Source organism: Podarcis muralis, chromosome 5, assembly GCF_964188315.1.
Source record: "Podarcis muralis chromosome 5, rPodMur119.hap1.1, whole genome shotgun sequence".
NCBI classification, from domain to species: Eukaryota; Metazoa; Chordata; class Lepidosauria; order Squamata; family Lacertidae; genus Podarcis; species Podarcis muralis.
In genome coordinates, this window is record NC_135659.1 from 23,903,675 (window position 1) to 23,975,763 (window position 72,089).

The following is a 72,089-nucleotide window of genomic DNA, read 5'->3' on the forward strand; positions in this document are numbered from 1 at the left end:
TTTAACGATAACGATGAAACGGAATGATTTGGCCATTTTGTTTCAATGGAGAAAAAAATAAGAGAGACTCATTTAAGTTGTATTCCTTTCTAAAATATGAAAGATGTCATCTTATTAGTTCTGCTAACCAGGGCAATCAATTTATATTAGAGGCATAGGATATGGCTCAAAGGAATACGCTGACATCTTTACTTTCACAGCGCTTCTTTTCCTCACAGAAATATATGCTGCTCATTTCCCTCATAATATACCTGCTCAGTATGAACGGGTAATTGTGTCATGGAAAAAGGACTCTTATATTGGAAATGGATATCAAAATCTTAGGGGCAGCCGCTGGAGCTGTGGTAAAGTCAGCCCATAACGCCTTTTCCAGATGTTTTCACTGACCCATTCAGTTCTGTGGAAGAAAGTTAGTGGTTTGCAGCATAGAATAGAGTAACCACATCTCCCTATTCCGCACACTGCAACAAGAGGGCATGAGCAGTATACAGGGCCACCCTTCAGCTGCCTCCTAATCTGCCCGCTATAACAACGTACATTTTTGGCATGCACTGTATCTAATTCCTATCTTAAACATCATCTTTCCTTGGAGTGTGGACTTAAAGCTATAAAGCTTTCACAGACAGGTACAGACATTCTGCAGTACAGTTACGCAGCTTGTAGATCCAACCCATTTTAAAAATTGCTAGCTTAAAAACATAGGGTGGTATTTGTGGCATTAGCCTGTTCTTTTGGCAATATCTGTACAGGGGAGAGAAAGGGTTAATAGGTAGACCAATAGAAAAGCCCAGAGGTGGAGCCTACCTGGTTTTAAAAGGCTTAGCCAGAGATTTAGACAGTTGGGGGAAAGCAGTTGGGAAAAAGCAGTTCGAAGACAGATGGAAATAGAGAGACAGTGCAGTTGGTTCTTGTGTGAGGGGAGGGAGGAGAGTTAGAGACAGAATAAAATAAGACTAAGAGGGTAAAGGGTAACAGCGTTTCAAATGCATTTAAAGTTTATTTGCGTTTGCAATAAACTACAATTTTCGTTGTTAACTTGAGAACCTGACTGAGACTAAGTGTTTTACCGGGGAGAACCTGGTTGGTGGCAGCGGATTAGTGGTGCACAGGTCAATAGTCCGTGAAACGACCGGGGGCTCCGTACGAACGCCACAGGATTCAACTAAGTTTTACTCTGAGTAGATGCATTGAAATTAATGGGTCTTGGTCGTGTTTATTAATTTCAGTGAGCCAATTCTGAATAAAACTTAGTTGAGTAGCACCCAGAAATTCTAAGGCATAGTAGATCGCAAGTCTAACTTTTGGCATTCTGCTGAGACATACATTTTAAAATTATGTGGCAAGTCATTACAGGGTTAGAAAGACATGCTGCAGAAGAACCAATCAAATACTGTAAAACTACAGTACTATCTATTACATATTATAGTACCATGCAGTATCCATTCTCCCAGGGAGTCATAATGTAGCAACCTTCTTTCTTTTTTTAAGCCAGGTATGCCAGAATCATCTGCATAAAACTTCCATTTCTATAAATCTTCAGTAAATGTGCAAAAATTTCTAATCCTTCACTGAATATAATGCAGCTAGTTATCCTTAAGGCACAATGAAAAAATGCCATGATGTGAATAAAAATTATTAGAGTTTTATATCAGGTAGAACACATTATTACAGTATCCAGAATGCAACAGTTCTGATTTTTTTTTTTAATCGTCTCAAAACTGTCTGTCATTTAACCATCTTGCTGAGTGACACACTAGATATTTATGATGGTAGCTGTGTCTAGCAACATATTTTCTTACGAGCAGGTATTAGATGATTAATATTACACCCCTTGCGTTGCTATAGTGAACTCACGGTACAAAGTCACAAGGACACAACGGCTGCTCATAGTCTCTTGTGAGCATGTCCGAAATCTCTTTCAAGCTGGCATAAATGTTTTCTTACAGAGACTTTAAAAAAACCTAGTCGTGTGTTTGAAGTTGCCCTGTGTGACCGTTAAGAAGAGGATAACAGTTTCCAACGGTGAAATCTCTAGATAATTTGGAGGTAGTAGGAGGGGGGAAAGAAAGAGTTTCGGTTTGTGTCTTCAATGGAAACCAAGTTGAAATGCAAAGCCAGGGGACACACTGATCCACATTCCACAGATGCTTACAACGGAGACATGTTGAGTAGGAACAATTTCCAAGGACAGCTAACTTCCTAGAACTTCATTTTTTTTAGGCAAGAAAAATAAAAAGAAGGGACAGAAATAGCATTTTTGTGTTTACAATGGTTACAAAGCATGTATATGGAATGCCACAAAAATGCCAAGTCCGGTTCAAGGTTCAACTCTTCATAAATGTGCAATTTGCAAAGGGTTGTATCTAATGGTAGGCTTGTGCTAGCTGGACCGCTTCTCCACGTACAAGACAGGGCCCCAATTGCTCCTACCTAATGGAGCCAACTGTGTCGCCCCCCCCCCCTCCCGTACTATTTTTCTAGAAAAAGAGGTGCCAGAACTCACCATGAATGCATCCCTTGTTCTCTTATCCCTCTCACCCACCTGAGAGGTGCAGGAACTGAGTTCTGGTGAGTTCCAGCTGAAAAACCCTTCTGCTCAGTGTTGGAGAATCTTGTGGAACAGTGTGGGATAAGGCATAGAAGTCTGCAAATGGTGGAGCAGGGTTTTTGTTTTGTTTTGGCAGAAATGGTTTGCCTTGCACAAGTGCCTCCAAGCACCATACAGCCCAAATATTCTTTTTATAATATCACATCAGGATATGTTGTTTTTTAATCCACAGCTAAATAGCAGAGATTAGAAGAACAGCTGTGTTAAGGCTGCGATTCTGATGAAAACCACTCCCCTCCAGCTGCTATTTGCATCAGGGCAGAATGCTCCATTGGCAGCAATGGCTGCTTCCCTTCTGACATAAATAGCAGCATGGGAGGTGAAAGATTAAACTCTCTACGTCATTACGTGAGTTCTGCTCATGCAATGGAATATCTCTTCCATCTCCTCCCCATGCATGCCCTCAATACATCCCAAACCTCCTCTGGTGGCTTGGGAACCCCCAGAGCAGGGGCTGCAGGACACAAGGGATGGAGCTAGGAGCATGGGCAGAGGAACGGGGGTACGGAGGGGGTGGACTGCCCCCGGCACCACTATTCCAGTAGAGTGCCATTGCGGCGCCCCTGGACATGTACCCCTGTGAGCGCCGGGCACCATGCCCCCACAGGTGGTGCGCCACACCCCCAGAACACGCACCACACCCCCTGGGTGCCAGCCACACCCCCGCCTGCTCTCCGACCCCGGTAGCAGAGCATGCAGCTTTGCTACTTGCTGGGAGGAAAGGAAATTCCATTCTGTAAGTAATTCTGTTCACACAGTGATTTCCTTGGCTACAACCCTGTTCCCCACAGCCATCTCTGTTGGTTCCAATGTTACTTGGGCTCCCTTGCACCTGCCTATTTATTGATCCAATTCAGGCCACATTCTATTGCAGAATAAACAGCAGCAAACTGATGTGGCGGCTTAAATACTTATACTTTTATAGTGGGATGAGCTTTTGAAGACAAAAGCTATAGAGCACCATGTTGAGTATAAGGAAGAAATAATGGATGGCTAGAGTGATTGTTGGAGATCTCAAGGGGGAGGCTATCTTGACATCTGCATGGCTGTCAAAAAGCCAGACGGCAGAAGGCAAACTTTCTAGCTGTAGCTTATGTCAAACAAATTTAGAAGGCAGAACAATTAGTCTCAGATTCAGGTCTGCTAAACGGAGTAAGGCTTTTCAGTTACAAAAGGGCCAGAAAAAAATAGCAGGAAGGGATGTGAACTTGGAAAACATCCTGGTGCAGTGGTGCCAACTTGAATAAAATATTGGGGGGGGGTCAAAGTAAGCCATGCCCTGCATAATCGATCACAAGACACAGCGCATGCACCATCTGAACAGCAATGCCCATCAACTTTGGGGTGTGTGGCCCCCTCAAATATTACATTGGTGGGACCGCAGTGCCTTAGCTCCCAGAAGATGGCTCCAATGTCCTGATGAGTACTGTTAGGATCATTTGGCCAAAGATCTTCCTCCATCGGGATCAGGAGGCACTGGTGAATGACTATTTGTGCACCCACTTATATTTGATTCCCTAGATGTGTTCATGAAAGTTTAGAATGCCGAAAGTAAAAAGAAGCTTATTATTTTTAAGAATAGTATGGTCCATTGACTGCCATGTGTCAGCATAGCCAATACAAGACACACCTGGCTATTGACAAAAGGGGGCTCATTAAATGCCTAAGCACCCCACACACACACACACACACACACACACACACACACACACACACTAACTCATCTCTTGCAGAAACCTATATTCGTTGCTATTTTGCTAGAAAAATCCCTCTCTAATTCTCTTAAAATGGCACCCACCTGAGAGGTACTGGAACAGACTTACAGTGAGTTCTGGCTGAAAAGAAAAGCCCTGGGTAACCCTAAGTGTTGTGAACATAGACTAGGTTATGAACATAGACTCTGTTCATAAGATGGAAAGGATCATTCCCTGAATAAATGAATGAATAAATTAACCTACTTTGACCAACGTGATAACCATCTCACTATAAATCAGTGGGCACAGCTCAAGCATATGTAACATTTTTTCTCACTAATTAGGGAAAATTAAGATGTCAAGTTATGATATCAAATGCAAAAAAGACATTTCAAATTAGAAATGGGTGATAGATAGATATGCTGTTGACCTGATGCAACAAAACGTATCTGCACTTAATGTTACAGATGGTTTCATGCATGGATCCCTCAACCCCCTGATTTGTGTTGTTTTTATGATACAATGGTATGCTCAACATTTGATCACAATCCTATATTGGCTAGCAGTGTAATCCTATGAATGTGTACTCCATGTTTCCTCAACCTCGGCCCTCCAGATGTTTTTGGCCTACAACTCCCATGATCCCTAGCTAGCAGGACCAGTGGTGAGGGATGATGGGAATTGTAGGCCAAAAACATCTGGAGGGCCGAGGTTGAGGAAGCCTGGTGTACTCAGCTGTGTTCAATGGTTCTGACTCCCAGGTACATATGCCTAGGGCTGCCTCCCCAAAGTGTTTGGTTCCTATAACTCATGGCATTCTTGTGTCATATCTCATATTAGAGATTTGAAAAGGAGTGTGGCTGATAAATACAGAACACTTTAGATGTTAGGGAAAAAAGCTCTTGGAGAGCAAGAAGACAAATTGCCACACAGGAGGGACCAGCAGGTATCTCCACTAATAACAGAAATAGTTCAAGTAGCTAATAATTGTATGGTAATATAAAAAATAAAGCATGTCAACAGTCTGAGGGCAAGGGCTGCAAAACTGATCACGCTTGACGTTTATAGTTCCCTTATTCTTCTATAGCATAAATCTAGCAAACAGGAAATGAAAGCTGCATTTTTAGAAAGCCCTTTCCTCTGCTTTGGTTTTGCACCCTTGGCCGCGATCATCTGGGGAACTTCTACTTCTGGCACTGCACCCTACAGAGCAGGAAATGGGCATTTTCCCTGTTGCCCCTATACTGTAGAGCTCCTCTGCCATATGTGAAGGAGCAGCCATCAGTTGTTTCAGACTAACCTTCCTGTCTTTCCTTGTCCCATAAGATTGGATCCTGTTTTACTTGTTTGAATCGTCTCAACTTCTGTTTTGTTCACTTGAATGTACTATTTCTATATTACTGTTTCATTGGCTCTAGGCTGTGTGTTTCTGCTGTGATGATTTCTGGTTGTTGCTTTTTTGACTGTGCGCCGCTTAGAGATTTTGTAAAAATATTAGGAAGTACAGAGATGTTTTAAAATAAATACATAAGTTTAAAAAAAAACTCAAAGAGGCTCCTCTAGGTGTCCACAAGGAAACTGAAGGCGATGGAAGTAAGCAATAGCTAAGAAAGGAGGTGCAGTTTGCCTTGTGACACATACCGTACTTTCTGTCTGTTAGATGCTGCCATGTATAAGACACCCCGTCTCAATTTTAAGAAAATGAGGGGAGATGGCCCAAAGTTGTTGAGCCTCTCCCCCCACAGAGCTGTGGGCAGGAAACACTCCCTAGATCAGGGGTAGGCAACCTAAGGCCCAGGGGCCAGATGTGGCCCAATCGCCTTCTAAATCTGGCCCGCGGACAGTCCGGGAATCAGTGTGTTTTTACATGAGTAGAAAGTGTCCTTTTATTTAAAATGCATCTCTGGGTTATTTGTGGTGCATAGGAATTCGTTATTTTTTCCCTTCAAAATATAGTCCGGCCCACCACATGGTCTGAGGGACGGTGGACTGGGCCACGGCTGAAAAAGGTTGCTGACCCCTGCCCTAGATCATTTCCTGTGCTCAGAGGCATCAGGGGAAGTTGTGCTCCCACCAACCGGTGGGCGGGCGGACACATCACTTCCTTCCCCCCCACAGCTGTGGGCAGGAAACACTCCCTAGATCATTTCCCGCACCCAGGTAGGGAGTGTTTCCCTCGCGCAGCAGCATCAAGGGAAGTTGCGCTTCAGCCAGCCAGCCGGTTGGCCAGAGGGCACCTTCCCCTGATGCCACTGCATGTGGGAATCTTTCTAGGGAGTTTTTCCCTCGCCCAGCAGCATTGAAGGAAGTTGCGCTCCAGCCAGCCAGCCAGCCCAATGCTGCTGAATGCGGGAAACAATCTAGGGCAGAGAGTGTTTCCCTTGAGGGAAGTTGCGCTCCAGCCAGCCATGCCGCTGCACATGGGAAATGATCCAGGGAGTGCTTCCTGGGCGCAGCAGCATGGGGGAAGCTGCGCGCTAACCGCCAGTGCCCCCAGATCACTCCCTGCTTACTGCGTCATTGGGAGAAGCTGCACACCACTAGCCAGCACCCCGAGATCGCTCCCCGCTTGCAGTGGCATCTCCCCCCCCCATGCCACTATCTGTGTATTGGACGACCCCAGTTTTTTGACATGATTTTTGTGTCAAAAAACCTCATTCCAATACATGGGAAAATATGGTGTATGTTGTAATTGTGCAAAGGTCATTGAGTTCTGGCAGGCCCTGCATCAGCACCCTGGAGAGCTCCTAGAATTCCAGTGCCTAGCAGGACCCATCAGTGCTAATGCCTGCCCTGCCCAATCCTTCCTAGCAATGCCTGTCAGATGGGTCTGTGAATCACTGTATAAATTTCCTACATTGTCGTGGAAACATACAACCTCAGGCACAGTGGAACTTGGTGGGAACATAGGAAGCTGGCTCATACTGAGTCAGACCATTGGCCTGTCTAGAAAAACATGGCCTGCACTGACTGACTGACTGTGACTCTCCAGGGTTTCAAACAGAGGACATTCCCACCCATACCTAGAGATTATAGGGACTGAACCTGGGACATTCTGCATGCAAAGAAGATGCTCTGCCATCATTCTGCCCAGACACTGAGGTCCAGGTCTGAGGGCCTTCTGGTGGTTCCCTCATTGCAAGAAGTGAGGTCACAGGGAATCAGGCAGAGGGCCTTTGTGGTTGTGGTGCCCTCCCACCAGATGTCAAGGAAATAAATAACTATTTGACTTTTAAAAGAAATCTGAAGGCAGCCCTGTTTAGGGAAGTTTTTAATGGGAGGGGCATAAGTAATAAATTATTTTTATTACTACTACTACTACTAATACCACTACTGTTATTATTATTACCACTGAGCTATAGCCATTTCCCATCTGCTTTAATGTTGTATTTAAAATGTCCTAACCCACTCAGAGGCCTATAGGTGAAGGGTGGGTAAATAAAAATATTAATAATCATAACAACCACTCTCGCCTGAACATATGCAAATTCCTTTGTTACTAGACCTGCCAGCAAATTTTGTGGAAAGTGAAAGTGGTACCAAATCTGAGCGTTCTTCCCGAAGCAAAATCTTTGAGGAATTCTAAAGAAAATGATTTCAGTGACTAGGAATATTTATTACAAGGAGTTCTTCAAACCACTATTTCTGAGCAAATCGCCATGGATTAAATGAAGCGAATGCCTCCACCTCTGTTGGGATCAATCCCCTGCCTAGCCCTCAGCTCCACACTTGAAATGTTAACAATCCAGTGACAGATTTGCCTGGCTTATTCAAATCCTGACCCAGTTTCTCAGTCATTAGGTTTACAGCGGCAACAATGAATGTGTTAAGAGTAGAAGCTCCAGGTTTTGCCACACATACGAACAATGTTCGTTTCCAGCTATGTGAATGGAAAATTAACGAAAAGCATTCCTTTTCCAGTTACCTATGAAATGACTTTCAAATATGAGAGAGCTCAGTAATTAAAAAAAAAAATCTAAGGAGAATAGTAATATTTCCCTTTTAGAAAAAGTATTTTAATTAAAGAGAGGGCTCTGTTGGGGAGGGGGGTTGTGGAATTTTTTTTTAACAAGATACTGCAAAAATGTTAGCAGCAGCCTCATTCAGTGTGTGTGTAGCAGGAAGCCTCATAAAGATAAGTGAGCCAGGCATTTGCATTAATGTTCTTAAGTAACACAGTTTAATATTCACATTAAAATGGACTCCATTTACTTTGGAAGCTTTTAGCAATGAAATGGTTAGTGACACCAGGCTGAGTTAAGAGAAGAATAAACTTGGGATATATTCTGAATGAGATGCTCTTTCGACATTATCCCAGCTGTCTTCTCCATTCAAGCAGCTCTGAAATGGCTGGGAGAATGCTTAAAATTGGGGTAGGGTGAAAGTTCCCAGAGAAGAATTTTCTAACACTTTTTTTTGAAAATTTTCATTTACAAACGCCTCCCAAGCCACTGGAGAATTTCAGCTGCTCCCTGCAGACGATTCAGTGTAAGGCACCCCTGACCCCATTCCTAAATGTTGGTTGCAACTGTGGGACCTTCTTTAATATTGTTTAATGCTGTCAAGAGAAGGAAGGGGTTTGACCCTCCTTCCAGCTTTCCCCAATTTGTCCATTGCTTCCTTCAGCCACCAATATAAACAGCACTATATTTTCATTAAACATGAAGTAAGCTGAAGAGGATTTTATTAGAAAAACACATGCACACATTCAGTAAAGTTGACTTCCCTAATTTCACTGCCCAAAATGGCCTGGAGAATCCTGGGAGACCACATGGGCAAAGCCCAGTCAATTGCTCCTTCCACGTAGACCTGGAACCGTGCCAAGAAAGGGACTGTTTCCACAGGAAAGCTGCAGGCTATCCATTCTCCACCCAGAGGATTGAGTCATTGAAACTTTCTCAAGCCACCCAGGAGCTTCTTACAGATAACCTACTCTATGGGTTATATGAGCAGTGATGAGTCAGAATGCTGGTGGCTACCAGGAAGTTGTTAAATCACAGTCTTGGTTGCAGACTGGACAGAAGGAGTTTGCCCACTGGGATTTAGTCAGCAAAAAAGACATAATCATCACAACCAGGCACCACATACAAAATTCCTACTCAGCTCCAAAACACAACTGGCTGATCCCACACTGCTTTATGAGGTTGGTGGGGAGGGGGGAGTTAGGATGCCATGTAGCCAAAAAAAAAGGAGGAGGAGGAGGTGCTAGCTTAATAGGCCAGATATACACCCCCCCATACCACCTGTGCCAGGTCATCACATAGGACGATGCAGTCTTGCAGTGTAACCCTAGAACAGGGGTCAGCAACCTTTTCCAGCCATGGGCTGGTCCACCATCCCTCAGACTATGTGGCGGGCCGGGCTATATTTTGAAGAAGAAAACATGAACAAATTCCTATGCCAAACAAATAACCCAGAGATGAATTTTGAATAAAAGCACACAATCTACTCATGTCAAAACACCAGGCAAGCCCCACAAATAACCCAGAGATGCATTTTAAATAAAAGGACACATTCTACTCATGTAAAACCACGCTGATTCCCAGACCGTCCGCAGGCCGGATTAAGAAGGTGATTGGGCCGCATTCAGCCCCCGGGCCCTAGGTTGCCTGCCCCTGCCCTAGAAGGTGGGTAGAGGCAAAGATGTCGCTACTGAAAGATGGAGGAGTCCCTGATGGAACAGGCAGGATTGCAGTTCCCCAACATTCCCCTATCACTTTATTCAAACAACTGCACTTTGCTGAAATCTGCTCTCCATTTATCTCTTCTCATAGGTGATACCACAAACCGAGCTTCCTCAAATCACTTTAAGCTTTCATTTCCACCGACAACCATTTGAGTCCTCCCCCTGCACTCTTTGTGGCCTGTGGCTTTCCAAATGAAGGCAAAAAAAATGAGGGCTAAGAGCACAAAGCAGATTTGAGTTGTGTCACACTAGCCGCAGAGAGGAGCCAAGTTGTTTTCTTCCTTGCGCGTCTACTTTGTGATGCATCTTCAAAGTCATTACCGAAATGCAGCCTGTCTTCATTCACTTAGATATCCTTCATGTGAAGTGCACTCCAGAGGATGAAATTAATGATTACAGTAACAACACCGGTGTGCTCAAAAACACCAGAAGCGTAAGCAATGAAGGTCGCTTTTATAAGGAGCTGCTGTAGGCACCCGCAGCAGAATGCTGCATAGAGTTCAATCAAAGAGTCCCTCACACATGCAGTCAAAAAAAGGAGAGGCCTGCACTTGACCTCCATATCAGAGACACGTCTTCCAAGTGAATGATATGCAATTGAACGGATGCCGAAAACCTGGTGCTCAGAGGTGCTGGAGCCTACAATTCTCACTGACCTCAATTAGAGATAAAAAGTACGCAGGAGCTGTGGAAAAACCAGACATTGCTATCCTCTATTTTTATCTTTGAGATCTAAGATGTGGCATAGCTGGTTTTCATAGTAAAGGCCTGGTTTTGTAGTAAAGAACGGGCAAGATGAAAGGAAAGAAAGGGTGGAAAGGAACACAGTGTTTCCTATTTACACCACCATACTAAGAAATATGGGACTTGTGGATAATTTGTGGAGAGGGCAGATGAATGCAGGGGATCAAGGGTGCATAGAGGACGTTAAATTCCTTTCCCATCTCTCCACAATGCATGTTACTCACTCTGAAGTAATCTCTCACATAGCTGTGCATGGGGGGTGGGTTTGAGAGGTTTCAGGGGGTATGCTTTTGAAGACCACAATTTCTAACCCTCTTGAAAACTTAGCAGCACCAAAACTTTAAAGGACATAAAGTTCTCTTGTATGTCTAAAGGAAGAGGACCCACACCCATTCTGTTTACTCTGCCCTGCAGTTTCATTCTCTTCACACACAAGTTCCTCCTTCGACATCCCCATGCACACCATTTATCTAGAGATTGTCCCACCTGCTGCAGGTGTAGGCCTTGCAACTCCCATCCTCCTCCTCTTCCTGCTGCTCCCATTCTTCTCCTCAAGAGAACAGTGATATCCCCCTCTTTTCTTCCCACCCCACCATTCCTTTTCTCCCTTGTTCCCCCCCCTTTTTTTTTTGCTGCTCACAGTATGTCCATCACTCCCTCCCTGCCTCAGTGCCTCACTCTGAGGAAAGGCCAAGAGGATTCTTCCTCAGAGCGAAGCATTCCAGGTGATGTGACCAGGGCGTGGTGGCACAAGTTGCATCATGAACTCTTGCACATTGATAAAACACCACACAAAGAAAGTATCAATAGAACCATGTATAAGGTCATATCAAGTTAGCGTTGGGTGTCATTTTATCAGCGACACAAGTGCATGTGATGAAAATCAGTAAAAAAAAGTGTAAAGTGTATTTCAGCCCACAAGCAACTGCTGCTTACAAATGTTGGGTTGGCTATGTGGTAGCAAGCCTAAACCATTTGCCCTCCAAATGTTGGTGGACTACAAATGTTAGTGGACTACAATTCCCACCAACTCAGATTATGTTTTCATGTTGGCTGGGGTTGATGTGAATCAATTTCCCAAGGGCCAAGTCTACACCCTGGAGTTGGTTTACTGAAACCATATTCCAAGTTTGGTTTTGATGGTTTTGCCCCTACCTATAGTGCAAGAGCAACTAGCATGAGTTCTGACCAAACTGTGGGAGGCAGTGGAAGACAGGAGTGCCTGGCGTGCTCTGGTCCATGGGGTCACGAAGAGTTGGACACGACTAAATAACTAAACAACAACAACATAGTGCAAGAAGAGAATCTCCTCAAATGCAGATGTTTGGTCATTGCCATTCCATTGGTGACCTGACTGGAGGCGTTCAACCAATACACAGAGCAATTAGAAGATAAGGATAAAAGATAAGGAAATACGTTTTCGTGAATTCACATATTATTAAAATGAGAAGGTTGTGGCAGGCAGGTCAGAAGAGCCAAAGGATTGCTGAGTGGTTTACGAATGACAACAGTGTAATGTAACTGTTTACTTGTGACGGGAAGGATTGCTGTCATTGCTGTAATTGTCTGATTGGTTAAGTGGTCATCATTTGTGTAGTTGTACCTATATAAAATATTGTGCCAGGCAACATCAAAGTGCAGCCTCTCTGATTTTGAGGAGGGTGACCCTATGTACATTTGTATTCAATAAAGGCCTTTCTTTTCATTTGCAGCCTGCAGCCTTTTCTTTTGGGTTTATGGGCGGGATACCTTCAGTGTAGGAACTCCTTTTAAATTTCTCCATATACTTATACTTGGTTATGCTTTACCAGGTTTCTGATCTCCTCCTCAAATTATCTCCCTCTGCCCTCGATTCCCTTTTAAACAGCTTATTATTAGGGGAGCATGCCTGTGGGCCATGCTGTGTTCATTTTATCCTTGCACTGAAGCAACTAGCCATTTTAGGCACTTCCTGATGAAAAAATACTATTATTAACATAAAGCCTTTTTTAAAAAAAGTAAAAAAGTTTAAAACATTTTTAACTTTGTTCATGGCTTGCCTTCTGCTCTCGGGTTACCAGCTGACCATTAAAAAAAAAGAAAGGCTTTTGGTTTTAACAGCAGCTTGATTGCTTGCCTCAGCCATGTCAGACTAACATTTGCCTTCTTTAAATTAAGAAGGGCTGGAGCAATGGAGCTCTTAATGAGCAATCATAATTGCCCTCTCTGGATTTCCCTGATCAAGGAGCACAGAGTGAAATACGTGGAAGCGAATGCATAATAATTCCAGCAGTGACACAGAAGAGTGAACATTATGTGGGCCTGGTGAGAGAAGCCAGGCCAGCTCTTAAAGTGATCTCTGCAGCATTGCCGAGCGCAGATATGTCTAAAACAGCAAAGATTTTGCTAAGGACAAATTGGAATATAGGTAAGGTATCCTTTACAGCATAGGTAAGCAAACTAAAGCCTGGGGGCCGGATCTGGCCCAATTGACTTCTAAATCTGGCCCATAGCTGTCAACTCTTCCCTTTTTTTGTGAGGAATCCTATTCGGAATAAGGGAATTTCCCTTTAAAAAAGGGAAACGTTGACAGCTATGATCTGGCCCGCGGACGGTCTGGGAATCAGCATGTTTTCACATGAGTAGAATGTGTCCTTTTATTTAAAATGCGTCTCTGGGTTATTTGTGGGGCATGCCTGGTGTTTTTACATGAGTAGAATGTGTGCTTTTAGTTAAAATTCATATCTGGGTTATTTGTGGGGCATAGGAATTCGTTCCTTTCCCCCAAAAAATATAGCCTGGTCCCCCACAAGGTCTGAGGGACAGAGGACTGGCCCCCTGCTGAAAAAGTTTGCTGACCCCTGCTTTACAGCAACAGTGTCAGACATCGCCACCCCCTCCACCCGTGAGGAATGTACAGGGGAATCCCCACTTACACAGTGGTTGTATTCTGGGACATGCACAAATGGGCATTCCCCCATTCCCCCTCTGCCCGCCGCCTTTCAGCGCCATTTTTGGCATCCATATGAGCAGGAGCACACATGCTGATTGTCAGGGACTTGGCAGAGGAGGAATGGTGGAGACCCCCCTCCCCAGCCTGACCCTTCCAGAGAAGAAGAAGAAGACAGTTCCAAATTACAAGAGGGGTTTGAGGGAGGTCACAGCTCAGAGGAAGATGAGGAGAAAAGTTTGGAAATAATGGGAGAGGACGAGGAGAGGCAGAGCTGGAGCAGCTGGCTGACACATTATCACTAGAAAGCATTCCAGACCCACCATCTCCCAGAGCCCGGCAAGCCTTAAAAGTAGGAGAGCAGAGAGAATTATATGAAAATGATATATCAATGGTATATCACGCCTGTAAAAATGGCAAAAATGTATAGAACAGACTCCAATAAATGTTGGAAGTGTAAAGAGAAAGAAGGCACATTTTATCATAACATATTTTTTTTAAAAAAAGGGGGGGAAATGATTTATAATGAAATGAAATGAAAAGAATGTTTAAGATAACCTTTCTTAAAAGACCAGAAGCTTTTTTTGCTAGACATTATAGGTCAAGACTTGCTAAAGGAGCAGAAGAAACTATTTATGTACGCCACAGCAGCAGCTAGGATATTGCTAGCCCCAAAATGGAAGACAACAAGATACCAACTAAAGAAGAATGGCAAGAAAAACTAATAGACTATGCAGAAATGGTGAAGCTAACTGGGAAACTTAGAGACAAAGACAATAGAGAATTCAAAAAATTCGAATACAAGGTTCTTTTGAACCTTTGGACTTCCTTTCCTCCCTCCAAGGATTCCATATTTGAATTTAAGTTTGCCGCATCTTTTACCCTTATCTATCTATTAATTAACCATAATATCATAAATAATTCCACATTACAAGTGTCCTTACATCCCTGCCAAAGATTTTAACTGTTTACAGTTTACCACTGTAAACAGAGTACACTGTGCTCCCAGTTGATTTGCAGAGATCCCTCTTTAAAATTGGATGGCTATAAGAAGTGATTCTAGGGTGGCTTGGGTGCGAAGGAGGACATGACTCTTTTCTTATAATAGTTATATAAGAAAGAGTTTCATCAGGCACAACGTGATGTTGAAGGGGTAGGGAAAATGACCTCTACTAAAATTTCCACTTAACTATGAAAAGCAAGAGAGTGCCATTGTTGTTTTTCATCTGGCCATGGTAGAACACGAGACTCTTAATTTAAGGCTTGTGGGTTCAAGCCCCACACTTGGCAAAAAGATTCCTACATTGAAGGGGGTTGAACTAGATGACCCTCATGGTCTCTTCCAACTGTACAATTCTATGATTCTGTTGTCAGCTGGAAGATAATGAATGAATCCAAAAAGCTTCATGGTGCTTTCTGAATATAGTGTGTATATATGTTAAAGGGAATGTAAGTTATGTCATAGAATCATAGAATCATAGAGTTGGAAGAGACCACAAGGGCCATCGAGTCCAACCCCCTGCCAAGCAGGAAACACCATCAGAGCACTCCTGACATATGGTTGTCAAGCCTCTGCTTAAAGACCTCCAAAGAAGGAGACTCCACCACACTCCTTGGCAGCAAATACCACTGTCGAACAGCTCTTACTGTCAGGAAGTTCTTCCTAATGTTTAGGTGGAATCTTCTTTCTTGTAGTTTGGATCCATTGCTCCGTGTCTGCTTCTCTGGAGCAGCAGAAAACAACCTTTCTCCCTCCTCTATGTGACATCCTTTTATATATTTGAACATGGCTATCATATCACCCCTTAACCTCCTCTTCTCCAGGCTAAACATGCCCAGCTCCCTTAGCCGTTCCTCATAAGGCATCCTTTCCAGGCCTTTGACCATTTTGGTTGCCCTCCTCTGGACACGTTCCAGTTTGTCAGTGTCCTTCTTGAACTGTGGTGCCCAGAACTGGACACAGTACTCCAGGTGAGGTCTGACCAGAGCAGAATACAGTGGCACTATTACTTATGTGTATAATAACTGGCTATTGTTCACATGATCCTTCCTTGAAGAGGGAACTGTGTGTATTTCCTGGTCAATATACATCATTTCCAATAGGCCTGGAGGAATGTGCCTATCTAGGCTGAATTATTACATTTTCTGGCCATTATGCATAATATGTTGCATATTGACTGAATGATTTCATATCTACAGGCGTCTTAACTGTTTCTATATATGCAATTATTTTCTATATATTCTTATTGCATTGTGAAATCACTTTCAAATGAAATAATAATAAAAACAATAAAAATAGACTACAATAGAGCCACATAAATAAAACAACTGCTGTATGTGTTTTCAGAGAGCATATCCTATAACCATTTTCTACAAACACACATATATATAATTAAATCTGTAGCACAAGCTTACCTTTCTGAAACTTTCCCCCTAAGCAGTTTTATGAAAGTCAGACTCCCTAAGGAGACAAGTATCTTAAAGGACAACGAGTTTAAACTTTCAGTGAATTTAAACTTCTATTGCTAAGCACTATACTTGATCGTTAGCAGTAGTGAGCACTGTACATTTGCTTCAAGTTTGTCTCTGCTTTTTATAGCTTAAAGCAGGAATTCCCATAGATGCCTTTTTCATCTAGAGATACATTTTTTGAAACAATGAAATTTTAGATTCACTAGAAGGAAAAGGCCACCTTTCATATATATATATATATATATATATATATATATATATATATATATTTATATATAATCATTCCCTGTTAAAGAACCAAGACAGGCCCAAGAAACAAATGAATGTGTCCTCCGCTCACAGTACCAGTGATTAAAACTGACCTTCTCCAATTAATCAGGTTAAGTTTTAGTTGATTAAAGTTTGCAGCCCTATTCATTTTATGTGTGCTTCACAGTCTACCACCACCACACCTCTTCAAGTCCCTGGTGATAAAAAAGCTGTGTAGATACTATTTGGGTTACACACCATGAACCACAGAACTGCCAGTGACAATAAATAAGAACACTTCATTATTCTCTTTCTTTCTCTAAGGGATTTCTAAAACATCTATCACCTTAGTTTCGAAACACAAAACATATAATAGCGACAACGGCAGAAGAAATAGCAAGGAGTGTCCTTTACATCAAAGGTGTATTACAGAGCTCTCCAGGACCAGCCAATATACTGTTTGAAAATAGACTCCTTTTTTTTTCTTTGAGAAAGCAGGGAGGAGAAATAAATTGCAACTTTGACTCTTTTGCAGTCACTTTGATGCCTTTTCAGACCCCATGTTAATGGAAGGGTTCTGATAACGGCGGAGTTTCTTTGCGCTTGCAAAATGCAATGACTCCACAGAACATGACACCGGTTTTAGGGGAAGGGGCTGAGAATGTTGGTTTATTTTTGGACTGTGGATGTGATGAGCTTGATTCTCTATACACCGAACAGACCTTTTGGGTCATTTCTTGCTATGTGGTTGGAGCAAACGTTGCCTCGTCTTGTTGCTGGGCCAGCACAAGACATTTTGCCGCCTGAAGCTAGCGGCGAAATGATATCCCCACTCTAGGGCTGGGAAATATTTGGTTTTCAGCATTGTGATATATCACCATTGTGATATACCGAAATATCACGATGTCTGAAATAAGGATGGAACTATGTAAAGGTAAACAGGCTGTTGTCCTGGCAACTGTTACTACTTAGGAGTCTAAAACCGATATATTTTTACTTACCTTTAATTGAAATACTTTATTATCACTTGTACAACTTGTATACAGTGAGATTACACGAGCACCCCCCACTCAGCTCTATTAGTCTTAATTCCCCTCGTTTACTGACGCACACCCACCAAACCTGAAAGTCAGTTGCCCTCTTGTTATCTTTTCATTAAGCAGCCTAACAGCCCATGGATAGAAGCTGTTCTTTACCCTGTTGGTGCAACTAATCATGCTTCTATATCTTCTGCCTGAGGGCAGGAGATCAAGAAAGTGCTGGCCAGGGTGTGAATCATCCCTGAGAATTTTCCTCAGGCAACATTCTTCTGCTATTTCATCCAGCGGATTCACGGGACAGCCCATAATATCTTGTGCTGTATTCACCACCCTCTGTAGGCACTTCCTATCAGATGATGTCAAACCAGCATACCACACTGTGATGCAGTATGAAAGGACACTCTCTATTGTTGACCGATAGAACGAGATCATTAAATGTTGATTGACATCGTTCTTCTGCAATACTCTGAGGAGATGGAGTCTCTGTTGGGCTTTCTTAACCACCTGGGTTGTATTTATTTTCCAAGTAAGATCTTCACTGAGATAAACTCCTAGGAATTTAAAGGAAGAGACTCTCTCCACACAGCCCTCCCTGATGTACAGCGGGGCTAGTTCTCCTCTTTAACATATCGCTGCAACCATTATTTTATAGTGCAAAGCAACAGGGGCAGAAGGAATCATGAGAGAAGCGCTGACTGGCCTCACGGTTTTTCCCATATCATAATTTTTTACATAGCACACACATACACACACATTGTGATTCACGATCTATCGCCATGTCAAATATTATGAAGCCATTATCATGAGGGGGACTTCAAACCAATTTGGGATGATGTCTTGATACATCTCCCATCCCTAGTAGTGACTCAGTTGTTTCCCATCCACATACTTAACAGCCCCAGATCTACTTAGCTTTGACAAAATGGCAGCCTCATGCACCCTCAGTAAAAAGCCACAGCTTTATTCCTACTAAACAGAGATCTTTATACAGACTCAGTGATAAGCAACCAGCATTTTAGACATTTCCATACGTTTAATACATGCCGAATGCGCACTCGGAAACACAACACTTCTAAAATATATCAGAATCCTGGGAGAGAAATGGTTATTGGAAATGGTCATTACTCATGAACTTCCACACACAAAATTTAAAGGTCACCAAAAATTGAAATCTCAAAGAATATCTTCCTCCAGGGAAACATTATTATGAACCGAAAGCATTTCTGGAGTATAGTCTGAAGAGATCATGAACATCAATGCTACCGGACACGCTAAATATTGCATGTCAAAGAAAACACTGACATGCCCTTGACTAATGTGTGTTAAAAGCCCAGAAGCTGACAAATTCGTATGTTTACCTTCTGAGAGACAGTAGATAATTACCTGCATGTCATAGTGCTTAAGTAGCACATTTAGTCCCTGGCAAAGTGAACACAATAGTAGAGTGCTACAAGGTCAAGATGCGATTAGGGGATGGCACTAATTACAAGTCCTCGCGGTGATGGGACGAAAGGGAGCTATTTGGCCCAGCTGGGACAGAGGAAGACGAGGCAAAGAAGAACTGTTGTCTTTTCAAGGCACAGGATACACAACCTAACCAGCTGACAACACACTGGCAGAGAGCCGGTTCTAATGACCTGCTTCCTCTGACTTCATGGAGGTGCTCAATTGTGGAATGAAGGCGAAACTCACACAGTGCTTATCAGTGGCACCACTAGGCACAGGGCTGAGACTCCACAGTCTGCCCTCCAGACAGGCTGGATCTATTCTGTCTAACATTATTTCCACCTAGTAGAACGATATGAGATATGTCATTCTAAAACATCAGAGGGCATACTTGTTAATTAAAACTTTTTTACTTTTTTTTGGGGGGGGGGGTTGGGTAATACCCAGACACACCATGAAATGGTTGGAAATTAAGCGATAAAAAAGACAAGGTAATAACACATTATGTTATTACCAGTATACCTGAAGGAGCGTCTCCACCCCCATAATTCTGCCCGGACGCTGAGGTCCAGCGCCGAGGGCCTTCTGGCGGTTCCCTCATTGCGAGAAGCAAAGCTACAGGGAACCAGGCAGAGGGCCTTCTCGGTAGTGGTGCCCGCCCTGTGGAACGCCATTCCAGCAGATGTCAAAGCGATAAACAACTACCTGACATTCAGAAGACATCTTAAGGCAGCCCTGTTCAGGGAAGTTTTTAACGGGTGATATTTTACTGTATTTTTGGTTTCTATGGAAGCCGCCCAGAGTGGCTGGGGAGGCCCAGCCAGATGGGCGGGGTATAAATAATAAATTATTATATTATTATTATTATGAAGATAAAAAGGAGGTCACCGTGTGTCCATCTACATTATCAAAACCATCCCTTAACCCTTCCTTAATGTTAAAAACCATGAGTGTAGATCTGCCCACAATTGTGCCCCATCAGTGGCAGTCTGCCACAGTGTATTTCCTCTCCCTTTTCTAACAGATTGCATGGCGAAGCCCCCGACAGTTACACCAGCTTGTTTTCCAGACAGCTGTGCCTCTGAGCCCATGTGGGATTCTGGGAAATGAAAAAGGTGAGCACAACTATGTGGAGAATTTCTCCGAAGCACCCCTGCTCTGTTAAAAAAAGTGCAATGTTGGCCACCACTACATTAATGTGAGCAGATGCATGGACAACCTCTGTAATAAGTTGTGGAAAATGCAACATAGACCCACTCCTACCTTTTCATGTGCTGCCTGGTAAGCCTTTTTCTCCTTGCTTTTTCTGAAACTGATCTTATAACATTCCCAAGCTGCATTGATTCTTATCTTGCAAAGTTTTAGCTCATGGGGTGGGGGGACTCTCCTCAAATGGAAGGCCCATTTACCTATAGAAACTTGGGGGGGGGTAGCCAGTGTCTGACTAGACCCTTGAGACTTTCAATTCAGTTCTGCTAATAGCATTAGAAATGTTAATGTAATTGCCAGAGCAACATTATGCAATTTAGATGTAAGATTCATGACCAGCATTTGATTTACCAAACCCTTCTTTCAAGTAAATGTGAAATATATTCCTAATTGGCATTTTAAAATCTCTGTTTGTGCTATTATTTAATCCTCTAGGAGGAAGAAATGGCATTTTCCCATCAGTTTAATAGAACTCATTTCTTAGATAATACACTCCCAAAGGGATGAAATAGGACAAAATGATATTCTTACATATATATTTCAGGTGTGTCTGTGTATGAGGCACAAGCAATTTAACATCAGTACGACAGGGGAGATATTTTCTGTCTTCGTGTTGAAAAAGAAAGAAAACACTGGTATGCACCTACAGCTGTACAAAGGAGTTTAATTCTAGGTATTTGGTATACAGTGTAGCTAGGTTTTCTGCTGCTCCTTAAAAGTTTCCCCTGTGACAAATAGGGCCGCTGGCTGCTGCCGTTTTCATTTTATGGGCATGCAAAGAAAAGGATGGAAGTGATCAGCAATGGAGACTGGATCACAGCCAGGAAGAAGAAGAGAAATGAAACATCTCTGAAGTTCATTTCGAAGCAGAGTTAGAACTAAGCCCAAGGTCAGTCAAGACAAAGATCCATCCAAGCATAGAGAGGCATCCCTAGTCACACCTCTTAGCTTCATATTTGTTTAGCTAGGCCAGCCTTAGCCCTGGCATCCTGATCCTGATCACCTTCTGGATTTGTGGCATCAATTCTTGGTGCCTGCTAATGCTATAACACATTTAGCATAATGCACCAGTGGTTCCTTGGATCCATTCCAGTCTGGTGTCAGGTCTGCTCAGGTCACTGAAACTGCCTCATTGCCCTTGTTGATGACATTATCAGGAGACATGGGGAGCAAGACTCATTCTCATGGTGGCCTTTGATACTGTCGACCTTGGTATCCTTCTGGAGCATCTCAGGTTGGCGGGGGTCAGGGTCACTGCACTTAAGTGTTTCCACTTCTTCTTGTTGTTGTTTAGTCATTTAGTCATGTCTGACTCTTTGTGATGCCATGGACCAGAGCATGCCAGGCATGCCTGTCTTCCACTGCCTCCCGCAGTTTGGTCAAACTCATGTTGGTAGCTTCAAGAACACTGTCCAACCATCTCGTGCTCTGTCGTCCCCTTCTCCTTGTGCCCTCAATCTCATTAGAGTAGAAGGAAAAACAAAAACAACAATTTGGCCCTAATAGAGGCAGTATCTACAACAATAGGGCCAGATCCTCCAAGTGTCGCTATTTTCCAGGGACAGTCCCAGATTTACAAAAGCCGTCCCGGTTTCTGATTTGATCCTGAGATGTCTTGCTTTTCCTTAGGATTTCCCTATTTTCGTCAGAGAAATGTTGGAGGGCATGGGGATGTCCTTATTTTTTATTGGAGAAATGGAGTTATGCGACCAACAAACCAAGGAGATAAGTAACTATACAGTACAACCTTCAGATGACATCTGAATGCAGCTATGTAAAGGCAAGTTTTTTAATGTTTAATGTTTTACTGTGTTTTTCTATATGTTGGAAGCTGTCCAGGGTGGCAGTCAGATAGGTGAAGTATAAATAATAAAATTGTTGTTGTTGTCCCTATTTTCATCAGAGGTATTGGAGGGTATCAGGGCCTTCTATAGAGGGCCAACCTCAAGAAGCATTCTATTTGGGTAACACCAGATAGGTGTCATTACAGTGGTACCTCTAGTTACGAACTCAATTAGTTCCGGAGGTCTGTTCTTAACCTGAAACTGTTCTTAACCTGAGGTACCAATTTAGCTAATGGGGCCTCCCGCTGCCGCCGCACAATTTCTGTTCTCATCATGAGGTAAAGTTCTTAACCCGAGGTACTACTTCCAGGTTAGTGGAGTCTGTAACCTGAAGCGTTTGTAACCTGAGGTACCACTGTAATAGCAATCTGTGCAATTTGAAGTTTACCTCACAAACGTTGGCCTTTTGCTGCCTTCAGGACCCCTGAGGACCCCTGGTAAAGGCACGGCCAGGATGCAGGTGGCAAAGAGAGATTTCTCTCCAGAATGCAAGCCCAGAGTGTTACCTTCCAGTATTCTTTGGAATTGTTTTATGCTCCCATTGCAAGTCTCTGCATTACCGGCTAATTAATGATTTATGAAGGACTTGGAAGAGCTTTAAAGGACTTTGCGTCAAGAGAAGGATGTTTTAAATATTACGGAAGATCCCAGTACTTATGTCTGAGGCAGTACAGAATCTAGAGTAGAGTATCAGACTGTTTTTACATCCCCTTGGAGGGGGACAATAAAAGAATATACTGCACCAAAAGGGCTTTTAAAAAGGGAATGTGTCTAAGGGGAACATGTAAATAAGCAAGATGTTGCCATTTTTTTATGGGATGCAAATGTCGGCGTGTGTGGTTGCCTGAGTGGGGAACCGCCTATAGATAAACAGACACAAAAGACAAGGGCATTTGAATCACACTGGAATACCATTCATTCAGCAGCCTCATTTTGAGGTAAATGACAGATATATGAGTTGGGTTTTCATTTGGCCACAGGAGTACAAGTCAACGTGCAAAGTCCCCAAAATAAAAGATGATCTAATATACAAGATAGGGGAACCAACCTGAAATGGTGCAGGGCTTCCTACTTATTCATGATTTGTAGCAGTCCTCCGAGAACATTAGTAACAGCCTTTCAGAAGTACTGATTACAAAGTGAGATGCTCTGCATATTAACAGCCAAGTTTTGCCCAAGAGGATGGCTGCAACCACTCCGACAGGAACGGAAAAAAGGAAAGGAAACGAATGAATAAAGCATTGGCACAGGGAGTAAATCAGCTGGATGAATTGAATGATAAAAACACAATCGAAATAAAGTGAGTCGAGCAGGTGACACTGCAAAGAGAGATAAGCAAGGAGGGAGCCAATTATGACTGCCAGGACTTCCCTACGCATTGCTGAAGCCTCGCGAATGGATCTCCACACCAGGCAAGCAAGCAGCAGGTTAGAGGCAGACTGCTGTACTTTGAGGGGGCAATGGAGGGTTCAATGTTGGGTCAAATATTGAAACTAGTGAAACACTAGCTTAGTGTTTGCCAACCTGGCAGCCTCAATATGTTTAGGACTGCAACTCCCCTGAGCTCCTGCCACCATGGCCATCTGGTAGGTGCTAGGTTGCCAGAGGCTGGCATAGTTGCTACACCAATGCCATCTTGAACTGTCTTCATAACATAGCTCTGCAGTGTGCCATTTGTGTATTACCTCCAACACAAGACCTTTTTTTCAAGAGTTACGGCACGGGAGTATTGATGGCTGTAGAGGGGAGAGATAATTCTTCCCAATTCTTCCCTCTCTCACAAGAGGAGATATGATAACCATCTTCAAATATCTCAAGGGCTGTCACAAGCTTGTTTTCTCCTGCTCTGGAGGGTAGGACCTGAAGCAATGACTTCAAGTTACAAGAAAGGAGGTTCCAACTAAACTTCAGGGAAAGCTTCCTGACATTAAGAGCAATTCGACAGTGGAATTGTCTCCTTCAGTAGGTTGTGGACTCTCCTTCCTTGGAGGTTTTTAAGCAGAATTTGGAAGGCCATCTGTCATTGGTGCTTACCTGAGATTCCTGCATTGGACTAGACGACCCTCAGGGTCCCTCCTTCCAATTCTATGATTCTGTGAACTCTGACCCTCCCAATACCAAATATGCCACCTCTACAACGATTAGGCTTGGAAGACGCTTTCTATCATTGCTAATACGGATATATATATATATATATATATACACACACACACACACACACACACACACACACACACACACACACATATATATAAAATGTATGTATAAAAGTGTAATTGCAATGGGCAAAAGACAATTGTAGAGGTTGCAAGTATGGAGAGACAGATTAACCTTTCCCTCCCCATCTGTTTCCCCTGCCCCTAAAATGGCCTCTTCCCCACTGCAACTAGACTTAGGGGAAGCCTTCTGTTGCTTCAAGCAGAAGGTTTTGTCCAAGCCTACTTGTTGTGAAGGGGTGATCTTCTTGGAGATTGCATGTGGGGTGAAGATAACTCTTGCCTCCTCAGCTGCAATATCCAGGAAGATCACCACACGAATTTAGCCTTGGGGGTGGAGCACAACCCTCTTTTTCATGCCTAATTTCTGGTGGGGAGGAGGTATAAATGTATACCTTTAGCCATTTTTCATTTCTGTGTCAATTAAACCATCATCGTCAACACTGACTGGCCCACTCTTTTCTTCCAATAATAGAATATTATTAAATTTCACAATAGAAGCAATTCTTCATCTGTGCCTTCAGATGTTTGGCGTTGCCACAGCTCCCCAAGGAAAACTTGCCTTTGTCTCCATTGTTCTTATGGCCACCCAACGCTCAGTCAAAGCTGGCTTAAGTAATTACCAGCAAAGAAGAGGGGGCAGATAGGGTACTTGCAGATTTTTTTTTTAACGATTGGCTCCGAGGTGTATTAATTATTCTGAAGAGCATTTAACACAGCTTAATAAGACAACACATTGACCATAAATGTCACTTCCATTTGTTTCTGTTGTTGAGGAAGCATTGCCGTTGAGTGCTTAATGGCCTGTATCATGCAGGTATATTATTAGCTTGCATTGGCACATTTTACTCAATTGTCATTAAGGCCCTGAGATGCCTCTCCCTTCGTTTTCATTTGGAATTTCAGATAGTGAACAAGATCAGTGACAGCCTTATCAGAACAATTACATTGGGCTGCATTTTGTCACTCAGGAATCAATGGATTTTTCATCTCAAGCTGGTTCCTGCTCTGCATATGTCAATGCCAGAACACTCTCTCATTTACCAAATAGGCCAGCCCTGTTTTTTTTTTAAAAAAATGACTGCTGTTAAATTGCCACCATGGTTTTTTTTTAGTGTTCTACTTCACAATGCATCTCTGAGCATGTAAGCTCATTATAAGCACAAAAGAAGGGGGGGGGATACCACTGGCAGGTGAATAATGATGATACCTTTAAGGGGGAGGGGAATTGTTGTAGAGATTCAAAATAAAAGCATAGATGGTCATTCATAATACTTTTTTATTTGCATGTAAAAGTTCTGCCAAAGTATGCATCTCGTTGAGCATCACACCCTTGCGTCACTGGTAATTAGCTATCCCCATTTTAGAGATGAAGAACTGAAGCTGAGAGTAAAATGTTGAGGGTGACTTAAAGAGCCCATCATTGAGGTGTGTGCCATGCCATGCTACTGCTTTAATTCTCAGAGTTCTGCTTTAATTCCCAGAGTCCTCTGGGAAGGAATTGATTGTTAAAGCACTCTGGGAATTGTAGTTCCATGAAGGTAATATTTGCCTCCTAAGAACTTTGCGCACCTTTGCCAAACTGTAGTTCCCATGATTCGGGGCGGGGGGCGGGGGGCGGGGACTATGCCTGATTAAAGTGGTATAACACTGCTTTAAATGTATTATGCAAGCATGGTCCAAGACTTTTCGCCGGACCTTATGCTCATATTTTCTCTTTAGCCCTCCATTGTTCTTTAGCACATACTGCTTATTTCAGCCTTAAATATTCTGGTGGCCACAGCCTTAGATGAATAACATGTCTCTACTTTGCAAAACCCTCTTCTTTTGTTCTTTGCCCAAAAGGCAATATGAATTCTTTCAGAGTGACCCTCAGAACAACAATACGATTCTAATGCCCTGATCAATATAATTAACTACCCAGTGGAAAGGAATGTGGAAAATGGTTGTTGTTAAAAAAAATATTGAAGCTATTATATTGAGATGTACAGGTTTTGTTGATTGAACCCCACTCAAAAATAGGGAATAGAAGTGCTTGTTGGATAGACCTGATTTATTGGCAAGCTATTTATGACCATGCCATGCCATAATCGTACATAGTTTCAAGCACTCTTGGGAAAGAATTGGCAAACGAAACCCAGAAATTTAAAAGAGGGAGGGAGACAGGAAACCACTGATCTTCCAGGCCTCTAGCTTGCTACTTAAAAGCAGAAGTTGAAATCCTAACTTCTGTAGCATCCGTAGTAAATGCCAAGAGACTGAAAAGCCATTTGCAAAGGTGTTAAACTAAAATATAAAAACCCTCCTTAAAATAATAGAAAAGAAGCCATGGATCAGATCATTTATCATGTTAAACTCTCCTATTGGCTCAAAGCAGAAAATCTATTTCTTTCCATTTTGAAAAATATTCCCTCTATATCTGTCAGATGCCTTTGCTAAAGTCCCTCACAAAAGCGGCTAAGAAATTGAATTGTCGGTTTTAGTCTTTCATTCTGTGGGGCCTTGACTGAATACAGGCACAGGAATTAATGCGACCAATGAGACATTTGTTTTCTTCCTGTTCCTTGTCACAGCTAAGATGTATTTAGAACAATGAGATATAAGAGGCTATGATAATAATAAAAAAGTGCAGTACCGATATCAACTCAGCATTGTCATGGGAGTAGCATTAAGCAGTAGATACACTGTGTGGTCTAGTTTGAAAGAGGTGAGCTAAGGAGATTGTGGGGTATCAACACACACACACACACACACACAATTTTCCCCCATTTTAATGCCCAAATTCAGCAACATTATCCATTGGTGAGTGCAGCAAAGAATAATGACACTTTTTCAAGGACAAAAGTGTGAATCTTAACGGAAACTCAAATGTCAGAGCAAACATATTGGGAATAGTATGATTTTGGAGGGGTTTTTGTAGGAAGATAGCAGGCTATGGTTTAGATATATGTAAGAAAGGACATATTGTTTAGATATGATGGAGAATAATATTCCAGATGCCCTTTCTAAGACCTTCTGTATTGTGTCAGGCTATCTCCACTGAGATGTAGGAATGGTTCTGCTTTTCTTCTTGTTCGGCACAAAGTGATTTATTTATAGCACACAAGTGAAAAGTGACTGACAGAAATCTTTTTGTTGAGACTTGGACCGCTTTCATAAGTTGTTCAAGTATGACACAGGAAAATGACAGAAAAAAGGGCAAATCAGTGGCGTAGCGTGGGGGGTGCAGGGGGGGCCGGCCGCACCGGGCGCAACATCTGGGGGTTAGGGTTAGGGGGTGCAAATCCGCGGGTTAGGGGGCGCAAATCCGCGGGTTAGGGGGCGCAAATTACTTGCCTTGCCCCGGGTGCTGACAACCCACGCTACGCCACTGGGGCAAATGCTAGGTGAAAGTGATAATAATTCTGCATGCATAAATGTAACAGCAACTTTTCTGGTAACTAAGGTCTAGGATTCTAGGATTCTATGATTAGCCACAATCTGTATCTATCCTGCATCAATCATTTTCTGCCTTTTGAAATATTGTATTTTGATGGATTCCACACACACACACCCAGCTTCAATCCAAATTGAGAAAAACAATGACCAAGATTTTAAGCTGGTAATGTGTACAAACCCTTTGTGTTGCCAGCCTTCCAAGAAAGGGAAAAGAAAAGGGGAAAAAAAACTCTGTTCAGAACAACATATCTAACCAGCATAGCTAGCGTTTAATCTTCTCCTTTCATGGTTTGTGTTCATTTGTATTTGCACAATGAAGATTAATTGTGATGCAATGCCTTTTGACCATCCCCATGCAAATATTTGCAATAATTGAAAAACTGACTACATGGCATGTGTATTTAATTTGGCTGATGGTGGAAGCTGAGTGTCAGCTGCACGATAATTTGCTATAAACAGCATATCATTGGAAAAGCTCAAAGCAGTGTACATGGAGCTCTCGAGAGGTTTCCCATCCAAGCTGTTTGGGAGGCTGCACGCTGCTGGAGAAGAGTGTAATAGAAAGAAAAGCACAGCAGCCACACAGCCGCCTCACAATGACAGGGTAAACTTGACCCGCAAGCTCAACAACATTATAAAGAAATTCCAATGTGTCCCGAGAAAGAAGCAGAAAAATAGAAGCCTCTTTTGCATCAGAAGACAAGCGATGGCTTGTGACCATTGAGACTGCTGGGGTGGAAAGCAGAGCCCAGCCTTAGGTGGTGGCAGAGCTAATGACAGGCAGAAGTAATGCTAGTTTTGTCCTGCAATGGAAGCTAACAGGCAGGGCCAGAAAGGTAATGCAAGGTGTGACCGGAAAGTTCAGTGAATGGTCACAGAAATTGGACAATGAGAAATATTTGAGCATACATACAGTACAGGCCTTCAAAGTAGGCCCCCTCTGATATACAGTGGTACCTCGAGTTAAGTACTTAATTTGTTCTGAGGTCCGTACTTAACCTGAAACTGTTCTTAACCTGAAGCACCACTTTAGCTAATGGGGCCTCCTGCTGCTGCCGTGCCACCGGAGCCCAATTTCTGTTCTCATCCTGAAGCAAAGTTCTTAACCTGAAGCACTATTTCAGGGTTAGCGGAGTCTGTAACCTGAAGCATATGTAACCTGAAGCATATGTAACCTGAAGCGTATGTAACCCGAGGTACCACTGTAATGCACTGTTTACAACATTCGTAGAACTGTTGGAAACTTCTAGAGGAGTCCTCTTTTCATACTGCTTTCAGTTCCCTCATCACAGCAGCTTGGAAGTGTGAAATGTTGGAAAATCTGTGCCCTTTCAGTGCAGATTTCAGTTTTGGAAAAAGAAAGAAATTCGGTGGGGCCAGATCGGGAGAATATGGAGGGTGGGACAACTCAGTAACCTCAGTAATGATTTCATGGGGCATATACAATTATTCCGCCATCATTCGGAAGGACAAACACCATCCTGCATCAATAACTCACAAATTCTGTTGACATTTGCCGCCGTTGTCCTCAACGACAGTCTGCCAGACTGAGAGTCATCTTCAGTGGTTTGCCGCCCTTCACGGAAACGCTTAAACCACTCATACACTGTCTTTCAACTTACAGCTTCATCTCCGTACACAATTGTGAGCATTTTGTGGGTTTCCGATGCCGATTGAATGTTCAAATATTTCTCGCTGTCTGATTTCTGTAACCATTCACCGAACTTTCTGGCCACACCTTGTAACAACAACAACAACAACAACAACAACAACACCTTGCCCATCTGACTGGGTTGCTCCAGCCACTCTGGGTGGCTTCCAGCATATACAGAAACATAATAAAACATTAAATATTAAAAACTTTCCTATCCAGGGCTGCCTTCAGATGTCTTCTAAAGGCTGTAGAGTTACTCCTTGATATCTGATGGGAGGGCATTCCACAGCATGGGTGCCACTACCGAGAAGGTCCTCTGCCTGATTCCCTATAACCTCACAGTGAGGGAACTGCCAGAAGGCCTTCTGAGCTGGATCTCAGTGTTCAGGCTGAATGGTGGGAGTGGAGATGCCAAGGCCATTTAGGGCTTTAAAAGTCAGCACCAGCACTGTAAGAAAAGATCTGTAAGGAAGAAGGGAGGCAGCTGGAGCTGACTGAGGCTGGTGGGACATTGGCCGATTTGCCCTAACAGACTAGCCACCACTGCAGAAGGCATTCGACTAATTAGAGGAGAGGTTTTGCCACAGCACAAGAATGCATCATCCCTGCTGGCTCCCCTTCTGAATGGAGGTTTTAAGCACATTCAGCACTTTGAATCTCCCTCCTGACTGTTGTGCTAAATATATGAAGATTGGGAGCAGGTGGGATTGTGGTGTGCACACACCTTCCTTGAATGCAAGTAGACCTAATGCCTATTGATCATTTGTAAAGCGTTACGGGATTTTGTCCTGTAGGTTTCAGGTTCCAGGCGCTTCCAGAAATAAATAAATAAAAATCAATGGTAATAAAGTAAGAAGACTGGCAGACCAAGGAGTAGAGCATTATAGCAGGCTACAAAGTTAAAGTTATATGATATTGTGTGTGTGTTTAGAGTTGCCCTCCTCTGGCCGAGAGAAAAATGCTTAAAAGCAAGATGATTTAGATTCCACCTCTACTGTTGGAGGAAGTATGTTTCTGCATCCCAGTGGCTGGGAATCACAGGTGGAGAGTGCTGTTGCACTCAGTTCATGCTTGTGGGTTTCCCATGGGCATCCAGCTGGCCACTCTGATGGATCCCTGGCCTGATCCAGCATGGGTCTTCTTGTGTTGCTAGCATCCCTTCACGGAAAAATAGTGTTAAGCAGGTGCACCGTCTCTTTCTCTGTTATCAATAAAGATTTAAATGCAAGTAAGTGCTTGTTGCTTGCTACTACTCTACAATAATAGGGCCAATCAAAGCCTGATTCCTTAATGCATGCTATCATTATATTGGATTACTATCACAAAGATTCAGAATTATGTGTTTTGCGTGCCATGAGGCTGTTAACATCCTTTCCTTGTCAAAGTCCTTAAAAGCATAGGCAGGTTTTATGCATATTTTTGAATGTTCCTCTCACTGAAATAATGGTACAAGGTGTCCTAAATGGAACATTTTGTGTATTTGGAATAAATTGTCACATATAAAAGAGAACTGTAGAGTTGGAAGGGACCCTGAGGGTCATGTAGTCCAACTGTCCGCAATGTAGGAATCTCAATTAAAGCATCCATGACCAATGGCCATCCAAGCTCTGTTTGAAAACCTTCAAGGAAGGAGAGTCCACCACCTTCTGAGGCAGTCCATTCTACTGTCAAAAAGCATTTCCTGTCAGAAAGCTGTCTTCTGCAGCATTAGCTACCCCTCCCAGTTTGGTGTCATCTAAAATTTGATGAGTAGCTCCTCAATTCCTTTCTTCAAATCATTTATAAACATGTGGAACATGCTTAGTCATGTTTTTCCAGGATGATGAGGAACCATTAGTGAGTACACTCTGGGTTCATCCAGTCAGTCAGTCAGTCACCTAACTATTACCTCATCCACCCCAAATTTTACCTGCTTCTCAACAAGAATATCACAGGGGACTTTGTCAAAAGCCTTACTGAAATCAAGACACACTATGTCCACAGAATTCCTCTGATCCACGACCTTTTAACTCTATCAAAAATAGAAATGTGTTTTGTCTGGCGTGACTTGTTTTTGAGAAACCCATGATGGCTCTTGGTAATCACAGCATCCTTTTTTAAGTGCTAACTGATTAATTACCTGTTCTAGGACCTTTCCTGGTATCGATGTCAAGCTCACCGGTCAGTACTTACCTGGATTCCCCTCCCACCTTTTTGAAGATGGGGGCATTTGCCCGCCTCCAATCTACAGCGACCTCACCAGTTCTCCAAAAATAATTAGCTATCCTTACTGAACCCCCTTCACCTTCTCTCTATAGGTACAGTGGTGCCTCGCAAGACGAAATTAATACGTTCCGCGAGTTTTTTTCGTCTTGCGATTTTTTTCGTCTTGCGAAGCACGGTGTCGGGAAAGTTTTGGAAAAGCTTCAAAAATCACCAAAGTCTTCAAAAACCTCAAAAAAGGCTACCACACCGCGTGCTATGAGTTGCTCCTCAAAGTCAAGTGGCAACTGTATTAACGGTGTTAAGAAAAAGGAAACAAACTTGCAAGACGTTTCCGTCTTGCGAAGCAAGCCCATAGGGAAAATCGTCTTGCGAAGCAACTCAAAAAACCAAAAACCCATTCATCTTGCGAGTTTTTTGTCTTGCGAGGCATTCGTCTTGCGAGGTACCACTGTACTTGGCATATGGTTGTCAGCTGACCAGGATTACCTTTCGCAGCCCAAAGATCTGCAGAGGAACCTTTTCATATCATGAATGTTGTCACCAGCCAATTTCTGCCACTCAAGTTGCTGTGAAAAGGCACTGGGGCACAGGTTAGTGGAAAAGCTAGCTGCCTTTGATTAGGTTAAAGAAGAACATGGATGAGAAAGAATGCTTACTGGTTGAGTGCATGTGTGCACACTTATGCACGTGCATAGAATCATAGAACTGTAGGGTTGGAAGAGACCCCAAAGGCAATTTTATCCAATCCCCTGCAATGCAGGAATTGCAACACGCGTTCCTCCATCCAAACTGAATCCGTACTGGGTAGTGCTTAGCTTTGCAAATGCGCTAGCGCTTTTGTTGCTGCACCACCTGCTGATTTATCATTTCAAACATGTCGGTTCAAAGTTTAACCTTGGAATTCAATGACTGAACCAAAAAGAACACACACACACACACACACACACACACACACACACAACCCTAAGGTCACTGCTGCTGCTCTTGAGCTTAAGAACTCAAATATATGGGACAGAGCCAAGATGTGCGCTGGGGCAGGGACTGGAGTTCATTTCTACCTTAATTGGATTAAATGGTCTCTGTTCCATACTGTGAGGATGAGGCTTCACCGGGAAACATAACTTCCGCATTGACAGAAAGGGATTAATTTATGGGCCTCTGTCAGCTTGTTGACTAATAATGTATTGATTGTATCTTTTAAGATAAGCAGAGTGTCTGTCAGAGAGGGAGGCACTGTGGAAAGGGACATTTGCTAGCATATCTGACATGATCAAAGTTAGATTAATTTTAGGCAGCTGTGAGCATCCCCCATGCCTCAGAAGCGCAGTGTTTTATGTTCGCCGTCCTGGAGCAGACATCATAACCACTCATAATATCCACCCACAGGGCCAAGGGACCTATTTGTGTAGTTTCTGAGGGATGCCCCCCCTCCTTTTCTGCTTCCCATTAATGTGTTCCTGCAGACATATTGAGCTACTGCAGTTTAATCCCAGTGGAGCCTGCAGGTGGTATTGTCCTTGCATTGAAGAGTTATTAAATTCTTAAGGTCACCATGAAAAAAAGGTTCCATTAAATTGAGTTAATAAAAACATTGGGCAAAGGTTTGCAAAGAGTGCAGGTGTCAAAGCCTGGGAAATTGGAGTGTCTTATATGACATCAAGCTAAAAGAATAATTTAAAACATATCACAATATATAAGGATAATAATAAGAAGAGGAAAATACTGCATGTGAGGGGGGGACTTGGGAGAATACAAGGATGCTCCTGTTTTGCTGGTGGACAAGCTTCTTTTAACAGATCCTTTTTTTTATAGGTGGCAATTTCTGATCTGACACTTTCCCTCTTCCTTCAGCCCCCCCCCCCCTTTTGCTCTTTTTTCGTCCATGTTTCAGAAGATAGATAGATGATAGATTAGATAGATAGATAGATAGATAGATAGAGGGTAATAATAATGAACCAAGTCATTTACTGCTTGTTATACTACACACACACACACACACACACACACACACACACACACACACACACACACAAAGATGATTTATAGATGATATTTAATGCCACACAAGCTAGCCAAAACGTATAAAACCAAGTCAAGTATGTGCTGGAAGTGCAAAATGACAGAAGTAATGTTATGAATTGGAACCACTCATGGCTTCCCCCAATGAATCCTGGGAACTGCAGTTTGCAGAGGGTACTGAGAGTTGTTAGGAGACCCCACAGAGCTACAATTCCCAGCCTGGTTTAGGAATCAATCCCTCTTCCCAGGAATATAACATCGCTGCTCAGAGAGCTGCCCATTTGGACCCTGGCTAAGTTAAAGGTATTACTGGTGCTATTTTTCTAGGAAAAGAGGTGCCAGAACTCACCAGGAATGCCTCCTTGTTCTCTTAGAATGGCAATGCCACACACCTGAGAGGTGTTGGAACTGAGTTTGGGCTGGGGAAAAAAGCCCTGGGTATTACTATTTGTAAATAGAGCCCTTAACAGCTTGAGAACAGTTTACTTAAGAGATCACCTTACTGCATACACACACACACACACACACACACACACACACACACACATTCATCCACTTCCATTTGTGCAACTGGCACTGTTGCAGGTGCCACATAATACTTGTTCCATCCTTGTATTATATTGATCATTTACTGCAGGAGCACCTAGACTTTGGATCTCCCTGCCTCTTGATAGCTGCTGGTTGCTTTCACTGGTGCCTGCTTAAAACATTTTTGTTCAGGCGAGCCTTTCCAGAAGTTATGTGTGTTTTATTTCTTTTTAGCTTCTATTGATTTTAATCATCTTTTGTATATTTTCAAATGCCGATTTTTGTATGTTTTAATCAATAACGCTAATGTTTCGTTTTATATTTTTGTAAACCGCTTAAAGGTTTTTTTCCCCTTACAATCAAGTTACATATAAATTTTGCTAAATAAAACAAGCAAGCAAATGCTGGGCAGTTGTAGATGTCTGAGAGGAAAAGCTGGATATCTTAGTTGGCAGAACATGATACTCTTAATCTCAGGGACATGGATTTGAGCCCCAAGTTGGGGGAAAGATTTTTGCATTGCAGGGAGTGGACTAGACGACCGCCATGATCTCTTCCAACTCTACAATTCAATGATTCTACGATCTCTCAGCTAATAATAATAATAATGATGATTTATTTATACCCTGCCCATCTGGCTGGGTTTCCCCACCCACTCTGGGCGGCTCCAACAGAATATTAAAAACTTCCCTAAACAGGGCTGCCTTCAGATGTCTTCTAAAAGTCAGATAGTTGTTTATCTCTTTGACATCTTATGGGAGGTGTGTTCCACAGGGCGGGCGCCACTACAGTGGTACCTCGGGTTAAGTACTTAATTCGTTCTGGAGGTCCGTTCTTAACCTGAAACTGTTCTTAACCCGAGGTACCACTTTAGCTAATGGGACTCCCGCTGCCGCCGCTGCGCGATTTCTGTTCTCATCCTGAAGCAAAGTTCTTAACCCGAGGTACTATTTCTGGGTTAGCGGAGTCTGTAACCTAAAGCATCTGTAACCTGAAGCATCTGTAACCTGAGGTACCACTGTACAGAGAAGGCCCTCTGCCTGGTTTCCTGTAACCTCACTTCTCGCAATGAGGGAACCGCCAAAAGGCCCTTGGAGCTGGACCTCAGTGTCCAGGCTGAACGATGGGGGTGGAGACGCTTCTTCAGGTATAGTGGGCTGAGGCTGTTTTAGGGTGACAGTTCCCAGGATGCTCTGGGGGAAGCCATGGCTGTTCAAAGCACCATGAAACTGATTTAAATGTGTAGTGCAGACAGTACTTTATTTGGAAAGCAGAGGAAGTACTCTAGTGAGCAACAGAACTTGCCTTCTCCTTACTTCTTTGTGGTTTCTAACCTGGAATGTTTTATGGTACAGAGTGGGCAAGGTCAGTACTTGCATGACCCCTTTGCTATGATCCAGACTGTCCTGTCTGCATCTGATTTCACATCCAAATGTCAGAAGACATATGAGAGGAATTAATGGTGGGGTGGAGAGGTTTTTTAAAGGATTCGGCTAATGGGGTAAAAATGAATTGCTCTTTCTTAATAACATTCACTTAGAACCAATCTCTCTGGGGAGGTAGTTTTTAGTGACAAAATATTTAATGAATCCAATTACATAAAAGACAAGTTGGTTTTATGCTGCCATATAGGAACAAACCAAGGATTATTCTGATGCATCCACATTATTTTCAAAGAAAATTATGTTGACTTGGGGTGTTTTCAGGATCCTTAATTCGTGCAAGTAAACATTAGTCTTAAAAAACAACCACCACCCTGTTCTATACATGTATCCATCTATTTATGCTAAACAAACTAATAATTTAACCAGCTTTTAAATAATTATCTTAAACATTTGTCTGTTCTTCTTAGTCCCAAAGTACATTTTTCATTATGACATCTAAATTTTGTTGAATTCCTGGATCTGTGAATTGTGGGCTTGCAATTTAAAAGGATATGGCACAAAAGTTAAAATGGAATGGGAAGGAGGAGGAAATAAGCAAAACTTGTGTTTAAGTTCTTAGTTATAAGTTGTTCTAATGACCAGCCAGAAAGGAAAAGTTCAAGGGAAATTTCAAAATGCCATCTGTATTTTGGCAGCCATGAGAAACGAGGCTTCTAGTGGCTCTGTATTGTACAACTTCCTCTCCACAGAGATGTGTTTGGCCTCAAAACCATCCTCTCTCTCTCTCTCTCTCTCTCTCTCTCTCTGTGTGTGTGTGTGTGTGTGTGTGTGCATTTTAAAGGTAAAGGTAAAGGTAACCCTGCCCGTATGGGCCAGTCTTGCCAGACTCTAGGGTTGTGCGCTCATCTCACTCTATAGGCCGGGAGCCAGCGCTGTCCGCAGACACTTCCGGGTCACGTGGCCAGCGTGACAAGCTGCATCTGGCGAGCCAGCGCAGCACACGGAACGCCGTTTACCTTCCCGCTGGTAAACGGTCCCTATTTATCTACTTGCACCCGGTGGTGCTTTCGAACTGCTAGGTTGGCAGGCGCTGGGACTGAACGACGGGAGCACACCCTGCCGCGGGGATTCGAACCACCGACCTTGCGATCGGCAAGTCCTAGGCGCTGAGGTTTTACCCACAGCGCCATCCGCGTCCCTGTGTGCATTTTACAACCCATTATTTCCAAACTACCATTGCTTGAATAAGGCTATTTCCAGGGAACTATGTTAAAGTAGATAACTTTGTTAGCTGTTCCACTAATATTATTTAATGGTTAACACCACTGCCTTTGTTGTTTGTAGATTATTGTTGATACTGTGAGCTATGTTGAGTGGGCTCTGCCCGCAAAAGGTGGCATATAAATAATTCTATGAATATTATATAATAAATATTTTATTCTGAAAGGGAAAAAACCCACGATTATCTATGTATGAATTTAGAATTATGCCTAGTTTTGCGACATTACTGCATTCCTAGCTCAAACTTTATGCAGCGGGTGGTGGAGAAAATTGACATTCCTTTCACATTTTCAGACACAGGTACATACATCTTAAAAGTCTCTACAAATTAATACATTCCCTTCCTTCATTCAGAAGGCAAAGATACAATTTTTAAAGAGACCATATGGCAGGTGCTTTAATGCTCTAGGGTGACACTAAAGCATACGACTCTAGCTCATTATAAGTATTTCCTGGGATCTTCTTAATTGCTTCTGTAATTAAAATTCTCTCTCTTTCTCAAACGCACACACACACACACACACACACCTTCTTGAAATTGTGAAAATGCCAAACAAATAATACAGAACTAATATAACCTTAGAAATGTTACATAAAATTTTAATAGATTGTGAATGTAGTGGTTTTTTAAACAATATATTGGGGAAACTCCTTGCACAACCATGTGTTTCCAAAGATAATTCTAAAAATTTCATTTTCTAACCCCATAATATGAGAGGTGCCTGAACTGAGTTCTGTTGAGTTCTGGCTGAAAAACTCCCCCTGAATATTAGTAACAATAACATCTCAACCAGAATTCCCTCTCTTCTGAGGGAAACCCACTTTGAGAAGAAGGCTGCTATGAACTTCCCTTTGTACAGGGAAAGAGAAACTATTTTATAATCTGATGAAAACAGTAGCCTAGAACTTTCAAGGGCGTGCCCATATTTCAAAACAAGGCACATCTCCAGCTTAACATTGTCCATCTCACAACCAACTCATTTCCAGGGTAGTATTCTCCTCAGTAATTTAACAAACATTTTATTGCCGGGCTGTCTGCCATCTAGCACACCAGTATCTTAATGTGCCGACCATGTTACTTGTAAAAGGGAAACAAAAAAATACAAATCACTTTGTCAGACTGTGTCTGGAAATGTAATTGGCTAAATGTCAAGAATACATCAAAACCTCTAGCTGTGGCTTCATAGTTCCTAAAGTCAAAGGCTTTCAGACAATTCTGGCGGTCCCCTGAGAGCCTGTGGCAGCCTTGCTGAGGACAGCAATTGCCAAAGGTGTCATAAGCAGTCAGTGAGTTTTGCATACATTTTTCTCATGTCTCAACCTGCCTAATGTTTAGGTGATATTTCTCTCCTCAGTTCTGGATGTCTAGACTTTTCTCTATGAGGTTCAGTTTATGCAGGATTAGAAAATGCTTTTCCTCGCCTTTCTTAATTCCATTGTCAAGGGTGTTGTAGATTGTGGCCAATACATGTGAAATAAAGTTGATGCACCTTTCTGTGAAATATCAGTCAATGATTTGATGCTACTGTTATTTATTTAAGACATTTTTATCCTGATATCCAAAATGCTCAGAAGAGAAGTTGCATCATCTCTCTGCAGTTTATGGGATTTGGGGCATTACTATTAAACTCTCTCCCCCCCCCCCGCCCGCCTCATATATACAGTCATACATTGGAAGTTGAATGGAATCCATTCCAGAAGTCCATTCAACTTTCAAAAAGTTCAGAAACCAAAGCGCAGCTTCTGATTGGCTGCAGGAAGCTCCTGCAGCCAATCGGAAGCTGCAGACGCCCTGTCGGACATTTGGGTCCCAAAGAACGTTCACAAACCAGATTCAGGTGGATAGCCATGTTGATCTGTCATAGTCATAATAAATAACAAGATGAAAGATGAAAAAAAATCTTTTTTCATAATTCCAGTGGCATCTTAAAGATCAACTAAATATAAACTTTCAAGGTATGAGCTTTCGTGTGTAATACACACTTCATCAGATACTTTGAAGCAGAGGTCGATTCAACCTTATAACTGTTGGTGACTGTTATGGCAGCTGGTTCCACAAGGATTTTTAAAGGGATAGATGACCAAAATTAGTTTTAGTATGTATAATGGAACATGTGGACGCAGGTGATGCTGTGGTCTAAACCACTGAGCCTAGGACAGGGGTCTGCAACCCGCGGCTCCGGAGCCGCTTGTGGCTCTTTTACACCTTTGCCGCGGCTCCGGGGCGGATACTAGCGAGGGGAGGAGGCGCATTGTGTGCCCCGACACTCCCCACTGTGGCGGGCGCTGTACTGGCTGTGACGTCGCATGGGGGCGGTGCGTGCGTTAGTCACGCACCGTCCCGACGTCACCTTCCCACCCGCCCGCCCGCTACATTGTAAGGGGCATGTACGCTGGTCACTGCATTGAAAGGTGGCATGTACGCTGGTCACTGTTTTGAAGGGGAGTGAAGAACACACACACACAAAAAGGTAACTTGTTAATTTAACATTTCTATGAGGAGGAGTAATTCTGAGGGGTCAAACAAATAAATAATAAAAGAGTGACAAAAAAGTTATTTTTATAATGACGAGTTTTGCGGCTCCCAGTTTTTTTTTTCCTTCGGAAACGGGTCCAAGTGGCTCTTTTTGTCTTAAAGGTTGCAGACCCCTGGCCTAGGACTTGCCAATCAGAAGGTCGGCAGTTCGAATTCCCTCAACAGGGTGAGCTCCTGTTGCTCGATCCCTGCTCCTGCCAACCTAGCAGTTCGAAAGCACATCAAAGTGCAAGTAGATAAATAGGTACCGCTCTGGTGGGAAGGTAAACGGCGTTTCCATGTGCTGCTCTGGTTCACCAGAAGTGGCTTAGTCATGCCGGCCACATGACCCGGAAGCTGTACGCCGGCTCCCTCGGCCAATAAAGCGAGATGAGCACCGCAACCTCAGAGCTGTCCGCGACTGGACCTAACAGTCAGGGGTCCCTTTACCCTTTACCTTTAATGGAACATGAATCCAATATCTCTATTCAGACCAGGTCTCTCCATAGCTTTTAGCGGCATTCAGGAGCCAAAACATCCGAGTACCAAGGCATTCAGGCTCCAAGGTACGACTGTTTTGAGAAAAACTTGGAATAGGGTAGTATCCCATTGAATAGAGCTGTCGCCTGATAACCATACATGTTCCAAATTAGTTTGTTCACAATCTAGAGGGTTTGAATAATGTCTGCATTCATTTTGAACAAACACAACCTTCGTGATATTTTAGAGTGGTAAATCACGCAAAGCATGTGCTTGGGAGTCATCTCAAAAATCCCTGCATTTCATTTCTTGACCCAGATCTTTTCACTCTTGTAATATCTTCCTCCAACATCTCTGGCAGACTAATGTGCTTGATGCCATCCACATCTACACCATTGACGCTATCGTGGCACTTTTCACCATCATGGCTCCCCACAAAGAATCCAAGGAACTGTAGTTTGTGCTGAGAGTAGTTTGGAGGCTCCTGCTCCCTTCACAGAACAATTTCCAGCATGATTTAACAAGCAACCCCTCTTCCCAGGGTATGCTGGGAAGTTGATCTGCTTGGACAGATTGATCCGTCAGGGTCCCTCTGAGTGCCACTGGCTTAGCTGCTCTGATGTCAAAGAAAGGCTAAATAACTTTCACCTAAGCAGCTTTGTGCTAAAGCAGAGTCAATGAGCAATTCTTGCTTAATTTTTTTGTCTACACGTGCCTGTTGAATGAAACCTTTATGGTACAAAACAGTTGGTGTGCTTTAGAGCCTTACAACAGATTGTTTCGACACTTGCTTCCTATGCTTGTGGATGCCAGCACTGCCTTGCCTTTGGAGACAGGAAGCCCTTAAACGGCTAACTCTGACATCAGAAAATCCTAGGAGCCCACTTCCTTCCACAGCAGTTCCAAAAAGGTTTCTCCATCTGGCAAAACTTTGCTGAACCCGATTCCCATTTTCTATAACCCTCCACCCACGTCGGGTGACTCACTGAGGACTCCATCAACCTCTTGGCTTTGCCATCTGCTTGGGACTGTATAAACAGAGGATATTTTCAAGCATTTTGCAGGCGTGACTGCTAAGCTGCAAAGCATGGACCAGAGGACTCAAAAGACCTAATGCAATCTCACTAATAGCGTATCCCACCACATCCGCCAATTTATTATTCATTTTATTTATGAAAATAATGTTGATCCCTACACAATACCCAAGTGGCTTAGATCATAATAAATACTTAGAATAAATTATTCTTCAATCCGCCAAAGCAGTCCTGTGTGTGATGTCTTCTTGGCTGCAAAGAATGTCAGCTGAAGCTTTCATACAAGGATGCTGAGGCCTGTAGGTTCTCTGCTCAGATGCACCAGCTATTTGCAGTGGGATACCTTAGGGCTTGATAGAAAGCTCTGCAAATTCCTACACTCTCTGGGGGGTCTTAGTTGCAGCTAGAGAACATTGTGCCAGGGTCTTTGGCTACAAATGACTCTCAGCCAAGGATTCCCCATCAACTGCAAGCCAAAATGGTGAAATTGAGACAGGAAAGTTTGCAGCCCAAGCTCCCCTCCCTCCAATATGCCTCCTCCATGATGATGCTGGTGCTGATGATTATGATGAATGAAGCACGTAAAATTGCTAAGTGCTGCACAACAAAGACTAGATGACAGATAGATTTAATGCATCTGGTATATAACAATTTTTGATGAGTGCATTAGTGATGTCTCTGCCAATAATGCCAACAGTTTCTTAAGGCACATGATTAGTTAATGTAGGCTTTGATTCCAGACTTTTTTTCCATAAAAAAAAAAACTTGCAACCACCATTGCAAAATCCCAGAAGCCATTTACTGAAACCGGAATGAGATGAAGTTAGCAGGTGTTATTAAGAGAACATGTCTGTTGCTTTTGCAAAATGCCAGAAGTTGATTGCAGACCAACTGGGGAAGACCTATGAGATTCTTCCAGTGTACACAAAAGGAATGAACCTATAATTAAATTACAGTTACACACAGATGGTTATTTTACAGCAGGTGCTCAACTTTGAAAGTGCATCTCTGGACTGTTTTTTTGTTCCAACACGTTGTCCATCCCCTATTGGTTTTCCAGTAGAATTTTATGGTTCAATAGAACTATTATTTTATATAAATTGAAGTCCTCTTTTTTTGCCAGAATAAAAAGCCACTGCGTGTTTTAATATTTCTAAAGGGGAGATTGGAAAGGAGGGGGGATAATTATCATTCAGAAATTAAATTTAACGTTGCAAGCTATGCTAATTTATTGCAGACAAATGTATAAGATGTAAAGCACTGGTGCATTTAATGTTTTGCTAGCTAAGATAAAATAGATGCTACTAGTTTTTGTGGTTACAGAAAATAGATTCTGCTGGGAAAGGAAAGGACTGAGAGAAAAGACCTGTTATAGTCAGAACCTGAAGTTATTTTTAAATTTTACACACTAACAGTGGCTCATCCAGTAATGGCTAATCCATAAATATGATCCAATAATCTGATCATCCACTGCACTCAACATCTCAGGTCTTGTTCTGTATTTTGCCTTCCTTGTTGAGGATACTAGTGTATTTTGAAGCTCCCACTCTGGAGAGGTTCTTATGATCTTTTGAAGTGGCATTAATCCTTTTTTTCTTATTTCCACACACCTTAATTTCTGTGCTGTTTCCCCACTGCCATGTTAGTTTGGGTTAATCTGTGCCCTTCCAGATGTTGATAAACTCCAGCTTCCATCATCCCTAACCATTGGATATGCTGGCTGGGGCTGATATGAGTTGGAATCCAGAAAGATCTGGAAAGCCACAGTTAAGGTCTTAACATGCTGGTTCCTCATCCACTCATTCATTCAGCCATTATCGACATAATTTAGACGATAAAGACCACCCATAAAACATTGGTAATCCAGACATATTAAAGACATAAAATGTATAAAAGACACAATAGTTAAAATTAAGTAGTTTTAAATTTGACTTTAAAAATATCAGCTAAATATCCTGAAATCTCAGTAGTTTGGGGAAACTCATCCCTCAACAGATATTGGATTACAAATTATTTGCAAGTAGATACTTTAAGTTTCAAAGGAGTTGCCAGTGGGTCTCTCCGAAAAGTATCGAAGAGAGGATAGTTCAAAATTATATGATATATTGTATCTGGTGTATTCATACCACAAGAACAAAGTCTATTTTGGAGCAAAGTCTTTGCTGGTTCCTATTCTATTGGTTTTACACTCTTTGATATTTATTATATTATATACTCTCTTTTTTTGCAATTTGTATTTTTAAATTATAGGACATCTAAGGGCCCCCTGTTCATATCAGAAGGTAAAATGCACTTTTAAAAAATAAAATAAATCCGTAAATATATTTGCATGACCTCCTATGAGAAATGAAGTATCTGAGGCCACAATCCTATAGTCACTCACCTGGAAGTAAATCTCATGGAATGCAATGGAGCATACTTTCAAGTAGACATTTTTAGGCAATCCTATCACATACCTCTGAATAAGTCTTGTTGTGCTCAATGGGTTTAACTTCTGAGCAGACAGGCCTCAGCCGAGGAGTGTCTCCACTCACATCACTGAGGTCCAACTCCGAGGGCCTTCTGATGGTTCCCTCACTACGAGAAGTGAGGTTATAGGGAACCAGGCACCCGCCCTGTGGAACATCCCATCAGATGTCAAGGAGATGAGTAACTATGTAACCTTAATGTTTAATGGTTCAATACATTTTTATATGTGTTAGAAGCGACCCAGTCAGATGGGTGGGGTACAAATTGATTGATTGATTGATTTGCAGCCCTGTATAGGGAAGTTTTTAATGTTTTGCATTTTTATATGTTTTATATTTGCTGGAAGCCGCCCAGCCTGGCAGGGGCAGCCCAGTCAGATGGGCGGGCTAAAAGTAAAAGTAAAAGAAAAGAAAAGAAAATAGTAAAATAAATAAAATAAAATAGAAATATAGAATTGTATTGTAAACAAAAGATTTGTGGTGTGCATCATCTATGAGACATTTAGAAAACATTGGCCTAATCCTATGCAAGCATAAATACTTAGATAACTTTGGTAGTAACTGAGGGAACATAAAACTGAGGTGGAAAGACAAAAGATGGACAATTCTGAAAATTTTAGTTTCTTTCTGTTTTGCATTTCCTCAGTCTTCAGTTCACTGCATTGTAATTTCCCCCAGTTGTCATGAATCCACATTTTAGTGCATGCTTCTGATCTACACATCTTTGTACGCAGGATTGCCTAATAGATTGAATTTTACTCAATGCAATGAATTTTTGTATCCTAGATTCACAAGTACATCCACTCATGTTCCCCTAATATATGCACTGGCTGGAGAACTGCAAAATTTGAAGAAGAACTTCTCTTATGCATTCCAACAGTGATAGCAACTCAACGACTAAAAGAGGCTGAATTTATGACCCACAGCTTGTGATTTACAACCTCCCACGTGTAAGAAAGCAGAGGCTTTTTGTGGGGGGTGACAATGCCAGTTGTTTTATTGTTGTTCAGCACATTGATATGTGATGGTTTTAGAGGGATGAATTTCCGCAGCAGGCCATGTATACACGACAGCGAGGGAGTAGCATAATATGAAGGGACACACAATGAAGGAACAGAATAATCTTGTACATGTTTCAGAATCTCTGGATAGCTGCTACCTTGGTTTCACAATTTCAAGCAGGTGACTAGAATAGAATTAGATCTAAGAATACTTTGGTCATTGCTTTGTGAAAGCCATTTAGCTCATATGGGAATAGAGATACAAAAGGCCCTGTGACTTGTATGGAATCAAATGCCTCCATTAACTAATTCTTGGGCAATATGCTTCCTAATGGATAGTTTGTCACTTCTGACAAGTTGGAAGGAAAGGAAAGGAATCATTTGAAATGGTTAGTCATCAACCTCATTATAAAGCCACCTGCTGTAAGGCTTTGACTCAGTCTGATATATGACTTTTACGAGGTAGTTTTTTGAACAGGGATAAACCCATTATGAACACTTTACGTGAACAAAAAAATAAAATAAATAATTTTGCTGGAGCGCTCCATATAGATGAATCACCTACCACTCCAAACTCTTATATGACAAGGGGGAGTGTAATTCGCAGGATGATGCCAACAAAGGCTTTTGAAACCATGCCATGAAACTTCTCAGTGGGGTGGCTTTTGCTGAAGACTTTCAGGTCCCGAAGCACAACAACTATCCCAGCAAACCGATTCATTACTCTTCATGGCTAGCTGAATAAATAACCAGCATGATGTGTTAAGTTATAACACTGGGGGTTGTTAATATTTGCCCAAATAAATGCCCAATGGGGAAAATGGAACAAGGAATTGTCCAGCTTGGAGTATTGGTGTTTAAATGCAGAAAATGTATTCAAGACTTTTACTACACATTTTTCCTTTTGTGTATAGATCCCATGGGGCAAATAAATAGATCAATGAATATTGTTCTAGTTAAGTTCTAGTTCTAGGCAGCCATAACTAGGGGAGTACCATAGGTAGGATCCTTTATCATTTTCTTCCATTGACCCTGCCATTTTCTTCCTGTGTTGCCTCAAACTTCTATGTTGTCCATATTATCCTTCCACTCTATCCTGCATTATCCAATGAACCAGCTATGCCATCAACACAATAAGAGGAGTTGCTGCAGTGTGCTTCTCAGGGCTAGTTAATGGGGGAAAGTAATCTTTCCAGAGAACAAACTCTGCACACATACACAAAACTTTACTGTGGTAGTTCTGGCTAGTTATCTAAGACTTTTCAGAGCCCATCCAAGCATCTTAACTACTTACTGCAAGCATGAGCTTTCTTCCATCAGAGCCAACATAACCAGATGTATCACTGAAGAAACCTTTGGCCCTCCAGATGTTGCTGAACTACAGCTCCCATCAGCCCTTGCAAGCATGGCCGATGGTCAGGAATGATGGGAATTGTAGTTCAGCAACATCTAGAAGGCCAAAGATTCACCACACCTTCTGAAGACACTACTTCATGGTATCAGTAAATAGAATTGCTGCATTTCTACTGGTGTTTTCGACACTAGTGTAAATGTTAGAAACACGCATATGTATACGCATATTTTTTTATTTTAAAAAAATGTGTATACAACGCACATGTCATCGACACTGCTTTAGCACCTTGAACGATTTGCATCTAACATCTTTTTTGTTTTAAAGGTGCAATTCCAGACTTAGTAATGCTTAGAGCAGACCCACTGAAAACAATGGGACTTGAGTTCCTCAAATCTAGCTGGTTCCAATGGGTCTACTCCGAATGTAACTCAGGATGTAATCCTAACCCTGCCAGGGCAGTTACCTGCAGGACTTAACTAGAGGGGCAGAGTCACTGCCACATTTGCAGCCCTATCTCTCATGCTAGCCAGGACAGAAGGAGGGGGACACAAAAATCTTGTCTTGCTTCTTTGCCAGTGCTCAAGCTGGTGCTGCAAAACAAGCCTGGATCAGGCCCTGCCACAATTTACCAGCAGTTTAAGATCCAGCAGATGCTCTGCTGGTCAAGCTCTGTTTCTCCCCACTCCAGAAAACCCAGTGGTTTATGCTGGCTATACATCATTTGTATCTTCTGTCCATTTCTAGTTTGTGCAGGTACATTAAGGAGCTGTTGGGTGGTCCCCACCACCTATTGTTGGCAGAGTCCAGTGAAAGTTATGCTTCATCCAAAAGCCCTTCAGTGTGATGGACTGGGTGGTGACCTAGAACATGAGTAGGCAAACTAAGGCCCGGGGGCAGGATCTAGCCCAGTCATCTTCTAAATCTGGCCGGCGGACAGTCCAGGAATCAGCGGGTTTTAACATGAATAGAATATGTGCTTTTATTTAAAATGCATCTCTGGGTTATTTGTGGGGGGGCATAGGAATTCATTCATCCCCCCCCCAAAAAAAATACAGTCTGGCCCCCCACAAGGTCTGAGGGACAGTGGACCAGGCCCCCTGCTGGAAAAGTTTGCTGACCCCTGACCTAGAATGATCTCTTAGGCTAGATCCAACCCATGAATTCTAAATATATATTTTTTCCTTCTTCCTTTTTGAAAAAGGGAATTCATTTTTATTCATAGTTGCAATACAACAAGAGAAGATACAGTGCCAGTTCTTACACTGCAGTATAATTATAAAGGATCTATGTTTTGGGGTGTTCAGTTTTCTTGATAATAATTAAGGATAGAAGAAATTACATTTACCAATTTGTTTTCCTAACCTTTCAAATGTTTTGCTCAATTCCTCTCCTCAAAAAAATGCAGAGGGTGCTTTTTCTTCTTCTTTAGAGCACTATAAACTCAAACGCTCCAGAAATATCATACTGAAATATGGTGAGATAATATATGGGAAGTACAGATTTTTATAGTGATCAGCAATGCAGCAAATCAGATACAGCTGCAAAATATAACAGTGAAAACTTACCAAAAGAGGCAGAACATGATGGGGAAGGCAGTGCTATGTTGAATGATAAAGCAGATCCTGGGTATCTGATATTTCCCTCTTTCTCACAAGAATTTTACTGCAAATGCATAATGGGAACTGTACACTGTTGTATTAAAATTACAATGAAGCTAGATAAATGTGAGAAATTAGACTAAAGCTGCAATCCTTTACTCAATTACCTTGGGATCAAGTCCCATGGAACTCAGTGGGACTGTCTTTGGAACAGACAGGTATAGAAATTCATTATATAGTTAGCATCCTGTATACACTTATTTGAGAGTTAGCACTGCAAAAGACACTAGAACTTATTTCTGAGTAAGAATCAACATAATTAGGCAGTAAGATACTTGAAGTTTTCAGGTTGCTTGTTTCTGAGTGGGTTTTTTCTTCTTCTTAAACAAAGATATTTTAAGAGGTCAGTTCTTGAATGCAAATACAAAATAAAAATAAAAATCTCAAGGTGGCCACACACTGTCCACCCATTTTGAGGACAAGTACTTTCACAGCTCTAATTTAGGTCAGAGGTTACATAAATACATGAGAGCCGGTGTGGTGTAGTGGTTAAGAGCAGTAGACTCGTAATCTTGGGAACCGGGTTCGCGTCTCTGCTCCTCCACATGCAGCTGCTGGGTGACCTTGGGCTTGTCACACTTCTCTGAAGTCTCTCAGACTCACTCACCTCACAGAGTGAGGGAGGAAGGGAAAGGAGAATGTTAGCCACTTTGAGACTCCTTTGGGTAGTGATAAAGCGGGATATCAAAGCCAAACTCTTCTTCTTTTTTTAATCCAGTCTACCTTTGTGAAGAAATATCACTATAGTGCAAATATTAATATTGCACAGTCTGAAGCGACTGGAAGCACAAGAACTGAACCTTTTTGGAAGAAATCATTGTTCAGACCCATAAAAACATTATTCAAACTTTTACTTGCAGAACTCTTCAAAAACAGAACATAAGCATCAAAGACATATCCAAAATATACATACAATGTCTTCTGCTGTCCAACACAAGCTCAGCATCTTAGAAAATATGAAATAATCCAAACAGACCAATAAACAAAGGTTTCTCTCTCTCTTTAACAGCATCCATTTCCCTGGAGCTGTTTTCCTTGAGAGCTTCATTTACATCTTCTGTTCCCTGTGGCGTTCAAAGAAAGACTAATAGCCACCACCCTTTCAAGATGGCGAATTTGCAACTCAGTACCTTTGACGCCTGATCTAAGGTAACAACACTCACATGTTAGCTAGCAGAAAACAACAATGAGTTAATTATCAACTTTGCGAGAGCTCAGAGTCCACTTAGAAAAGCTACTGTGGAGAAACCCCAATGTTAGCAATACACATTTAGCTGTTTTCGATTTTAAACCTTCATTAATGCACATGCATTTTCATTTCAGTGTGATTTATTTATTTATTAGAGTTCAATAAAATTCCAAATATACTCTCCAAAACATAATTTTGCATTTTGTTTTGTCAACTTCCCTTCCCGTTTCCCACAATGTTTTCATTTCAGTGTGAACTAAGTCAACTATGCTGAATGCACCTTAGGGTATTATGCAGCCTAGCACCACCAGTACACTTCATCAGGCTGTTACTGCGACTGGGAGTCCTCCACATGCCTCCTGTATGCCCAGTAGTGGCCAGTGGGGGGCACATGTGGGGCTGCATTGCTCTGCTGGCTTGCATCACTGGCAGGGAGCTGGGCACAGCATGGGTGCAGCACTGGGAACATGGGAGTGGCTCTGTTGCCATGCCTGCACGATGCCTAGCTCCCCACTGTCTTTCTCCTCCCCCTCCGTACATGGCAGTGATGTACGACATTGGGAAGTCAGGAGAGCAACACAGCCCTCCATCACCAGCATTGCTGTATATACCCATCCAACCCGCCCCTTCATTTGGTCAAAAAATATGAATGCACACAGAGAAGTGTCCCATAGCACTGCTCTCATAGTCAAACCCTAGGTTTCGCTAACTCATATCACACAGGGAAGAGATGGCCAAGTTGTTGCTTCTGGGCCTATCGATCAAATGATGTTGGCTTTCCAAGTGCCGAGTCCAGAGAACTCACCTAGACCTGAAATCCCTGTGCCGACAAAATGATAAAGCAGGAAGCTCTCAGCTGGTTGCTGCCTGTCTTTTAACAACATATGCGATTTTTATTCCAGCTGCCCCTCACCAACCCTTCGCTTTCCTGTGTTGCCTTTAATTACGTCGTCATCTGATCATCTCTATATACCCAAGCCCCAGAAGTGAAATATTGGCAGACAAACTTGTACTGACAATATTGTCAGAAGACTGATGCGGAGCTATTACATTCATGTTAATAATAATAATAATAAAATCCCACTGCTCATTTTCGACGTGTGTGTCATTTCCAATCAAGCTGTAATATCACTAGTTCCTGCAAGTAAAGACTTTGAGTCAGGAGGGGAAACTTTGATACCTTTTTTTTTTGGGGGGGGAGGTCATTGCTACTAGGGTTTTTCAGAGGATCTACAGCACAGCACTGCTGATGTTGGTCTGATGTGTGATTCTAGTGAGAACACAGTTACTACTGCTCCCACTGCTTGGCACTTCAAAGGGAAGTTGGGGCAGTCAGTTTTATGGATCAGAATGGCTGGGAAAACCAGGAACTTTTCTCCAGCTAGAATTTTGAGGCAGGCTGTTACAATCTTCCCTAATTCATACATACGTCCCAAGGTCAGAGAACATAGTCAAACATCCCAACGCTTAACTACTTGCTTAGTAGGTGCAATGATGATGATGATGATGATGGCCAGGTTTAATTCAAATCCATCAAATCTCCTTTGGGGAAGGTTCTCAGGAAGGGTGGAAGGAGAAAGAACTTGCCCATGTGAAGACCACCTGGTGGAAACCATTACACATCTGGTTCTTAATTGTAAACTATATGCTGATCTCCGTCAGCAATTTCAAGATCAACTCTGTATCCCCAAATGGAAACCAGAGTTGGAGGTCATACATTTTCTATTACTGGGGAATGATCAGGAGCTCACCAAGTTAGTGGCTAAATATTTCTATTTGGTTTTTTGTCATCGAAATACACTGCAGATGTCTGATCTCCCTGGAGACCAAGAGATGCGACAATAGACTGCTCTGCCTCCTTTCTTTTAGCAAATGTTTTGTGCCACTGGGGAAGTGGTAATTCTGTATTGATTTGTTTTGGATGTTTGTATGTGGTGCCAATAAAAGGTTTGATGATGATGATGATGATGATTTTATTTATACCCCGCCCGTCTGGCTGGGTTTCCCTAGCCACTCTGGGTGGCTTACAACATATCAAAAACATAATAAAAACATCCATCCTTAAAAACTTCCCTAAACAGGGCTGCCTTCAGATGTCTTCTAAAAATCAGGTAGTTGTTTATTTCCTTGACATATGAAGGGAGGGGCTTCCACAGTGTGGGTGCCACTACCAACAAGACCCACTGCCTGGTTCCCTGTAACTTTGCTTCTTGCAGCGAAGGAGCCAGTAGAAGACCCTTGTAGGAGGACCTCAGTGTCCGGGCTGAACGAGGGGGGTGGAGATGCTACTTCAGGTATACTGGGACCAGGCCGTTTAGGGCTTTATAGGTCAGCACCAACACCTTGAATTGTGCTCAGACACGCACTGGGATCCAGTGAAGATCTCTTAGGACCGGTGTTATATGGTCGCAGTGGCCACTCCCAGTAAACAGTCTAGCTGCCGCATTCTGAATTAGTTGTAGTTTCTGAGTCACCTTCAAAGGAGACCCACATACAGCGCATTGCAATAGTCCAAGTTTGAGATAACCAGGGCATGCACCACTCTGGCAAGACAGTCTTTGAGCAGGTAGGGTCTCAGCCTGCATACCAGATGGAACTGGTAGACAGCTGCTCTGGACACAGAACTGACCTGCACCTGGCTTTCCCAGGATGGCTGGGCAAGCCAGAAAATTTTCTTCGGGTATTTTGAGGCAGTTACAATATTTCCTAATTCATTCATACACCCAAGGTCAGAGAACATACTGTATTTTTCGGCCTATAGGACACACTTTTCCCCCTCCAAAAATGAAGGGGAAATGTGTATGCATCCTATCGGGCGAATGCAGGCTTTTGCTGAAGCTTGGAGAGTGAGAGGGGTCAGTGCGCACCAACCCCTCTTGCTCTCCAGGCTTCGGGAAGCTATCAGCAAGCCTGGGGAGCCCGCAGGAGTTCCCGCAGGGCTCCCTAGGCTGCGGATAGCAGCCTGCTGCCAGGAGCGCGGGGCGCGCTGAAAGCAGAGTGCCCGGCGCTTCAGGCAGACATCCGCAGCCTGCTGCACAGAGCACCGGGCGTGCTGAAAGCAGAGCGCCCGGCGCTTCGGGCAGACTTCCGCAACCCCAAAAAACTAAGTGCATCCTATGGGCCGGTGCGTCCTATAGGGTGAAAAATACGGTAGTTGCACATCCTAACGCTTAACTAATTTGCTTAGTAGCTGCTATGAAAATAATTGCTGTATACCAAGGTAGAGGACCCTTGCCAAATATGAAATCTAGGCAGTAATTAATTTAGTCGCACATGCAGAAAACAGGAGGTAAGAGATTTCCAACACTTCACACCTGGATTAGTTAAAGTGGCAATGGAGTGCAACAAGGGCACTTCAACCATGAAAAGAGACAAAGGAAGAGGGTGTGATATTCCTCTCCCATCACTCTCTGCTGGTCCATGCAAGCTTCAGTTTTCCCCAAAGGCCATTGGGACCTTCCTGGCACCCAGAAGGGTTTTTGTGGACTGGGGGACAGCTGAGATGGGAGCTGGTGGTGGCTGGTGGCGGGAACCAACCTCCAAAATGTTCTTGGCTTGTAAAGAAACCAATGTATGTTTCTGCCTATTTAGGAAATGCTTTGGTTTTATTCAAATTCAGGCTGAGAGGAACTGTCGTTAAGCTTTTATTTGAATATTAAACAAGTAAAAGAAAATTGTCACAAGCCCAGTTTAATGCATATGCAAAAAAATATGAGATAACAGAAATTGTTCTAAAAGCCTGCCGGGATAGTGAGCTTTAAAATACATGTGTAAAGTGGGAGGGAGGGCTGTCTTTTCTAGAAATGTGCCCTAAGAAGTACATTTGTTGTTTAAAAATAGTGTCACAAAAGGTGTTTAAGTTCTTTTCATTATTGCTCTTCACTGGGAGGTCAGAGATAATTCTCGGAGGGGCTGGTGGGGGAGGTGAAGGTTAGGGTTAACTGTTAAGAAGTGAAGTGTTTCTGTGCCATGCTCCAAGTATTGCTGCCGTTATACATAATTTCAAACTTCTTTAATATTAAGCTCTAAATAAAAGTGTCATTAATCAACACCTGCAGCATATATTGCTTTCTCAAAGACTTCATTACCTTTTACAATTCAGCATTTGTGTGTGTTCAGTCAAGCTTTGTTGTTCAAGGCCATGATGCGTTCAAATTTCAAATGGTTACAGTTCTCTGGGTGCGAGCCCAAGCTGCACTAGAGATAAAAATGGCAGTGGAATCTGCATGCAGAGAAAAGTAAAGTGTGTGTGTGTGTGTGTGTGTGTGTGTGTGTGTGAGAGAGAGAGAGAGAGAGAGAGAGAGAGAGAGAAGCACACCACTCCAACTGCTATGTAGTATGTTTCATTTACGCTGCTTCCTCCATTCTTCTGCTTCTTCCACTCATCCTTCCCTCAGCATTGCCCGATGTCCTTCAGCAACCCTACCTCCAAACACTTAGCTCCAAACTATTCCGCTTCCCTGGCCTCAACCAAGTGTTTTCTCTCATCTCTGCCCTCATCCCCCCCTGCAGCACAACCCTCTTTATCAGTTCTGGCCCAAGACATTATGATTCGAGGACCCAGTCACCGCTTGGGTAATGAAGACACGTGGAGACAGTATATTAGCTTAATGGGCAAGAAAAGGCCACAACTTTATTGATTACAGCATGTGAGAGGTATTGGCTTAGGCATTGGACCACAGCTAATTTGACTCCACCCACTCAGAGAGGGGTGAGTCTGATAAGGGGTTAACCACCAGTAGGGGGTGCCTGTTGATGCAAATACAACTATAAGCTCTCCCCTGATGTCACCGAGGGTCGTGCCATGGCCCCCCGCCACACAGGGCATCGGACAAGATCCACGACCACTGGATTCCTTTAACGGAATACCCATAAGTGAAGGGGTAGGCGATGGCCACACCCTGCCCTTCCATACACCAACAACACATTCCAATGCCTAACTGCCAAATACCAAGAAAGTTGTGACGATTGCTACAAGGTAGGCGGAAAAAACCAAGAGACCGGTGCCAATTTGCCAACTGGAAAAAACTCCAGGGCGACCAACCATGGGTCCATAGCAAGGTCGAGCATGAAGCTACGCCCTAAAGGGAGTGGTGGGTGGGTGACATGTGGAAAATATGAAGCACAATGGCGGGGAGAGCTGGCACGGCTGCAGTTGAGCAGCTAAACCACGCCCCTTTGGTGGCACCCAATTGGGTGCCCAACTGGGAGGCGTGGCACGCCAGCATTGATGAGAGGGCAGGGGGCATAATGCCCCCTGCGTGACGCAGGAATCGTCTCCCACTCACAATCCCTCCCCTCCAGAAGGAGGAGAGGCTTTTTGGCACCTGAGGTTAACCACAAAATGACACCCCCAGGATGTGTGAAGTTCTACCTCAGTAACAAAAGGGGAATAAATGACTATATCATGATCTGCTGCTCCTGTGGATCCTGCCGCCTGAGGCGGTCACCTCACCTTGCCTCATGGATTGGCCGCCCCTGCTCTTGACAACCCACCCCAGACACCACTTCAGATTTTCTTGCAACCCCTCCAGCCACTTCACCATGAAATTCTCTTTTTAACTGCTTCCCTCAGAATGTTGATGTTCTCCAAAAACTCCAGGAGAAACCTGTCTGAAATCCTATAGAACCATGCCAACCAATGTGGTCAATACTGAGCTAGATGGACCAATGGTATGACTCAGTATAAGACAGCTTCGTATGCCCCTATGGCATCACAGCATCAGCCAATGGCTAACAAGTAGTAGTGATGTATGGAAGTGAGAGCTGGACTATAAAGAAGGCTGATCACCGAAGAATTGATGCTTTTGAATTATGGTGCTGGAGGAGACTCTTGAGAGTCCCATGGACTGCAAGAAGATCAAATGTATCCATTCTTAAGGAAATCAGCCCTGAGTGCTCACTGGAAGGATAGATCGTGAAGCTGAGGCTCCAATACTTTGGCCACCTCATGAGAAGAGAAGACTCCCTGGAAAAGATCCTGATGTTGGGAAAGATGGAGGGCACAAGGAGAAGGGGACGACAGAGGACGAGATGGTTGGACAGTGTTCTCGAAGCTACCAGCATGAGTTTGACCAAACTGCGGGAGGCAGTGGAAGACAGGAGTGCCTGGCATGCTCTGGTCCATGGGGTCACGAAGAGTCGGACATGACTAAACGACTAAACAACAACAAGTAGCACAGGTGATAGTTTGTGCTGATGGTTATAGGACCTTAGGGTTGGAAGGGACTTTATTTTAATTTGATTCTTCCCGTGGAATATCAACAGAAGGTGGTTGTATACAATTAGAAGCATGCAGAGTTCTGGGCTGATGGATCAGGGTTTGCTAGTGAGTATAGACTACATCTCACATGTGTAATCTCATCGAACACTTTTCTAGTATACCTTTGCTAGCCTAATCCCCAGTCCCCTCTCATTATTTTGGGGTTCAGCAATATACTTTCTGAGTACTGCATGTGTCTTCATTCACATTTCTGTTTTTTATATTGAAAAATAGATTTCCACCTTCACTGTTATCCCTAGAACTTATCCCTAGGAACAGGAATGAGAGAATCTGGTAAAATTTTAAAGCAATGCAATCTGTAGTGCAAAGCAATCAATGAACAAACCAGGGAAGCTGGGGGTTTTTCTGTTTCTGGTTTTGTTTTTTGTTTTGTTTTTGTTTTGGTTAATTTTAGCATCCAGAAAAAAACATGATTTAAATTCCAGGACTCTCTTCTCCTCTCCCACCGACTGCGTTAAATTAATTTCGCCAACCATTATAGGATCCTGCGAAAGGACTCGTCTGACATGAATCACAGGCCTAATTATGGCAATGTCAGCGCTCTGTTAAACTTGTAGAAACATTTATTTTCGCGTCGAGTTACATCTCTGTAATAATTACTGAGAGTTGCCAATGCTTCTTATGTAAGCTCTGACCATAAATTACACTTTAGTCCATGCATTTTTGAAGACTGGAGGCAAGGTAGCTGACAGGTTTAATTTACGGGTCCCGTTGTCATTAGTGTGGAGAAAGTGGGAGGTAAGGTGAAAAGAGGGTCAAGGCTAAATCCTTCATAAGTTGAGAATCTGCCCACAACTGTAACAGATGATTACCCATCCTGCACAATCACTTTGACAGTCTCTTACCATGAATGACATCTACTGGCAACTGAGAGCAAACAATCAGAGTCAAGGCCTGGCGCCTTTTATCATGGTGTCAAGCCCTGACGTTCTCAAGGCAGGTCAGCAGAGTAAATAAGAGAAATCACATCAATAACCTCAGTACTAGCTATATCTCAGTGCTTTTCTTCTAGAAAAAACCCGGTGCCGGTACTGTGTACCTTTAAGTACCCCGGGGGGGGGGGGGGAAGCACTGTTATATCCTACTGAAATAGTATTAACGGAATGTTTGCTGTAGAAGAAGCCGCTGACACATACGATCAAAAAGCTAAATTGCAAACTAAAAAATAAGTATTATTAAGAATAAAGTTGAAAAAATAAAATAAAATATTGTTTTTAACACTTGATTGGGAGCTGCCCAGAGTGGCTGGGGAAACTCAGCCAGATGGGCGGGGTATAAATAAATTATTATTATTATTATTATTATTATTATTATTATTATTATTATTATTATGTTTCAGGTTTGATCCCCATATGGGACAGCTGCATATTCCTGCATTACAGAGGGTTGGACTACATGATCTTTGGGTCCCTTTCAACTCTATGATTCTATAAAGCAAGTCCTGCTCACAGGTTTACAGTCTGAAGTGAAAGACAGGATATGTTAGTGAGGAAATAAAAGGAAAGCAGTTCGTTCAGCAATCAGAACAGAATTCCTTCCAGTTTTTATAGGCAAAGTTGTTGTTGTTTAGCCGTTTAGTCATGTCTGACTCTTCGTGACCCCATGGACCAGAGCACGCCAGGCACTCCTGTCTTCCACTGCCTCCCGCAGTTTGGTCAAACTCATGCTGGTAGCTTCGAGAACACTGTCCAACCATCTCGTCCTCTGTCGTCCCCTTCTCCTTGTGCCCTCCATCTTTCCCAACATCATGGTCTTTTCCAGGGAGTCTTCTCTTCTCATGAGGTGGCCAAAGTATTGGAGCCTCAGCTTCACGATCTGTCCTTCCAGTGAGCACTCAGGGCTGATTTCCTTCAGAATGGAGAGGTTTGATCTTCTTGCAGTCCATGGGACTCTCAAGAGTCTCCTCCAGCACCATAATTCAAAAGCATCAATTCTTCGGCGATCAGCCTTCTTTATGGTACATCACTACTGGGAAAACCATAGCTTTTACTATACAGACCTTTGTTGGCAAGGTGATGTCTCTACTTTTTAAGATGCTTTCTAGGTTTGTCATTGCTTTTCTCCCAAGAAGCAGGAGTCTTTTAATTTTGTGGCTGCTGTCACCATCTGCAGTGATCATGGAGCCCAAGAAAGTAAAACCTCTCACTATAGAACTCTCACTGTAGAATCTCTCACTGCAAATAAGAACTTTGTAGAAATGCACGAATTGACCAAAAGTCAAAAGTTAATACATTAAGAATGACAGTATCCAGCATTAGTCAAGCTCAGAGGAGACCCATTGCAATTAATGGACATGGAGACCACCAGAGACATGATCATTAGAATGAAAGAAAGGAGGGTCATAAACACCCCTTAGTTACCTTGGAAGTAAAGTAAATTCAATGAAAACACTGCTCCGAACTGATGAGAATTTCACTATTTCTCTCTCCCCCCCCCCTTTCTTAATTTTCAAATGCAATTTCTTTTCGTCATAAATAATTGGAGGAGAAATTTTCAGCACGGCACTTGTTCAAACGCTTGTGTTTGAATGGATTCAACTTGAAATTGTTAAAAGGCAAGCAGCGTCTTCTGAGAACCTTTGCTGTGATTATTTATTTATGCCTCATAATAACTTCAGCAATGTGATCAGCGCAGGTCAAACAGTCGGCTCTTTCTTTCTTTCTTAGCAAAATGTATTTCAGCCTTTCATTGGGAAGCTGAACTTAACAGCAATCGGTTCCCTTCTCCCTCATTTGCTGCTACAGTAAAGTCCACCCCCCGCAAACTGCATTTCCCTGGAAAACGTAGCGCACCAAGAAACCAGATACTAATACTAATCTACACCAAAGGTTTTTCACACATAACATACTGCTGTCTCTGTCACAGTGCCCCTGACTTCACAATACTGGTGGGCTACTTTGCAGGGCTGACTTATCCAATGCTCTCTCAGTTACAATGCCACCCTCCTCTGCCCTTCACAATATTTTAAATGGCAGGATAGCATTTTTAAATGAATTTCTTAAATACATTTCCCCTCTTTAAATTGCTTGAGAAAAAGTGTGGACGCAGGTCTTTGCTGCTGCCCTTTGCTTTTAGGTGAATATGCTGTAACAAATCATAAACCCTTGGATTTTTACATTGTTTGCTCTGAACAGTGACCACCAAAGACAGTTTCAAAAGGAACCATGGAGGGATAGAAAGTTGCTCTTTTTTTCTTTGCTTTTCTTTATTCCTTTACTATTATTTTTTAAAAAAAGGGCTTCAAAATGAATGAGGAAGCCCCTTCTCCGGGCAATGGGTATGTGTTATTCTAATTTTCTTTACCTTGCGGATTCCTAACACAGGCCCCTACTGTTACTTAATTCATTGGCTAAAAATACAAAGATGGGAGCAAGCTCATTTCTTACAAACCCATCGGTTGGAAAGGTGCCTGCATGTTTTGCCTTGTATCATTCAGTCGATGAAAGCTAGACACTTCCTCATTGTTTGAAAGACGAAAGTTCAGAGACCAGGCCTCCTGCTGGATTTGGTATATCAGATTAATCTGTATCTTCCTACTAGTGAGCCTGAGAAAAGCTCTCCAACTTTTTAGTCTAGGCCAGACATTTCAGGAATCCCCTAGAGATAGCCACGTGAATTTTCAAGTCTATATATCAGCTCCATCACATGCCTCCTGGGTGACCATTGTGGTATCCAGGCATCGATGGGTGTTCAGCCCCTTCAGAATATCTTACTGGTGTGCGCAAGATGTTGTTGCTGATTCGACCCACTGGACTTGACTTTACACTCTTCAGATGGTTTGAAGCTGACAAAGTGCAGGTCTTTGTTTTCTGTGTCTACTGCTGTCCCCTTTGAAAATTATAACAGGAACCCCGCCAAATGAAGACAGCCAGCTGCTTTTTCTAAGCAGCCAAGAGTCCCAGTTTTCAATATCATAATGCAGGGATCCTGACAGTGTGTTAGCATTCATATTCATCCAGCTTTTTATCACCAGGCAATCATCAGAGGCATATAGCACAAGGCAGGGACAAGGGAGCTTTTTTATTTTTTTAAATGAATGTGCTGCCTGTCTCGTTCAGGGCAATTATAGCCGTAAGTACTTCACATTTCTAAGGCTGCACATGGCAAATAAATAACCATGGCAGGAGCCGAACATCTTGCATCTCCTTAACTTTGCAACGTGAAAGGCTCATATACCAACTGTGAAGATAAAATTCTCTCTCTTTTCTTGCATTTTAGAGAGGGCATGGGGAGGAAAGATCAGTGATTTATGTGAATAGAATCTTCTCATTGCCATGCTCGTCGTTGTTGGAATTACTACAAAACAGCCCTTGGAAATGTCCTTTTCTGTGTTTATTTATTTATTGTGCCCACTCTAAGAGCAGCATATGTGGGACTTCCAGATAGCTTCTCTTCCAAGTAGACCAAGGTCTGCTTAACTTCAATAATAGAATGTGTGCTCAGATCCATATCTGTTAAAGTACAATTTCACCAGGGCCTATGCCTGCAAGCGGGGCAACATTCTGAGTTTTCATTTTTTTTTTTTTTAAAGGTAAGTCTCCAGTCCTCCTGGAAGGAAAGTTATGAATCAAAATGTGCAGGCAACATTCTCATCAATGAGGCAGCTAGGCTGTTCCCACCTTTTGGTGTTTTTAGAAAAGTGGTCAAAGCTGTGATAGAGAAATGAGTTGTCTGCAAACCAGGCAATCATCGGGGTCCTAAATAAATGCTGTTTCACCCTCTCCTTTAGTGCACTTTTCATTCCTGCTTCTTTCTTGTGTTCAAGTCCTTGAAATCTCTGTAGCTTGCCCTTCCTTTTCCCGCCTAGCAACCAGGATACATCTTTCCTGTGGTGGGTTCTTATGAAATCAGGTTCTCCCTAGAAGTTATGTGCAAATACCACTACACAATACATGCTAGTGGATGTTAAATAGTCCCCCACCCCGAAATGACAAATGAAAAATGGGCAAACTTTGCAAAGAGGCTTAGGCAGGTTTCCTGCTCCACAGAATTCACTATATAGTTATCTTTCAGTACCATTGCATGCATGGCTACTCAGAAGTAAGTCTCTTCATGTTTCATGAGGCTTACTCCAATATAAGTGGGTAAAGGTAAAGGGACCCCTGACTATTAGGTCCAGTCGTGGCCGACTCTGGGGTTGCGGCGCTCATCTCGCTTTATTGGCCGAAGGAGCTGGCGTACAGCTACCAGGTCATGTGGCCAGCATGACTAAGCCGCTTCTGGCGAACCAGAGCAACACACGGAAACGCTGTTTACCTTCCCACCGGAGCGGTACCTAGTTATCTACTTGCACTTAAGGGTGCTTTCGAACTGCTAGGTGGGCAGGAGCTGGGACTGAACGACGGGAGCTCACCCCGCCGCAGGGATTCGAACCGCCGACCTTCTGATCGGCAAGTCCTAGGCTCTGTGGTTTAACCCACAGCGCCACCCACGTCCCTATATAAGTGGGTACAGGGATGCAAAATTAAATTATAATTTTAAGGCAATCATATCGCTATTTATGAGATAAAGTTTATTCTAAAACTTTTATAAATTCTGTTGTTTATCTTGTTTTGCCATCAGGGCATAACACTGGAAAGTGGGAACAGGGTTTTGTTTTTAACTGAGCCATTAGGGGAAATACTGACACTGCTTTCTCTTCCTACTTTACTTTCAATTTTAGGCTACAAGCCTAACATAGCTTCTCTTAGGAATCAATCTCCTGTGCCCACTAACCTGAGAGTATGCTTGGCTGAACTCAAGTGGGATTTAAGCATCTGAAACTTGCAAGAATGAGACCAGATTAAGATTGGTTGACACCCTGGGGGTAGGGGGTAGGCCCTTTATCGTACAAAGGTATATCACTCTGGTTAAATGAAGCAAAAGTTGATGCCTATAATACAAGCACTAATTTCCCTTTTGCAGCCATTTTATACATTTTATAGCCTCACAGCAGCTATATAAGGTATTTTAGGATGACAGTAGGTGGTCGACCTAAGGCAGAATGTGAGCAAAAACAATCGTGAGCTGAGTGAGTTTAACATGTGAAACTACATAAACTCAGAGTATTTTCTTTTCATCTTCCAAGGTTGAGAGGAAAAAAATGGTTGTGTTCACTGAGAGTTTTGAAAATCCACATGCTTATGGTAAGTGTTGTAGTCTATGGAAGCCATAATAAATTTGTTAGTCGTTAAAATACCACACAATTTGTTTTCTTGCGGCCTATTTCATGCATTTATTTACTTATTCTAATATGGACCCTATATCAGGAACTGCACCAAGTCCCCCAAGCACGCTAATCTGGTCTTCCTCAGACCATCGCTGGCACTTGGTTGTGATTCAAACTGAAATTATTTGCCTGGAAGGGAATCTTAAGCAAATTCTCTTCACAGATTAATATGAAAGCCCATATTAAGATGGCTCCAAACCTTCATCTATCCTGACATTCATCTTGAGTTCTTTGGGAATATATTACCTTCTCTGCAAGAATTGCATTGGTCAGCCTATGTCGAGAGTTTCATTTCTTTTCTAATCCAGTCCAATTTGCCTTTGACTGATTTATAGACCTCACCCACATCCTTCATGTCAACTCCATTGTCATAGAAAAAGCAATCTGTTCTTTTAATTTGAGAATAAGCAATCATGTAGACAATCTATGCCAGGCACATTCACAGGTGTTTCTAATCGAGTTAGGTTGATTATTGGGTACGTTTTTCCAAGGTCATCCTGAAAGTCCTTTTTGACTTTGGGCAAATTGTTTGTAGTGTGGGTGATGGGACAAGAATATTACTTGACTGTGGCAGGCAATGGAAAAAGAAGAGAATTTCTTTTAGATTATGAGCTTTCCCCACCAAAAGGCATCACTACTAATAATAGTAATTTATTTATTTGCAAAACACCCAGTGACTTGATCTCCAGTATTCCATACAAAAAAAATCTCCTAGAATTCTGTTGATCCAGGACACAGTCCACAAACAAAATTGTCAATAGGTTCCAATGGACACCATCATATCCTAAGTATAATTGAAAGTAAGCACCACAGTTCTTAATTAGTAGCACTACTGTGTTAAACGATTGATTCTAGGCAAATGTGTGAATAATTTCACAGTTCCCTGGGATTATACCACATTTGATGTAGCTGTGCTAACTTTCAAGTAAAAAAACATCACATCTGGCCACTTGTACCATCGTTTTCTAAGCTTTGTAAGAGGACATCCCGAATGACAATTTTTCAGATCTCCCTCTTGAGGGTGGTCCATCCTTGGTGACCAAGGTCTGACACTATAAGCCCCTCCTTCCCACACCTGCTGCAGAAACACCCCCTCACCCCTTCCCTTACCAAGGCCAGTAGATTTTATTGTTTATAGCCAATGGCCGTCACAATACACGATGAGCACAAATCACACGGCTACAAAACGAAAGACATTTCACGCGCCAGACCAGGACCACTCCCTTTCTAATATTTGAGCTCTGACACCAGAAAAGGCAGCTCATCTGCCTTCAATTCTTGCCATCCCAACATGGTAAGCATGCTTTGCAAGTGCAATGTTTCTGTCCACTCAGAGTTCAGCTGTGAAGTAGCCTGAGAAGATTAACAGACTCACGGTGTGTTCTCATCCCTCCTCCAAACAGCTGCCTTAAAAATACACAAATGGTGAATATTAGATTGTACAGAGGCCTGCAGTCTGTTTTAGAATATCTACCCATAGCTAGCTAGCTAGGTAGATAGATTACCTGCTGCTCAATGAATGAAATCTTGATTATAGGTAATAGTATTTTCTGCACACAGACACAAACACACCACATTTGAATAAACAACTGCTCTGGAGGGGAGCATTCTTCATTTTTTAAAGATGATGATGATGATGATGAATTAAATTACATAAAAACACAAAAAGATATAACATAGAAAGAAACAAAAACAATAGCACTCTCCATGCAGCCATCAGGCCGCCTTTTTGGAAAGGACAAAGGGATGTATGAATATCTCTTCTAAGATGGCATCTGCCACATATGCACTTTTGTACATATTTTTATATTTGTAAAATTATTTTTTAATAAAAAACCCCCAACCTGGTGCCCATTTAATTTAGCTTACATTTTTGTTGATCAGAAAAAGAAATCTTACCAACTTGGTCAGCTAAGCACTGCTATCCTGTTGTGCTTGTATTTTTGTTCCCTCCCTCCTTCTCTTTCTTTCTGATATATATGTATGGATTGCTGCTCCTCACGCTGCGTGAAAGTAGCCTTAGAGATCTCAGCAAGGGCCATGTGGCTTCTTTGTATCCTGAGAGGTAACTGGGCTGCTTCACCTTCAAAGTATTTCTTCACACAGCCACTGTTTTAAACTGTAGCATTGAATATTGGCCGCTTTTCTCGCTTCAGGTTAAAAGAGAATGGCTGGCAAAGAGAGGCAACGAAGTGGCAGCAGCTGTCCAAAAGGCCAAGGTGACTGAGGACTTCCAGCAGCTGTTTTGCAAGACACACTCCAAAATATGGTCTTTTAAAAAAGTACTGGTTCAACCCCATGCCAACCAACCAGCCCATTATTTTGTGTTCTTCATGTTGAGCTTGTCTTACAAAGAAGAAGCCACTAGAATCAATAGCAACATTGCTGCCACTTGACATGATCCTAGTTTGTTAGCAAATGGAGAGCTAGATTTTGTTGTTCCCGATTGCCTGGTTCAACGACTAAATTGGAGTCATGACTACACAGATTCCCCCCCCTCCCCCGGAGATTGGAATTTGTCTTTTCATACATTGTCTCCTGGCATAGCTCAGCTCACTTGAATCATATGGTCCACTTGTCCTTTGATGGTCTATGGACATGGCAAGATTTTTGTGGTAGCTGCACCCTCCCCATAATTTTATTTTTCACTACAGTGGTACCTCGGGTTAAGTACTTAATTCATTCTGGAGGTCTGTTCTTAACCTGAAACTGTTCTTAACCTGAAGACCACTTTAGCTAATGGGGCCTCCTGCTGCTGCCGCACCACTGGAGCACAATTTCTGTTCTCATCCTGAAGCAAAGTTCTTAACCCAAGGTACTATTTCTGGGTTAGCGGAGTCTGTAACCTGAAGCGTCTGTAACCCGAGGTACCACTGTACTCTGGTAAAGCTTGAAGCCCAGAGAAACTGTGTGAATGAGAGGAACTATGTTCACCAAATCCTTAGCAAATCTATTACAGCAGGCATGGGAGGGTTCAGTTGTTCCACTCTGTGGGGTGGATTTGACCAAGCCATTCACCAACCCCTAAAGCTTGGCTGGACATCAGCTAGAAGACAACATGCTGGTGTAGAAGTAAGTATTATTTGTTGCTGCCACCTCTGCAGTGTAGGTGCCATTTGGTGGTCTCACCTGGGTTTGGTTGTATTGGCTACAGGACTTGTGCCATCTGGGATCCATCTCCAGGCTGTTTCATAGCCCAAAAACTCTCAAGAAGACCAGGAAGCCATCTGAGCTGTGCAGTGCTGGAGCGAGCACTTAGGAACTGTTGTGCCCATGGTCCTCTCCACCTCCCCATTCCACAGGCAGACTTGGGCCTTGTCCAAAGTGCCAGATAAGCCAACCAGAAATCTACCAGAGCATCTAAGAATCTCTCCAATTCCTTAAGTTTCTAGAGGTGGAACCTCTTAATAGGTCTCCTATCCCTGCAAGGAGGAGTTCCTGCTGCCAATCCAAACTTCACCAGCAAGTGATCTGCCTATGATAATGAATTGCCTACATACCCATTACTGGAGCCCTCCCAATCCACTCTGCGCCAAAGTACAGTATTTATTGCTTTTATGTTATAAAGCTACATAGAGCAAAGAATCGGGAAGCAGTGTTTTAAACGCTGAAAGGGAGTGCAAGCAACAAACACTCCATAGATGGATGTAAAGTATATAAAGTAAACTAACTGCTCGGTTTTTCATTACTACAAAGTGGAAGAAATGTTTCAGCCCAGTCAGCTGATTTTGAAACTTTTCAAGTTATTAGCTCTAATACTGAAAGAGCTACTGCTATAAGCACTCACCCAAAACTCCCATTGCCAGCTCTTGTGCAAAACACAGTCCAGCTAGGTTTTTTCCCCTAATAGAGATGATGTTAGCCAAATCTGGCTATTTTAATTTGGAGAATAATTGAGTAGATACCAATTGTATTTATCTATTACCTTCCATGGCAATCCTGATGTTTCGTCGGAATCTGCATTCTTGTAACTCGAAGCTATTGGTTCAAATCCTACCCTCCAGTGCAAGAGAAAACAAGCTTGTTCCATCTTCCATGCGACAGCCCTTGAGATATTTGCAGGTGGTTATCATATCTCCTTTCAGTTTCCTCTTTTCCAGGCTAAACATACCCAGCTCCTTCAACCATTCCTCATAAGGCTTGGTTTCCAGATCCTTCTTCATCATCTTGGTTGCCCTCCTCTGCACACATTCCAGCTTGTCAACATCCTTCTTAAACTGTGCTGCCCAGAACTGGACACAGTATTCCAGGAGTGGTCTGACCAAGGCAAAATAGAGCAGTACTATTACTTCCCTTGATCTGAATACTATACTTCTGCTGATGCAGCCTAGAATAGCATTGGAGGGAAAGCATCAGACGAAAAGAAAAAACCTATGGGACCCCTGACTTGAAATCATGGGACATATGTAAGTGTGGATGGCCCCAGTGTTCTAATAAGTGACACCACTTTTGTTCGAATATAGATGCTTTTGATGCTTTTGAGTTATGGTGCTGGAGGAGACTCTTGAGAGTCCCATGGACTGCAAGAAGATCAAACGCATCCATGCTTAAGGAAATCAGACCTGAGTGCTCACTGGAAGGACAGATCGTGAAGCTGAGGCTCCAATACTTTGGCCACCTCATGAGAAGAGAAGACTCCCTGGAAAAGACCCTGATGTTGGGAAAGATGGAGGGCACAAGGAGAAGGGGACGACAGAGGATGAGATGGCTGGATAGTGTTCTCGAAGCTACAAACATGAGCCTGACCAAACTGCGGGAGGCGGTGGAAGACAGGAGTGCCTGGCGTGCTCTGGTCCATGGGGTCACGAAGAGTCGGACACGACTAAACGACTAAACAACAACAACAAGAGAATCAGTGGCCTTCCAGAAGTTGTTGGAACTTCAGCTTCCATGAGCTTCCAGTCAGCATAGTCAATGATCAGGGATGCTGGAGGTTGGAACCCAATGACATCTGAACAACCACAGGTTCCTTATCCCTTATAAGGATAGCTTATAGGTACTGTTTGGGGGAATCACGATTAAAACAAAACCAAGCCATAATTGGACATGCCATCTCAAAATGCATTGAGCCTATTCTTTCCAATGCTATTTTAATCTCCCTTTCTTACACACACCTGCCCTTTTGTTCCACTTCTGCTACTTTTAGTTGGCGTAAAGGCAGGTAATATGTATTTGCAGATAAGGTACATGTAAGGGAAAGCTTTCCCTGAAAAACAATGCTCACTTCGCTGCCTTTACCTGGAGCAGCACTGGTTATGAGTATCCCATTTTCGGAGAGGTTTCCAACATTGGCAGAAGTTATTCTTGGGGGACGAAATCTAAGTATCAACAAAATGTGTTTCTGGTTAGATAATCAACCCTTGGTGGAATTGATCAGTTGGCAGCCTCCCAGTTCAGACGCTGCCTCACATCTGCTCTGTCTATTTGTTCTATGCCGCTTCTGTTTTTTTGAACAGGCTGTAATATTTAAGGAGAGCAGTCAGATCCCACTAATCAAATTGCTAATGTTTTCCTTCATTTAGCGCAAGGAATTCCAGATGCCAATGCCCAGTTGGCACTTACAATGCAATATGCTTCTCTGGGGCACTGAAATAGAATTAGGAAACTGCCAGCACTTCCAATCGGATATTATTCTATATCAGAAGCTGGTAAGCAAGTATGCCATTGTGGCTGAAATTGCCTAATAAGGGGACATATTAAAGCAAAGAAGGGCACAACAATCAAAATGAGAATTTGCCACTTTCATCTTATTTCTTGTTTACAGAAAGGGAAAGGGTTTCAAAAAAGAAAAGAAAAGAAAATCAGAGGCTGAGAATGCATATTGTTAAAGCTGTTAAAGCTCCACAGCTGTGGAGACTATGTAACATATTGCTTTACCTTCAACAGCACCAATAACACCAGTTTACTATTAAGTCCCATGTTGATGTAACTCTGTGCAAACATCTCTCATTGAACTAAACCTCCATTTATCTAAAATCATAGAACTGTAGAGTTGGAAGGTATCCTGAAGGTCATTTATTCCAACCCTCTGGGATGCAGGGATCTTTTGCCCAACGTGGGGCTTGAACCCACAACCTTGAAATTAAGAGCCTTGTGCTCTACCGACTGAGCTAGACAGGTGGTAGCACCGGATATTTCCCCTTTTTTTCTAGAACAGACTTAGATGATTACCCTTCTGTCACCTCCTGCCATATGGTTAAGCCAAGCATTATCTGCCCAGCACACACACACACACACACACACACACACACACACAAAACACCCTCTGTGATTTTTGAGCATCGGCATGGGACTCTAGGCTTAATTTCATGGTCTGAGACCACAGACTTTTAAGCAGCAACTGTATAGCTCCCAGTTGTCTGAATCCACCCCAAGACTATTTCTTTAGATTTACTTTCCATGCTACACTGAAGACATCTTTCGAATGGGTTACTACCTATATCTCATTTTTACTGATGATAAAAAAACCCAGCCGTATGGACTGACACTCACCCAAAAAAACCCAAACTAGCGGAAACATTTGTTTACAGCAAATTCTCTCTCTTTTTTGCTACCACCATCATTTTAATTGTTTAGCAGCTTGTAAAGCTGTGACATGTTTTGACCCAGCATTCAGCAGTATCCCAAATTACTAGTCTTGGCTCAAGGTGGTGGGTGCGGGTTGCAAGATGTTTTCCGATACAGCGCCATTTGAACTGCAGCTGACTGCTTGCTGACAGGTAAGGAAGTAGTTGTCAACAAGATTTAAAGTTACTGTCATGTTTACACAACTACATGGGAAAAGGTTGAGAGAGGACTGTGATTTTGTTGAAATTAAGTACCAGCAGCTACTGGACCATAGCGTCGTACACCGGTTATCATTAATGCCTGACATTTGCATCTTTTCCTCACAAATCCAAAAGTCAGTTTTGTTGCGCGAGACAAAAAGTATATATCTGCCAGTATGTTCCTCATCAGCTTCATTGTAGATCACATTGCCATGGCAAGCTTTCAAACATTAGCTCTCTCGCAGCTGTCTAGCCTGTTAGCATCCTGTTGGCATTCTGTGTTTTCGGAAAGGCAACTATCTCAAAAGATCTGGATGAATTGTAGTGGGAAAATGGGAGGAAAGTTGTATTTGAATTTGAATAACACCCATATGTAGAGATGAGATGAAAGTAATCACAGTTTTCAGAAAACATACCCCCACTCTGGGCTATTCAATCACACTTTGCAAAGCTGTTTATCTGATTTCACTAGTCCGCACTTGCCTTCACTATCCATTGTCATCAGTGACAATACAGAGGCAACTCTGCTTGGTTACTTAGTATTGTGATGTCATTTTGTCTTGGTGAGGTCACCCAGGTAGCTCATACCAAAATAAGCAGGAGACATGGGGGCATGGAGATAGTGCTAAGAAAAAAGCAAGCAACTTTTTAATTAAAAAACCCAGGATAAAATAGCACCAAATATTCAAAAATATAAATTTTCAATCAATGTAATGTATTCTAAAAAAGGAAATTGTCTACCTAGTCAAAATCACTAGTGTTCACCTGAAAATTGAAAGATTTTTTTTTTTTTACCTAACTCTACTTTAAACTAAGGAAACGTTTAAGCCACAGCAGCTATTTAGCATCATTCTTTTCAAGTTGTTGGAGCTGTAGAATGGGAATCTCTCACATTCTACCATGTCTCTGAAATACACATTTTACGAAATATTTCACTTCTGAAGAATTATCAGCCGGTAGCACATTCCCTTCCTCTTCCCCTCCACTAAGTTCTAAGATCTGGTCTTAGACATTTCTTTTCCAATGTGTTACATCCTGCCTCCAATTCAAAAGCACTCAATATACCCTTAAAAAAGGACAGCGAACCCTCACAATGTGAATTTATGAAATGTAGCCCTTTCAAGTGTTATTCATGCATGGAAAATGTTATAGAGCTCCCGTTATGGGGGTGGAATTAGCCAATAATGTAATACATAGTATATATTCTCACCCAGAAATCATACTATGCAGGGCACAGAGAAACAAACATGGAAGATTGTAGCACTTTTCACATTTTTTTGTCCATGCACAGAATGTTGACATGGACAAGGAATGGCAGAGGTGTGCCTCTGTCCCTACCCTGACATCATGCAAACTATCAGATATTGGGACCCACCCTCCTTAACCTTTGCCATCTTCTTAGGGTTTTAGATTGTTTTAACTGATTTTTAATATTTAGCTTTATAATGTAGCAGTCCTGTTGGAACCTTATGATGAAGAGCAGGTACGAAACAGCAGCAGCAGCATAGAGCTATGATCAGAATATTGAAAATCTGTTTTTCTCCTTTCCCATCACTTTGCGCCTTCAAGAGAGGGTGATCTATAAAATGAAATAAATAAAAACTCAAGGTAATAAATGTAAGGAATGTGCCAACATGCCAAACAAAGAACACACTTTCATTGTTATGCTTGAGTATAAGGCATTACAGAAATCTTTTTTTCACACAGAGAGACAAATTTGTTTCACCATCGTTCCTGGGTGCATTAATTATGTCTATTACAGAGTAGTCATCTTTTCTGTTTATAAGGCCAGCGGGAGGCTTTGCAAGAATGGAAGAGGCACACCATGACAGATAAGGTAAATCATGCAGACGACCCTCATCAGCTTCTTGTGGGTTGTATAAATAGTCAACTTGATATATAGCAAGGGTACACAGCCTATGAGCTAGTGTCAGCGCCGGAAGCTGATGAGTGGAATCATAGCTCACTGCTTCTATAGCATCTTTTACTGGGCAGCCTAGAGACTTTTTAAAGGTCAGGACATGAGAATAGTGAACCCACTGTTTAAAGAAATACATCTGAGGGTAGCCGTATGGGGTTCAACCCCAGTGGTTCAACCCCAGTAAAAACAGTGGTTCAACCCCAGTAAAAAAAATTGTTTTCCTATCTTTTCATACAGTATATACAAAAAAAGGGTAAAAGTCCCCTGGACGGTTAAGTCCAGTCAAAGATGATACCGTGACGGAAACCAGAGCACACGGAAATGCCGTTTACCTTCCCGCCACAGCGGTACCTATTTATCTACTTGCACTGGTGTGCTTTCGAACTGCTAGGTTGACAGGAGCTGGGACAGAGCAATGGGAGCTCACCCCTTTGCAGGGATTCGAACCACCAACCTTTCAATCGGCAAGACCAAGAGGCTCAGTGGTTTAGACCACAGCACCACCCACAGTATATACAACTCCTAATACAGCATTTGTAGTGTGGGGAACCATCACATGTTCAATGCAGAGTTATCAATGTGCATTACATCTGCAAAATATCTGGTAGGGTTGTTCGGCATAAATAGCACCTCCCAGATTCAACAGCAACCACTCATCATTTTCAAGGCTGTGCCTACACAGAATACAAGGATGGAAGCATAAAATGAGCATCTGTTTAAAAATACGTGAAGGACCTAATTTCACAACTTGATTTGAGCCAACTTGGAGTGGAGGGCAGAGAAGGAGGAAAAAGCTGAGTTGGGTCGCCTCAGGCAGATCCCCTCAATAAAAGTTGGTAAGTTTCAGTGACGTAGCATGGGTTGCCAGTGCATGGGGCAAAGCAAGTATCCTTAGTACCACCTGCCATTAGGCTGGAACAAAGGGACAATAGCTTGGCACCTCACGAGCATTGAGCATGGTGGAGAGTGGGACAGGGGAATTTGTCGAGAGTGGGTATCTTTCTAAAACCCATGTAGGGGGTGCCCTAGCAACTGGCCATCGCCCAAATCAGCTCTTCAGTCCATCCATGGGAACAATGGGAGATTTTCTATGCAAGGGGAGGGTGCAGTATTTTAAATTATTATTATTGCTACTTTCTCTTTTTTCTCTTTGTATTGGTTCAATAAATGTGCTTATCGTTAAATGCAAACAGAATTGAATTTCTCCTGCATCCGTGTGTGTGTGTGTGTGTGTGTGTGTGTGTGTGTATGCATGCAAGAGTGCCTGTGTGCACATCACTTATGTACTCTATCATGTGGCTTTTGGAGGGCTGTCTAAATCAGCTCTGAATGGGATGTAACTCTTAACCTTCTAAGCTCAAGTGCTTTGATAAACACACTATTCTACTTAGCTACTCAGTGCTCCTTTGCACTCTTACCTTTACCCATTTCATAATCGTTTACATGTTTAATCATCTCTCATGGCATCCTTGTCAAGCAACAATACGGCCTGTCTAAGGTTATATCCATGATAGTTGACCTTGCAGCAAGAGGCATGCGCTAGAGATTTATTTCCGCAGTGACAGAATAACTCTGTGCATTTCAGTAATTTTTTTATTGCCCTTCCGCTTTGCATGAATATCGACCTGCATTTCACTTCACAGTATGTGTGTGCAATATTGGCATTAGTAGAGAAAACATGGCTTTAGTAGAGGTCATAAAAGGCTTTTCTCCAAGTGATTAAAGGTAATGAATTACTCCCGATAGTTGTTTTCACTGTACTCCAATCATAACCCTTTTATTTTATTGTCAATGAGAATCAGGCAGCTTAGGTAATGAAATATTAGCCATGATGAGTTTTTAGATTTTCATTTAGATATAAGGCAGGCTGCTATTCCTGAACCACAAACTGAGATGCAATCAGTGGCCATGCATAAAGATCTTCAGCACAGAATGCCAGAGAGCCAAATCAATAGCAAGTTTGGCCTTTCCTGCTGCTACTGCCTATAACACCTATCTCCCCCTCCCCTATATATAAGACACACAAAGTGCTGGAAGACACATAGACAAGTAATGAATTGAAATCTGATAAAATATTTATGAGCTTGTAAGTTGTCCAGTGAGCAAGATGTCTGGATGTTACTGTTAAATGCTTCATTCTTCATGCCCTCCAGTGTATGATGCTTCTGATTTCTTCATTATTGATTTTAAGTAAAGGAAGAGAGAGGAAACATGGAAGGGAGTGGATGTGACCCATTAAGCTGACAGCTACACATATTGTTTTTTTTTTGTACTCACCAGCAAACATTTTAGATGTCAAGAACCATGGTTAGTAGAGACGCATAGTTTGTGGCAATTGTTAAACTGTTCTCGAGAATCAGAAAAGAGATGATAAAATTGTCACTCTTGTCTGTAGCCCCTGCCTCAGAGCTTTCCAAACTTTTCATGGTTGGTGACACACTTTTTAGACATGCATCAATTCGCAATGCAGTAATTCGGTTTTACTAGCAAACCAGAGGTTAAACTAACACCTTCTCAGGCCTGGGAGGAGCATAGGGAGCGTTCACGCGACACACCGACACACA